The 72,089-nt window shown below is 43.0% G+C and overlaps 1 protein-coding gene and 1 pseudogene across 2 annotated transcripts; one reads left to right on the forward strand and one right to left on the reverse strand.

The window, feature by feature from the left end:
- Positions 1-1,621: 1,621 nt before the first annotated feature.
- Positions 1,622-23,436, reverse strand: KCNS3 (potassium voltage-gated channel modifier subfamily S member 3). The gene is made up of 2 exons (XM_080910362.1): positions 23,375-23,436; positions 1,622-3,533 (listed from the first exon to the last, which is right to left on the reverse strand). Exon 2 carries the CDS (start codon positions 3,472-3,474, stop codon positions 1,999-2,001), a length of 1,476 nt encoding a protein of 491 aa, XP_080766488.1. The 5' UTR covers positions 3,475-3,533; positions 23,375-23,436; the 3' UTR covers positions 1,622-1,998.
- Positions 12,338-13,648, forward strand: LOC308425580 (alpha-enolase-like; annotated as a pseudogene). Its single transcript has one exon. The product of its transcript is annotated as an alpha-enolase-like (transcript).
- Positions 23,437-72,089: the final 48,653 nt, after the last annotated feature.

The raw sequence follows: 72,089 nt of genomic DNA on the forward strand, positions 1-72,089 counted from the left end.
GGTTGAAGAGGAAAATGCAACAAATTGGCGATTTGGGTTGAAGAGGATATTGCAACAGGGAAGTTGCACAGAATCAATGAGATGCTGTCAACACTCACTGAGGTCTCTTGAGGAGCACCTGCCACTTCTCTTCCTATTATGACAAAGGCTGTACAAGAAGCCTGCAGCTACTTCACTATTAGCTAGAAATATTTAATAAAATAAGATACCAACTCCTACTTTTAAGTTATAAAACTACATTTACATTTATGACAACATCAAAAGAGTCATTTTGGTTACAAAGGTTTTCCCAAAGGAGTAGAAATCTGATGACATGCTTATGTAATAAACATCAAGTTTAGAAGCAAACTATTTCTTCATGTCTCCCTCAGATGTCACAGACATCGTAAGAGGAATGGGGAGTGCTAAAGGTACAGACAGCCTATAGATAGACTTTCAATGAGATGCATCTCCACACATTAAATGTTGCCCAATAAATCCCTGCGGTTTCTTCATTCGAAAGAGCTCAGGGACTAAACTGACAACCAACCTGACAAGACCCATTAGCATCTTGCTACATCTCCAAAATGGAGTCTGAGGTTACATTCCCTTAATGTAGAATGGAACTGCATCCCTTTGGCTCTGACAGTGATTAATATGTCTCCTTCCTTGGCCTGGAGTTTCTGTTTGGAAGCAGATATCCCTCTGTCTATGGCGGTTTGAAAATGCTGGTTCATCTTATAGCTGTCGGCACCTTTGCCTCAGAGATTTAGCACTCGCTGCTCTGCACAAGGGTCCCCACATCTGTGTCTTTGTGTATTCCTCTCCTCTACTTAGCAAGTAGCACTTTGCCTGTGAGTGGGTAGGATTTACTCAGGTGTGTATAATTTTCAAGCTTTATCCTGCAAGTACAAATTATAAAATTCAAAGTGCACTGCAAATATACTTAGGTAAAGTCTACCATTTGTTCATATTCTCAAACATCTACATATTTAATCATTTTAATTATTTTGCATGATACAGAATTGTTCAATTACTGATATGATCTTCTACCTGCCAACCATAAGCATATGGAACCAAAACACTATCATATCATTGGGCATATTCAAAACAAAGAGAAAAATTCATGTACATGCAAATGCACATGTGTATGTATGTATGTGTACTGGAGTGTATACGTGCATATGTACGTAGATGTCAGAGGACAGATTACTGGGGTATCAGTCTTCAATACCAGTTATCTTTTTGAGAGAGGGTCTTTCATTGATCTGAGATTCACCAAGTAGGCTAGGCTGGCCAGTGAATAAACCAAACTCTACAATTATAGATATGTAACATCATGCCTGGTGAGGTTTTTTGTTTGTTTGTTTGTTTAACTGTGGTTTTTGAGGATTAAACTCTGGTCACCCTGAGAGCACATTACCAACTAAACTATTACCTAAGATGCCATGAAAAAAAATTTGATATTCTTACAGAACCATGTCCTTTCAAGTCAGTTGTAAACAGAATAGGAAGGACTGGACATAAAAACATGGAAACAAGGCATTCTCCATACCGAGTTAGAAGTTTATTGGGCTCCTAATTCCCACGTCTGGAACATGAACATGGATTTACATGCATTGTCTCATGTTGTAGATCTTACATGCATGTCATCATCAGTCAGCTGGGCCTCTGCTCTATCATCAGTAATTTATAGTTAGCTCAATGTGAGTGAATGGCAGATACAGAATGATGCATAAGCCGTAGCAATAAATCCTTCCCAATATCATTTACTTTTTTCCCCAAAAAACCGTATTACAACTCTCTCTTGTAAAAAATAAATTTCAGAACAAGGCATTTTAATTGATCTCACTGAGAAAAATAAAGATAATTCTATCATTTCAGAATTCAGCAATGAATGTCCAACTATGGCTAAAAGGTACACCCTGAGAATTAAATGATTGATTTGAACAAACCCATTGAGGTTTATAAAGCTGTGTTAACCTAATGTCAGAAAGCTATCTGAGCAAATGCCCCTGCTCATTTTGTAGTACAGTTCTCCAGGGATGCAGTGTTGTAAGCATCCTCATTGTCTTCGACGCTTGAAGCATCTGTGGAGTCAGGATCACTGACCACGATGCCGATGGAAGACAGACTGGTGATGAAGGCGTGTACTTGCTGTGCATAAACGTCCCTAATGTTAAAGTAAGGTAGCTCATGGCACTTCTCCGGTGGGTCCTCGCTGCACTGGTCCACATCCATGTCCTTCTGCTTCTGGTAGTACTTGGAAAACTTGTTGAAGATGATGGTGATAGGAAGGGCTACCACTAAGATGCCACAGATAATGCATGTGCTTGCAATGATTTTACCAGCTAAGGTGACTGGGTGGGTGTCTCCATAGCCCACTGTGGTCATACTGATAGTGGCCCACCACCAGCAGATGGGGATGCTGGTGAGACTAGATGCAAGTTCATCTTTCTCTACAGAGTAAATAAGCACAGAGAAGATGGAGATACCCACAGAAAGGAAGAGAAGCAGTAGCCCCACTTCGTGGTAACTGTGCCTCAGCGTGGCCCCAAGAGAACGAAGCCCTACAGAGTGCCGGGCAAGCTTCAGAATTCGGAAAATCCTCATGAGCCGAAGGATCTGGACCACCTTGCCCATATTCTCAATGTCCTCACTCTCTTCTTCCTTGGTGTCCACAGCTAACGTGGCATAGAAGGGAATGATGGAGACAAAGTCAATGATATTCAGAGGGTTTTTCCAGAACTTCTTTTGGGATGGAGCAGCGACCAGCCGGATGGCCAGCTCACCAGTGAACCATGTGATGCAGGCAATCTCCACGCCTTCCAGCACAGGGTCATCCACTTCTCCATCCTCATTCTGGAACTCCGACATGCTGTGTACACACATGGCCACGATGGAAGCCAGCACCACACTCAAGGAGGAGATGGCGATGAGCTTTGCCGACAGGCAATAAGCTGGGTTTTCCATTCGAATCCAGATCTTCTTTCGGAGCTGACCAAATCTCAGCTCATCGAACTTCTCCAGCTCTTTCTCAAACAGAGAGGACTCCTCAAAGGAGGAGTCTGTGCTCACACCGTTGCTTTTCTGGTCCCAGTCCTTCTCGTGGCCCTCCTCCTTGCGCTCCTGGTACCGACTGCTACAGCAGGAGTCAATGAACAGCTCGTTGATGCCCCAGTACTCAATCTCCTGGCAGAAGGAGAAGACGCACAGTTCCTCCATGACGTGCAACTTCCCTGTGTAATAAAAATTCAAGACGTATCTGAACAGGGAGGGGTTCCGGTCAAAGTAATACTCTTTATCTGCCACGCTGTAGTCATCGCACAGCTCCAGAATGGCCTCCTCAGAGTGGCAGGTGAGCAGCTTCCCCAGCCGTGTGTGCGGGAAGCGCAGGAGAGTACTCTGATCCACGGACTGCTTAAAGCCCCCCACGTTCAAGTTGACAAGTTCCTCATCTTGTCCAGGGCGATGGAAAAACTCACCAAACACCATGATGGATTGAGAAGGCAGAGTGCTGGCCCGGAAGGGAGACACAGAAGATCACGCTGAACCTGGAAAGAACACGAGACAGTATTAGCCTGTGCCCAGTCCTGCCTCACCAGGCTCATTTTTAATCTTCCCTTTCCAGAATGATGCCCTGGCCACACTGCAGGCAGCACAGGAAATGCAGTGACAAGAAGCAAAGCAAACACATTCAAGGGTGTCTGTCTGGTGTGGGGAAGTAAGGGGTCAAAGCTTGAGCTTAAAAAGCTAATATCAGAAAAGAAGAAAATGGGCACTATTACTCCATGAACTCTAATTCCCATTCCTCTATGAAGCACTCAGATTTCATCTTCTGCTCCCTGCCGAGATACACATAAATACACACACAACAAAAAGAACTGCACTTCGGATGGCTTAGTCACAGAATTCAAACACATCTTGTCTCAACCATGATGCTCTCAACAAGTCAGCCATTGTCGGGTTTGCAGCCCACTCCTGTCTATCTGAAACTCAGCCATGTACCCAGAGAGAAAACACTTTCCTCTCCTCCACATTTGATTCATAGAGATTGAGATCAGCTCTTACGGTGATAACTGGTTTTACTTTATGCTCCAGCGTAGTGTTCTTCCAGAAGAGCCCATTACTTATGTTTGGACACTGAACTCACAAGGATATAATTATCTCCCCGTAATTAAGCACTGTATATCTTGCAGATATCATTACACTTTCCAGGATGGGGTTTCAGGACTATCCACATGGAAAAAAAACTGGATGAGGAGGAACTTTTTAAGTTAAACATACTCTGCTTCCTGACACATGTAGTCTATTCTCCCATCCAGTCCTTGTCCCAGTCTCCTACACAGCACTATTGAGGAATATCACTACATCAGTGGTCTACACTGGCTGGGCTGATGGCCTGCTTTTATTTCTGACACTAACCAGGATATATCAGTTCCATTCCTCAGAAAATATGAGGCTTGGGGAAGTAAATATTTGTTTTTAATTTTATATGTATGTGTGACACATATTTTCCAGTGCCCATGGAAACAAGAAGAGGGAATCTATGGATCCCCAAAGCTAGAATATCAGACAGTTGTGAGCTGCTGTCTGTGAATGCTGGGAACTGAACCAAGGTCTTCAACCAGAGCAATGTAGCTGACTGAACAGAATGGGAAAAGGGGCTCACAGCAGAGGGCATCAGAGGTGAACAGAAGGAGGTCTGTAAAGGGTCTGGTACATGTCTGGAGAAACTGGATTTTATTCTATTGGCAAGGCTATCATCAACTGAGTCTCCATGCAGGTTGACATTTCAACAGAACGTTGTAATCTACAAAGTTCATGCTTGTGGATCATGTAACTGAGTCACAAGAGAAAAAAAAAAGAATCTATCTCAGTGTTTGTTTTAGATCCACTTATAACTATCATGAGCAGCATGCAGCCAGCTCACTGCAGGTTCAACATGCCTAGAAGTACAGAATTTTCTCATGTGTATTTAGACCCATTCAGACTCAGCCCCCGTGCTTCAGCACTGACTGTGCAAAGCCCTCACCATATTCTTAGACTCCTTAGCCTCCAGAAATGTGAGTAAAATTAATAATTTTATTCAAAACTCAAAAGCCAATAAAATATCAGTTCCACTAAGGGACCTCTATAGGGAAAGATGAAAGGACAAAAGGGTGCATAGCAGCAGTGTAAAACAGGGACTCAAAATGTGTGTGATGGGGATGCTGAAAAAGAGAAAGTACATTTTACAAAGTAAGATTGACAGAACCTGGCACTTCGGTCAAGAGAAAAAAGAAATGTACAGACAAGGTAAAGGAGAATATGCTTTCTAACCTGTTCATGCGTGTAAAGAATAACACCATTTAAAATAAGATACAAGGGCAATTAGGAATTGTTTTGTCCTTATGCTGTGGCCAGCAAAGCCATCAGCAAGAGAAAAGAATTCCTGAACTGAAATAGAGAGCTACATGACAGGTCACAACCTTAAAACACAGGCCCTGACATCTATTCCAGAAGAAAGTCTACAGACATAAAAAATCCTTGGGTGTTTGCCTCTAAGACACCATGCTTTATGAAGCCAGAGACCAGAGCATGGCTAATGTATCTTCAATAGATTTGCTGACCTCTTCCAAAAATTCAATTTGCCTCCCTCTGCTTTCTGCTTTTAATTAGGGTTCTTCTTTGAAAGGTCTAAGTCAGAGCTGCTGCCTTGAACCAAATATTTATGTAATGTCAGGTCTCTGATGGCCAGAGCAGGCTAATGGCACATAGAGTAGGAAAATGTTCCTGGGAGCTAGTTCAGCTAATCTCACACTAAGACTCTAATGGAAGCTGTCTTCTAGTGGATTGTTTCACATCTTGGATACCCTGAAATCCCAAAATGGCATAACGTTTTGTGACACTGCAAGCCTATAGGGGTCTCATAATCAGGACCTGTAATCCACCTCCCCAATCTCTCCATAGTGAGGTCTCTAAAGAATATGATCATCCATGATATCCATATTTCCACCATGTCCTTCTGCTTTGTCCTCCTGCATTTTCTTCAGTACACACTGGTGAAGGAGAGGTCATCATGAAGTCCATCCATCTGCTCCACAGAGTCTCATCATAAAAGCAACACACATCATAAAACCAAAGATCCCACTGGAATGCTTTCAAAACAGAGATGAAAGAAAGCACTGCTGGATCAGATCCGACTCTATAGCTCTAAAGGTAGGTTGGGATGTGCGGAGTCAGGACCAGATTTTTTTATTGCATCTGGTCCACAGTAGCCCACTTGGGGCAGGAAAGATGACTTTTCTGCCTTTATGAATTGCAGTAAGAGTCCCTGTGTGCAGACAGTCTTTTTCCAATTGTGAAGCATCCTTATATGGTTTGTTTCTCATGCTGGAGATTGACAGATGTGGAAACAAGGAATCTGAGAGAAGGAATGGGAGTGAGGCTTTTACTGGGAGCTTGGTACTAGCCATGCTCCAGAATTCAGGCTCACACGGTCACAATCACATGGACCATCACTTCCGAGGGTGCTGCATGCAGACTAGAATTTATTAAAATTTATTCATTCGCTCCTTTAAGAAACACTTAGGGAATCAAAGGTATACTTCTGTAGCATACACTATGGTTCATGTGTATATACATATGCATTTATATACACTCAGTTCTCTATGTCCATGAGTTCCAGACCTGAAGATTCTACCAACTACAAATCAATAATATTGTGGGGGAAAGACCAATAAGATGGCTTAGTGGGTAAAAGTACTAGCTGCCAAGACTGGAAATGTTCTTTTTTCAACCTTGTGGCCTACATGCTGGGAAAGAATCGACCTTACATTGTGGAGAGACTTGACTCCTGCAAAGTTGTTTTCTCACTTCCATACACAAGTGATGGCAAGCTTGTACCCTCACACATACATACAATAAATAAACAAATAAGCCCTTTTTAATTAGAAAAACTGCATTATTGCAATAATGGGCAAAATGAAATGTGTTTGAACATTAAGATCAATATAAATTATATAAATATAAAGGTCAATTTAAAGATATCAACTTGAACACTGTACATTGGTATAGTAAATGTTGAGAAATATGTTTAATCATGTTGGATTTGTATTTTATGCCACACTAGTATTATGTTTTCTTAACCATGACAATGTCATCAAGAGGCTGGATTTCAAGACTCAGTAAGGAGATGATTCAACAGGTAAAGCACCTGCCTCAAATGCATGATTACTTGAGTTCAGGTTTCAGCACACATGCAAAAGCCAGGTGGGTATGACAGTCCATCTGTAACCCCAACTACATGGAAAGTGGACACAGAGAATTCTCAACAGCAAAGTAGATAGACAGACTATCTGAAACTTTGAGCTCTGGTTTCAGCAAGAAATCCTGACTCTGTATATAAAGATGAAGTTCCATAGAGAAAGATACTTGACATTAGCCCTGGGAGCCATGCACACATAGGTGCACATGTACCCACCTATATGCATGTACCACACTCATGAACACACATGCACAAACATACACACACACATACAAATACATACAAAAGAAAGAAGAAAGGAAGGGGGAAAGAAGGGGATGGAGGGAGGGAGAAAATATAAAGGAAAGGAAACAAGCAAGAAGCCAGGGTGTTTGGTTTGGTTCGGTTCGGTTCGGATTGGATTGGACTGGACTGGACTGGACTGGATTGGATTGGATTGGATTGGATTCGTTTTTGAGAAAAGGACTCCCTAGCCTCAACTTGCTTTGTAGAGTGAACTAGCCTTGAACTCTTAGAGATCCACCTACCTCTACCCCATGACTGTTGAAATTAAAAGCCTTTCCAAGAAAGTAAATGTTAGGACCCTCACTCACTACCACACAGCACGGACAGGGCAGAAGACACCCTAGAGGCCCAGGGTGATGAGCAAGTGTGTGGTGGAGAGAGGGAGAGAAAGAGAAGTGGAACAGTATGTGCACAATGAAGAGAGGCCTAACTGGAGACTGGAGGGTGAGAAACAGCCCCGATGCATGCTGGTACCTGAGACCATGGTAATGCCCCAACTGACAATGTCACATAGGACAATGTCTGGGTCCATAGCCCTGTAGCAGAGAGGGAGTCTGTGTCCATGTCTATGGCCCATGTTACCAGTAAAGGACATGGTAGCATCCCTGGTCTGGGCTGACACCTGGGGGCATGTTGATGTCAAGAGCTGCACAGAGCTATCCCTACCCCTTACACCATTAGACTCACACAATACCCAAACAGCACAGCCCCGCCCCTCATTGGTCATGCAGTGACATAGACACAGGAGAAATGCCCCAATGCCTGCCCCTTGCCACCTGTGGCGGGTAGGAGAGCAAGTCCCACCCCTTGCCTAGGCAGTGTGAGAGAGCTGACCCCTAAGGATGTGTGAACAGGAATGCTGGCCCTTCCCCTCTCCAATTAAAGCATTCATGAGGGCTGGTCTGCCTCTCAGTTGGGCAAAGTGGGAGAGCTGGCCCTAGTGGCTAGGGTGTAGGAGAGCTGGCATCCTGACCAACTCAGCTTCCAGACAGACCTAGATCCAGGGCTTTGAGTTGGGCCACCATCATCTACCCTATCTATGAACTGATGAAGTGCATGAAGGAGCCAGTCCAGCAGAACCAAAGCAGCAGGATGTCCATGATGCAGAGCAATAACAGGACATCTGAGAGGAGTCCTAGTGAGAATCCACTATTGATAGTCAGCAGAAGCCAGAGACCTTGAATCAAACCAATGACTCATTGCAATGAACATTTGCAAGTAAAGCTGTTTGAGCGACAGGGTGCACTGTGTGAAGCACTGTGACATACCACAGCTTCCATGACTTTTGTTTGGTTTGGTTTGTTTTCAGAAAGCAGATATGGAGAGACAGTGATGACTGGGATGGGGTGCAAAGAATTCGTGAAGAAGCAATAAAACATTAAAAGAGAAAGAAGAGGAAGAAAAGTAAAATTTATCACTTAAGAATATACAACTTGTTTAATTAATTTTTTAATTCTGGATAATTATATTATAGGACATCTTAGCGACTAATCAAATCAAGAAACAACAGTACTTAATGTACAAAAAGAGTAAGGTTATTCTATGACTAGAAAAATGTGAAGTTTGTTATGTGATAGGGGATGAAACAGAAAATGTGTGCACTGAACATGTGCACAGTTCTCTCTTCTCATCATCCTCTGAACACTAGGGCAACAACTATTGACACATCATTTACACTGTGTGCTGTCACCCATCCTAGAAAGACCATTTAAAACATCAGGAGAACTTGCGTGGAGTCTATGCACACACTACACACTGCTGAGTAACTGAAAATTAATTTACTAAGCACCTTTTTTCTCGTAGTTATCACGATACTTCAAAGTTTCTAAAGTCACACTACATGGAGTTTCAGGATGTGTATCTGCAGGGGTCCTAGAAACCAAGGGATGAATGCCATTATAAAACGTATTTGTGCACATATAGATATATATTGAATCATTCATCTTCTAAAAATAAATATGGGACAACTACTTTATGAGCCATAAATGGGAGATTTTTCTGATTCAAAAATTCTGCTTGCATGAAAGCAATTTCATATGGGGAAAAATACCATAGCAACAAAATTTGAATTGTAGAAAAACTGCCATGGGTCTGTTCCAGCCCAGAGTCAGAGCTGGGCCACCGCCATCAGGACTCATGACCTGCCCACAGATTGCTGAACACCCAGAAGAGCCTCAGGAGGTTCTCCATCTTGTGCCCACAGGTGAGTTCCCCCTTCCTCTAAACTGACTATCTGGAAAGAGACCACCAGAAACTCTCGGGATACAGGTGGCACTGTGCTGCCTGGGAACGGACCAGTCCGGCATTCATCTGTGCCCAGAGCCAGGTTGTTCCACTGCCATCAAAACTCACAACCTACCCACTACAGCTGAGCACCCAGGAGCTACTTCCCTCGTGAACCTACAAGCCCTCAGACCACAGGAGAGACAAGCTCCAGTCAAAGACAACAAGATCACCTAGCAGCACAGATAATAAGATGGCAAAAGGCAAGCTCAAGAACCTAAGCAATGGAAACCAAGACAACCTGGCAACATCAGAATCCAATTTTCCCACCACAGCAAGTACGTTTCTGGAAGGCTAAGGACACTGTCAAGAGGACAAAATGGCAGCCAACAGACTGGGAAAGAATCTTTGCCAATCCAACATCTGATAGAGGACTAATACCCAATATATACAAAGAACTCAATAAGTTAAATTCTAGAGAATCAAATAATTCTATTAAAAGATGGGGTACAGATCTAAACAAAGAATTCTCAACTAAGGGGTACCAAATGGCTGAGAAGTAGCTAAAGAAATGCTCAACATCCCTAGTCATAAGAGAAATGCAAATCAAAACAACCCTGAGATTCCACCTCAAACCAATCAGAATGGCTAAGATCAAAATCTCAGATGACAGCAAATGCTGGCCTGGATGTAAAAAAACATGAACACTCCTCAACTGTTGGTGAGATTGTAATCTGGTACAAGCACTCTGAAAATCAGTCTGGTGGTTCCTCAGAAAACTAAACATAGTACTACCTGAGGACCCAACCATACCATTCCTGGGCATATACCCAAAAGACACTCCAACATATAACTAGGACACATGCTCCACCATGTTCATAGCAGCCTTATTTATAATAGCTAGAAGCTAGAAACAGCCCAGATGTCCTTCAACAGAGGAATAGATACAGAAAGTGCAGTACATTTACACAATGGAGTACTACTCAGCTATTCGAAACAATGACTTCATGAAACTCCTAGGCAAATGGATGGAACTAGAGACTATCATCCTGAGTGAGGTAACCCAGTCACAAAAGAACACACATGGTATGTACTCACTGATAATCGGATACTAGCACCAAAAAAGCTCTGAATACCCAACAAACAATTCACAGACCTTATGAAGCTCAAAAAGAAGGAAGGCCAGAAGGTGATACCTAAGTCCTTCTTAGAAGAGAGAATAAAACACTTAAAGAAGAAAATACAGGGACAAACAGAAGAGCAGTGATTGAAGAAAAGATCATTTAGAGACCGCCTCACCAGAAGATCCACCCCATATGCAGCCACCAAACCCAAGCATTATTGCTGATGCCAAGAAGTGCTTACTAGCAGAAACCAGAAATGGATGTCTCCTCAGAGGCTCTGCTGGAGTCATACAGATACAGTTGAGAATGCTTGCATCTAATTAACATACTGAACATGGGAACCCCAACAAGCTAAAGAAAGGACTGAAGGAGCTGAAAGAATTTTCAACCCCATGGAAAAAGCAACATTATTAGCCAATCAAACCCTCTAGTACTCCCAGGGACTAAAACACCAACCAATGAACACACATAGAGAGACCCCATGGTTCTAGTTGCATATTTAGCAGAGAATAACATTGTCTGGCATCAATGGGAGAAAAGGTCTTTGGTCCAGTGAAGGCACATTTTCCCAGTGTAAGGTAATACCAAGGCACTGAGGTGGAGGGGGTGGTTAGGAGAGGGAGCTTCTTCATGGAAGCAAGTGGAGGGGGAGGGGGAATCAGAGTGGGGAGAAAGGGGATAACATTTGAAATATAAATACAGAGAATATCCAATAAAAAGAGTTAAAAGAAAAGAAAAGACTGCCACATATATAACACAGAAGAGGTTTAGTGCACTTAATATATAAAGTGGCTTGTTTCTAAAGAAGAAAGTGAGCTATTAAAATGTGAGAAATGGGCAAGAGATAAGAACAGAGAGCTCATCAAAGGAAACCACAAATGGAACCAAAGCCAGAAAAAATTGTTCAACTTCGTTCATGAATGCATATGAAAACCACATTGACATGTCACATGACATCTAATGCACACACTGGCAAAAGAGTCAGAAGAATATCTACATACAGTGCTAGCCAGCTGGTGGGGACAAGCCTGTCTACATTGTGTTGGGAATGCATAATGAAGGAGAACCCCCTAGGGAGGAGAACTTGGCAATATTTGATGGATTGGCATAGGCCCTCAATAATCTCTCTTCTAGAAATTTTTTCCCAAAGTTAGATATAAAGCAAAACACTTGTGTGTAACTGGAAACAACCCAAATGTCCATCAGTGGAGGAATAGCTCAAAAATGAATTATGACCTATTTTTCTACACACACACACACACACACACACACACACACACACAAACACACACACACACACACACGCACACACACACAAATACTAGCTACATATATGTGTATGTATCTGCGTAATGAAATATATATATATATGGGGGAGAGAGAGAGAGAGAAAGGGTCGTGTTCACATCTGCCTTTAAGGCTGTCTTCAGAACCCTCTTTGCGTCCTCCACAGTTATTCAACTGCCAGAAGTTCACCATGTCTATTCTCAGGATCCATGACAGAAATCTTTGATCCCCGTAGGAATCCCACTGTTGAGGTGAATCTCTACAGCCAAAGGTCTCTTCCGAGCTGCAGTGCCCAGCATCTATGAAATGTACATCCACTGGCATCTACGGAGCCCTAGGAGTCCAAGACAATGATAAGACCCACTTCACGGAGAAGGCTGTCTCAAAGGCTGTTGGCACATCAATAACACTATTGCACCTGTTCTGGTTTGCAAGAAAGTGAATGTTGTGGAGCAAGAGAAGATTGACCCGCTGATGATCGAGATGGACGGCACCGAGAATAAATCTAAATTTGGTGCAAATGCCATCCTGAGGGTGTCCCTGGCTGTCTGCAAAGCTGGTGTTGTGGAAAAGGGGGTGTCCCTTTGCCATCACATTGCTGACTTGGCTGGCAACCCTGAAGTTATTCTGCCAGTCCCAGCTTTCAATGTGATCAATGGCGGTTCTTGTGCTGGCAACAAGTTGGCCATGTATGAGTTCATGATCCTGCCTGTGGGGGCATCCAGTTTCTGAGAAGCCATACACGTTGGAGCAGAGCTTGACCACAACCTAAAGAATGTCATCAAGGAGAAGTATGGGAAAGATGCCACCAATGTGGATGATGAGGGTGGTTTCGAACCTAACATCCTGGAGGACAAAGAAGTGCTGGAGCAGCTCAAGACTGCAACTGCAAAGGCCGGCTACACTGCCCAGGTTGTCATCGGCATGAATGTGGCTGCCTCCGAGTTCTACAGAGCTGGCAAGTATGACCTGGACTTCAAGTCTCCAGATGACTCCAACTGGTACATCACACCTGACCATCTGGCTGACCTGTAAAAGTCCTTCATCCAAAACTACCCAGTAGTGTCCATTGAAGACCCCTTTGACCAGGATGACTGGGACCCTTGGCAAAAGTTCACAGCTAGTGAGGGCATCCAGGTGGTGGGGGATGACCTCACAGTGACCGACCCTAAGCAGATTGCCAAGGCTGCGGGCAAGAAGTCCTGCAACTGCCTCCTGCTCAAAGTGAACCAGATGGGCTCTGTAGCCAAGTGTCTGCAGGCGTGTAAGCTAGCCCAGTCCAATGGCTGGGGTGTCAGGGTGTCCTATCTATATGGGGAGACTGAAGACACTTTCACTGCTGACGTGGTGGTGGAGCTCTATACTGGGCAAATCAAGACTGGTGCCCCTTTGCTGATCTGAGCACCTGGCCAAGTACAATCAGATCCTTAGAATTGACAAAGAGCTGGGCAGCAAAGCCAAGTTTGCTGGCAGGTCTTTCAGTAACCCACTGGCCAAGTAAAAGCACGAGCTAGAGATCCCTTCAGCTACCAGCTCCATCCCTGAAGTCATCCAGGCGGCTCAAGGCCTGTCCAGTGCTTGCCCCTCCCATGTCACTGCTCCTTTAGAGGGTCACGACCAGGCCTGACCACCTGGAGCCCTGCTGGAGCCCAGCTTTGTAATCATGTGATCAGTCTGAATCTTTGACTTCCCAGCTAGTGTCTAGAGCCCTCAGGACTCCAGTGTCATCTCTAGTCTAGGGTGCCCACCATCAAGACTCCCCCCAACACACCCCGTGGTTTACATGCAAAAATAAAAGCCGCAGAAGCCCATGGGGGAGGGGGAGAGAAAGGTGTCAGGAATATGCAGCAATTTTTCCAAGAAAGAAGGTGAAACTAGTAGGCCCCAGACAAGGCTCAGCTAGGAAAGTCACCTGCCACCAAGCCATACAGCCTGGCTTTGTTCCCTGGACATATCTTATAGAAGAAGAAATATAACTCCCTCAAGCTGTCCTATGACCACTCACACAACATACACATACAATAAGCAAACAAATATTTTAAGAAAAAAATCAAGGGCAATTACAAGCTGTATATACATATACAAATATATATATATATATATATATATATATATATATATATATATATATATATATATATTTGTATATGTATGTCCTTTTAATATAAAAAAAGAAACAATAGTAATATAAACCAAAAAAACATAACTTATCTATAGGGGACAATGTCAGAAAGTGAACTCAAGAGCCATGTTAATGTTTGCCTAATTATAAAACAAAATCAAATTAAAATAAAACAGATATTTCTTAAAAATTAAATATTTTTGCATCAAGCTGGTGTCTGAACTTCACATGGGTGAGTTAGTTCAATGAACTGACTATACATCCTACCGGTATGCAGCCTAGGACAAAAATAAATAGCAATAATAAAATATTTAGCAATCACAGTTATAAACTTATTCTTTTTAAAGTTTTTTAAAAATTTTTTGTTATTTTATGTGGATAGGTGGTTTGCTTGCATGTATGTCTGTGCATCAAGTGCGTGTCTGGTGATCCCAGAAGCCAAGAGTGTGGCCTAAATTTTTCAAAGACCTATTTTTAATGATAGTTCTGAAATGCTTTAACCTCCCTTCTAGCCCATCACTCGCCAGAGGGAGTGGAAAAGAAAGATTATTAGGATACAAAGGAAGTGGACTTGTTTAGAAATTGTTCTTTGGAGCAAATCCCACTTGCACTGTCAGGAAGCCAGCAGTTCAGTTCACAGATCAGCAGCAGCAGCTCTATCCATTCACAAACACTCCATACTTCACGGATGCCACCAGCATCCAATTCACTGGTGTCTGAACAGCAGCAGTGGTGGCACGCCCTAACCAGAACAGCCAGGCCTTAGCCAAGTTGGAGGGACCAGGACCACCATGGACACCAGAAGTTCTTTACCATCCCTCTCTTGAAGTGGAGATCAGCAAAGACTCGGCACCAAGAAGTGTTGCAAAGTGGCTACGAAAGCAAGCCAAGTCAGGTCCCCATGACTGACCGCTAAGTCCTATTTATACTCCCTCCAAACAGCACGTGTCCTCCATTGCATCGGCACGTGAGTCTATCTTAACAAAACTCCATGTGAGTCTGCATCAGCTGGCATCCCTCTACCAGTTAGCCTGAGACCATAGAAGTACAAGAAGCTCAACAGTACATGCAAGGTGAACTAATACATGCGTGTCATTAGCAAAGGATCCTTCATCACACATCCTTCCACGTGCTTACTTTAGCAAAACATCCTTTCATCCGTGTTTGCTTCAGCAAAACATTTCTTCACGTGTCCGCCTTAGGGAAACATCTTCTCACACAACTGATTTTCCAAAGAACCCTTAAGGTTTCCCTTGGAACTGGAATTTCATGGCTCCTAGGAATGAACCTGTGTCCTCTAGAAAAGCAGCAGTGCAAGATCTTACCTTTCATCAACACATAGGATCAAGCAAAAAAAAAAAAAAAAGTGTTATATTAATGTCTTTAAATGACCCTAACAGTTCAAGTTCAAAATAAAAGAAACATGGATGTAAGAAGCACAGAAATTAAATAAAACTCCCTGATACTGAATTTGAATTGGAAATGACAATCTATACATACAATTCATTTTTTGCTCATGGAAAGTCTTATTTCATATCTCTGTCTACCAAAACAACAACAACAGCAAAAAGACAATAAAACAAACTAAATAAACATCCTGAAACAGATGACCATAGGAGGAATGCTACTTGGCCACTCATCTCTCTTCTTAGAAGAAAGGTACTCATACACACCCCTGCTAGGAGTACTAATACCCAAGAGTTCTCAGATAAGTCAGTCCCCACTTGGGAATCATCTTCAGCCAAAAGATGGGTGCTTTTCCCAAGGTCAGAAACATCCAATGACTACTCATAAGAGGCCTGACATAACCCAGCATCTTTTTATACAAAGGTGGTCTACCCAGCTCTGGAGCTCTGCATCAGCCAAGGAAGGTCTGTGTTTAAATCCCATCAAAATTCAACACCTCCTTTTGCTGATGCCTCCTTTCCTAATGTCTCCACAGGTGCTGATCCTGAGAATACACAACAAATTCTTGTATATCTCTGCCTCTGTCTATTTTAGAGAGACACCATGTAGAGACACCAACTAGAAGTACCCTAATTTAGTGAGACTGAAACAAGTAAATATAACTTCTCCCTAAAAGAACAAGGCTTTCTTGGATGAACAGCCAATTCCCAGTCTGGGACAGGAATACACAAGAGGAGCCTGGAACATCCTTGTATATCAGAAAACAAGGATGCTGTCAAAGACAAAGAGGAATCAAAAAGATTCAAAGAAAACTAGAGTGACATATGACTGCTGAAGAGAAGCAGCATGTGTCTCAAATGGGAAAGAAAAAAATCTGCAATATATTATAACACACCAAATACAATAAAATTCTTACGCTCATGTAATGATTCTCTGCCTGTGCCCATGTGTGTTTTGTGTTTGTGTGCAGCTGCATGAGAGTGTAAGAGCCAGAAGACAACCTTAAGACAGGGTCTGTCACTTATCACTAGACTCATAGATCCAGCTTGGCTGTCTACATCTACCTCCAACTCACTGTCTACCTCCAACTCATCACTGCATCTGCCCTTTTAAAATAGGTGTAGGGCTTGAACTCAGGTCCTCCTGCTTGCAGGGCATCCCATTTATTGATAGCAAAGCACACATGGTAATAATTTATGAAAACCAAAACAGTACTTGAGTCACTTTCAGAGACTACTAAAGTACCAACTCATTATTCCTTGAAAGTGAAAAGAAAAATCAACTATTTATCCTGCCTTCCTGTGCGAGTTATATTTTTGAAAAAATAATAAACAAGTTAATGAGGGAAATTTTTCTTTATAAAATAGTCCAATAACTTGAAAACACAGCAGTGGAAATAACTAAATGGCACAATAGTAATTATTTACATTTAAAAACAAGTTGAGATTTTAAAGGTTGAAAATCATAACCGAAAAGGAATCAGTGTGACTACATTGAATGTCACACAAAATAAAATTTAAGATAAAAATTGTTGCCAGAGTCAAAGAACATTTCTAGTAATAAAAATGTCAATCCGTCAAGCAAAGGCATAAGCACTATAAACATACTTAGCAAGAGAGCCAAAAAGAATACATGATGTAAAAATAATGCAGAACTCGAGGGAGAAATCATTGGAATTTCAATATCCCACCTTCGATAACATATGGAACAATTATACAAATATCCACAGGGAAATAAAGAAGATTCAAACATCATTATAAACCAAGAAGATCTGACAAAGACAGAGTGCTCCAGCTAGCGAGATCATACTCTCTTTAATGGACTCAGACATTCTCCAGTACAGACAAAAAAAAAAAAAAAAAAAAAAAAAAAAAAAAGCTAAGTCATCAAACAGCCTAGATAGATCTTAAAGTGCACCAGCCATCTATCATCACTGTAACAAATTACCTGAAGTAATCAACTTAAAAAGAGACAAGGTTTGCCTTCTGGCTCACCATTTCAAACATTGCAGCACATCATCACTGGGCCCTGTAGTCTTGGGCCTATAGAGACAGAGAGCACGGCATTGTAGAATTACATGGGTTAACCTCAAGGCAACCAGGATGCAAAGCCTGTAAACAAGGGGAATTAATATCCTCACCAGTGCACATCCCCAGTACACTAACTTCCTATTACTGCCTCACTTCCTAAAGATTATATCACCTCTCAATAGTGCCATAATAGAGAACTCAGCCTCAACCAAGCACACAGTCCTTAAGAAACATTCAAGATCCAAATTACAGTAAGAAAACAAAATAAAACATAATAAAGTTCACCAGCCACAATGCAATAAAATTATACATCAATAACAAAAGAAAATCCTAAAATATTTTCTAATGTGGGAACTAAATACCACTCCTCAAGGACCAGTGATGCAAAGGGAAAATTATTATTATTTTTAAATGCAATAAGTAAAAATAAAACTTCCAAGTAGTTCAAGATGTGTTCAAGAGTGTCTGGGAAGTGAGGTCATCTGTAAAGAGCATTGGCTGCTATTCCAAAAAGCCCAGGGCTCAATTCCCAGCAACCACATGGCAGCTCCTAACTGTCTTCTAAAAGTCTAGGGGATCTAACACCTTCACACAGGCAAACATGCAGGAGACACACCAATGCACATAAAATAAGAATAAATAAATCATTTTTAAAATGTGACTAGAGAAAAAGCATACAGATTCATATACCTATGGTCAAAAGGAGAAACAAAGATCTTAAATTAAGAGCTCTCTCCCTCAGAGAAGGCTAGGAGAGTGAACAGAAATTGGCAGCAGAAGGGAAGGGGGGCATCTCTAGAAAGTGCCAGATGGCCTGGGACAAAGGAGGCTCCGGGGAGTCTATGTTGGTGACTACCTGAGTCTCCTAGCAGTGGGGAAAGATGGAGCCTGAAGTGGCCATCTCCTATGGTCAGGCAGGACTCCCAGTGAAAAGATAAGAATACCAACTACCCACAAAACCTTCAACACAAAATTTGCCCTGCCTATGTGCAGAGACAGTGATAGAACACAGACTGAGGAAATGGTCAACCAATGATCACCCCAAACTGAGAGGCATCCCATGGGCAAGAGCAAGTCCCCAACACTACTAATGATACTCTGTTAAGCTTGCAGACAGGATCCTAGCATAACTTTCCTCTGAGAGGGTGCATGCAATAGCTGACCAAAACAGATGCAGAGACAGGCAAACATTAGGCAAACCTCAGGGAGTCATGTGGAAGAGTTGTAGGGAAGGGTGGAAGGACCTGGAAGTGATATGGACTCCAACAAAAGACCAACAGAGTCAACTAACCTGGACCCTTGGGGGCTTCCAGAGACTGAACCACCAACCAAAGACCCTATACAGGTTGGACCTAGGCTCTGCACATATGTAGTACATATATAAGTCTTCAAGTGGGTCCCTCAACAACTGGAGAGAGGCCTCCCTGACTCTGTTGCCTGCCTATGGATCCTGTCCCCCTAACTTGTCTGGCCTCAGTGGGAAAGGATGTGCCTAGTCCTATAGTTACTTGATGTGCTAGGGTAGGTTGGTGGGGGGCTTTCCTCTTATCAGAAAAGAAGGGGATGGAGGAGAGGCTGTAAGAGAGGGAGACTGAGAGGAGGAGGAGGCTATAATCAGGATGTAAAGTGAATAAACAAATTAATGGAAAAAGAAAAAAGAAAGCTATTTTCATAACTTTTTAAAAAAATTTTCTCTCCCTCAGAAGCATATGAAAAAAGAAAAGTTAATTTAGAAAATGATAATTATACTTGAAGTGAACAAGACAGAAAATATGAATAGGGATACAGAAAATTCAGAAGCTCAAAATCTATACATTTTCTTAAATCAATAAAACTGATCAATCTTTAGCTACATGAATCAAGAAGGAATGGAAGAAACCCCACTTAGCAAAAGCAGCAGTAGAAGAGGCGATATCCCAGAAGTGGGAAGAATAGGAAGAGCACTCTGTGAACAACTGATACCCGCACATTAGACAACCTGGAACCTAGAAAAGGTGGTCGAATTGCTAGAAATATACAACTGACAGATGATACAAGATGAGAATGAGAATCTTAGTGAATTTTCAAGATACTTAATCTGCAGCTCTAAAACTCTTTGCATAGGAAAGTCAGGCATCAACAGATCCACCGGGGAAATCATCACTCCTTAGAGTAAATTTTCACAGTCCTTTCCAAAACCATGAAAGAAAAGTGCCCTTCCCAATTCTACAAAGTGTTCCCTTCATACCAAAACTACAGGTGGACAATAAAAAAAAAAAAAAAAAAAAAAAAAAAAAAAAAAAAAAAAAAAAAAAAAAAAAAACAGAAATCTAAAGATCGTTGTCCCTATGAACACAGATGCAAACATAATCCACAAATCCAGTAAGTAACCTGTGTTAGTTAGGGTTATATTATTGTAATGAAACACCATGAGCAAAAGCAACTTGAGGAAGAAAGAGTTTACTTTAGTCACACTTCCATATAATAGTCCATGTCAAAGGAAGTGAGGACAGGGACTCAAGCAGGGCAGGAAGCTGGAGGCAGAAGCTATGGCAGTAGCCAGAGAGGAGTACTGCTTACTGGCTTGCTCCTCCTGGCTTGCTCAGCCTCCTTTCTCATGGAACCCTGGATCACCAGCTCAGGGATGAACATGGTCTGGACCCTCCCATATTAATTACTAATGTCCTACAGACTTGCCTACAGACCAGTCACACAGAAGGCATTTTTACACCTGAGGCTCCCTCCTCTCTGATGGCCCTACATTGGGTCAGGTTGACATAACAACACATAAAAGAGGGTCAACACATGGAAACCAGAAAAAAGGAAAGTGTCAAATATCTAGATGGAGATACTTCTGTGTCCTTTACTTGCTTTTGATTGGTCTCATTTCAAATGTAAATGTACTAAACCGTTTCATACCTGGATTTGATGCCTGTAATGGATACCAAAATCAAACAAACAAGCAAAACAACAAAAGGGAAAAAAAAGAGAGAGAAAATAAGTATATCCTAATTGGGTATTTATACTAAAATTTTTATAGATAATATTATATAGCATTTGGGATTGATTTCTAAAACCAGATGGGGATGACAGTAACATTGACCATACAAATCAGCCATATACTAGTCACTGTCAGAGCTGGGAACTGGTTACATGGGAATTTAATGCGTCATTCTATGTTTGTATATGTTAAAATCTCCACTAATACTGATTTAAGAAACTAGGCATAAGGGGCCACACCTGTAGTACTAGGCTGAGACAGAAATACTACAAGGCCAGCTAGAGCCACATGGCAAGACCATTGCATGAAAATTTTACTGAACACATTTTTGAGGCAACCACTGTAGTAAGTGCTTTTATTTATGCCAGACTTCAACTTTTTATGCCCTGAAATTGACAAGGTACCTGGACACTAGTGAGCAATTGAAAATCATAACAGATAAATGATCTCCTATGTTAAACTAAACAAAAAGATCCCACTGTGACCTTAGGCTGGTTAAGGTTGACTGTCAATCTGACAGGATCTCTGGTCACTAGAGAGGCAAGCCTCTGAGTATATCCAGGAAGACATTTCTAAGTTAGGTTCACTGGGGTGGGAAGACACACCCCGAAATGTGGGTGGTACCATCCCATGGCCTAGAGGTCCGGACTGTGTAGAAGGAATATAGATGGATAAGAACCAGGACTGACCTTGCTCTGCTTCCTGACAGCTGGCCCAGTGACCAGACACCTCATACCCCTGCCACCCCCACTACGCTAGACCATTCCTCAAGCCATGGGCCAGACTAAACATTTTCTTCTTTACATTGCTTTTGTCAGATAGATTATTGCAGCCATGAGCAAAGTAGCTCACAAAGTCCCCTAATTCAAACTGAATTACAGAGGAAACCAGCAAGGGAAAAGGCAAGGTCTCAGAAGACCTGATTTTCCATTGTCTCTTCTCAGCTACAGAACCTTGAGTCGGGAGACTCTCTTCAAACACAGAATGAGTTGGTACCCTGGCTTACAGATCAAATAACAAGTGAAAAACAAAAACAAAACAACCCTGAAAACATTAAAACTTTATTAAGAGACTAATGTAATAATTGTTCTTCCCCTCTCTGACCCTGTTGGCATTTTTTATTCTTTCTCCCTCTGACTGGTACAATTATGTATATCAGAGTTGTTCTAGTTCCTGCTTTGTGTTTGTGAGTTCTCAAGGACAGGCCCAGAGCCAACACATAGGTTACTTCATAAAGCCTTCTGGATTTAGGCCTTTGTTCCAGTCACTAGAGTGGCTGCTTCTCTCTCTGGAACCCTAGGGATTTCTGTATTGTTATACAATTCATCTCAAACAGTGTGTGTTCAGGCTTAGTAAGCCAAGTAGCCAGGAAGATGTCCCATTTATAAAAGGGTTGAGTATCACAATGTGCTCCCAGTGAGGACGGTGTAGGCTTAACACCAAGAGGGGCTTCTAATCCTCTGTACAGGGCCCATCTCTTGTCCACCAGAGCCATGTTTTGTTGTTGTTGTTTTGTTGGGTTTTTTAATTTAATAAAGTGTATTATAAAAACAACTTGCAAAGAAATTAAAAACATCATACACCAAGATTAACCCGGCCCAAAATCTATACAATTCAATGAAACTTCTATATAATTAGAACATGTTTGAAAACAGAAGCTATGAAATTTTACCCTTTCAGTGTTGAATATATTTTATTCTCTTAACCACCCCTCAAAACCAAAACCTCTGTAACAGAATCAGAAGTAGAAAAACAGTTAAGTTAATAAACCCTTTCAGAGTTGTGCCCATTACCTCATTCCCTACAAACAAAAGATAGCAGAAAGACCTAGATCAGGAGATCAGGTATGGCAATGCAGTGGCTCCAATGGCCAACCAGTAAAGTCCAGGAAATAAAGGGACAGTTGGGGACTGTAATGCATTCTCCACAGTTCAACAGTAAGAGACCACAGAGCACCTCAGTGCCTTGGGGGATTAAAGGATAGACTGATCAGTATTTGTGGAAAAAATGAAACTGATTTGTATGTAGGATATCTGGACTGACCGACTGAACTTTAAACGTTGTATGACTCTACTGAAATGTGCTTCTGGCTACATTGTGACCTGAGCCAGTCTTCTGACAATTCTAGTATGGTGGCATCAATATTAAGCTAGATGTAATAGGGCTCTTACTAAAAGAACAGTAGTGTTGCTCCTTCAAGTCTAAATGATAAATATTAAATAAATAAGAGAGACAGAGAAAGACAGACAGAGAGAGAGAGAATGGAGAGTTGAGGAAAGAATGTATACCACACATTTTTTTCTGGTTTAAGACATTGAGATAGGGTCTCTAACTCACTAGGGCATAATGAAACTTCTATTCTTGTGTCTGCTCTCAAGTACTAGGAGTGTGCCACCATGCCTGATTTTTATGCTGTGCTGGGGATCAAACCTAGGGCTTAACCCTGAGCTATATCTCCAACCCCACCCCAGAACTCTCTAAAGCTGGCTTATGATACGACATGACCCTAATCTAACCCTTCCAGACCTAAACACTTTTTGTTTCAACTGCCCATCAGATGTTACAATCAGAAGAACTTCCCCCCAAAATTGCCATCTGTGGCCTTCCTCTTTATCGCCCTATTGTATTTTCCACTTCCTCTGACAACAATGACCATCAGAGAAAGTGACACAGAAAGAAGGCTCTTACCCTCGTGGTGGCGATGTCACACAGCCTGTCCTCATCCTGCACAGTGGAATGCCCATTGTCATCCAAGAAGCTCCTCCCATCTTCCCTTGCTGGAGTGTGGAGTGCACGCAGGCATTTAGTGGCTCAAAGAAGAGACGAACTCGGCCCTCTGGTTGTCCAAGTCAGAGCAGATGCTATAAAGTCAAGTTCACCTACAGAGGAAAGCACCAGCCAAGTTGTCACTCCAAGATGGAAACAAAACCAAGATGTTCTATCACGCACTCAGTATTCTGGGAATTTTTTACTGATTAGACACCAGTCTTCAAGCTGATGGAATTTTTGTGAAGGAACTGGTCTCTTCCCAATATGGTATCACCACTCTACCTGAACTCATGGATAGGATTAAGGACTCATCAAATTTGACATCAATGAAACATCTGGAGCATCACCTCAGTCACAGGCCACGAGACATCTGGACACTGAAATTTAAACGGATAGACTGGGCACCAGAGTTACTGCTTTACTCCATTCCCAAGGGAGCTCCTTTATAAAAGAGTTATTCTCCTAGCCAATCCACTGAGGATATGCTTGCAAACTTCTAAGTGAATATACTTTAACCCATTTCAGCGGCAAATTTATAGGGGTGACTGGTCGAATAGAATTAATTCCGCTGCTACAAGTTAAGATCAATAGATTTCAAGAGCCAGCCAAATTCAATTCCTCTTTATTTGCGCATTGCTATATGTCACAGTACAAAGATGATTTCAGGAACTAAGGTAGAGTCCTTGACAAACATGAGGATGTTCATGCAAGGATTCGGAGGGGGAGAGGACAAGTTTATGTCAAAACAAACAAAAATATAACACCATTCTCTCTCTCTCTCTCTCTCTCTCTCTCTCTCTCTCTCTCTCTCTCTCTCTCTCTGAATACTTTAAAGAAAGTAAAAATTAAAAAAATCTGAACCAAGTAAACCTTGCCTCATGTGGATGCATCTCCATAGGTCTATGCTGGCATCCAAGTATCTGTCTGTCAATGTTTTCCCAATAAACACTAAGTCCAAATGGAGAAATGAAGAAAAAGAAATGGAATTGGGGAGAAAAAGAAACTATTGATGTTGAGCTAAAGATAAGCAGATAGTGCCTGTGACTACATCAGTCACTAAACTACACTCAGTGTGGTTGAAGACCTTCTAAGACCCTGGGATCTCACATGGCACACAGCAGCTACTCCAACACCCCAAGAGCTCACAGCTCCTAAGCCAAGCAAACACGTGAAAACAAACAAGTCTGAACAATATCCTGGGGGCAGTTCAGGCAGAGTCCCCAAGAGACAAAGTTTACAAGTTGGTCCCAACAGGGACAGAGCACACCCTCACACTGTGTCAGGGTGAATTTCCCCTTCTAACAGATCTGGGTCCTTAGGATGATTCAGAAGTGGAGTACAGCTCCATCCAAACTGAACTTCCCAGGTGGAACTCTTAGTGGAAAAGCAGAGAAATCCCTTTAGAAATATGAATAACCAGATTTTAGAAGTTAAAGGCACCTGTGTCCTCCTCTGGCCTCCCTTCTTCCTCTCCCTCCTTCTCTTCAGTACCTCCCAAAAGAACCTTTGACATTTGCCTCCCAAGCAAAGACAGACATAGTACTGTGCCTAATGGTTCATCTCAGATACCTTTCAAACTACAGAATAGTTTAAAAGAAAGTAAACTTGGCTGGGAAACAATTATTTAACCCAAAGCAACTTTAGCATCACTTTATTTAATACAGAAGGAAAAAAATAAAAAGTATTTGGGCTCTTGGCTAGCAGTTCCTAACCTTGGCTCAGCACAGAGTAGCCAGGGCTGACCCAGGGAAACATAGTAAGGTTAAACAAGTGTATCCTTTCTACAAAAACCTGTACCAAGGGAGACCTTCAGTCCATAGTCATGAATAAATAACGTCCCAAACCAAACATCTTCCTCGCTGCCACCTACACTCAGAATGTGTGCACCTTCTTAGATTTTTCAATCACCTTGATCACTGTCAAATGATAGGACCTAGGGCAATGGCACCATTGGTAAAGCATTTGCATCAAAAATATGAGGACTTCAGCTTGATCCCTAGAGATTATGTAAAAATGCAGCAGGTGGTATCACATCTTTCTAATCCTAGCAGGCTGAAAGGGGAAGATCCCTGGAGGGGAATAGCCAACCATTCCAACTTAATTAGCAAGCTCCTAGTCAATAAGAGACTCTGCCTCAAAGATGTAGATTGTTTCTCTAGATGATACCCAAAGTGGTCTTTCTGGTCTCCCTGCAAGCATACACATGTACATGCATACATACAAACACACACAGACACACACACACCCTAATCCCTGGATTTTCAAAACAAGTGTAATATCAGTCAGTAGTAATTATGATTTATTCAAATCCACACTATTCTATGACCATTTGTGTTCTACATAACTCAAGAAAAGATGATAGCTACCATTTTCTGAGACCCTCACACCATTCTAGGCACTTTTATGTAATGTTGACAGACATCTCCTCAGCCTTTAACCAATGCATATGGCAAGTATTATTCTTATTTTAGAGGTGGGATATCCTGACCCAGAGATGTTATCTACTCACAGTTAAACACCCAAGAAATTCCAGAACCAAGGTTCAAACTGGTCTGTCTGATCTTATTTATCGTGGAAATCAAGGTACCTCCAGTCACCATCGGGAGATTTTGAGAGAGGATTGAGAGAAGTAGGCAAAAACATTACCCAAAGCACCAGACATAGAGGGAAGTGTGGGTATCCAAAGTGTTCTCCCCTCCCTGTCTAACAACCCCACTCAATGTTTGTTTCTAAATAGGCCTACCAAGGTGGTCCGGGTGATCTGTTCAAGCAAAGGGATCATCAGGAGTCGTTGGCACTGAATAGGTCTCTGGCTTTATGATTCAGTCCAATTCTGAAAAAAAAAAAAAAAAAAAAAAAAAAAAAATCAAACTCGCTCAAGGCCTGCTTCCTCCTGCAGAATTCCTCTTCCTGGTAATTGAATTGTCTTTGCCACTTCCTCCAGCCTGGCTATATTTTCTAGTGAGTTCAGCATTTAGAAGGTACAGAATGACTGCCTCCATTATTGAGAGGAAAAGGTGAAGAGTGGCCGACATAGTTGACTCTTCCATCATCCAGACACCTGACGTACACAAGCCAGGCCTGGGTGCAGTGGGGGAGTGAAATGGATCGCAAACCGTACACACGGGAGTGGTCACAGCTTCCCTAAGCCCTCACCATAAGTATGCAGTGACCTCTAAAACTGTGTGCCTGGTAAATCAAAGATAATACTCCTTGTGGCATTGCAGGAGTGGCTACTGTCCTCTGTACCTACACAGAATTCTTGATGTCCCTGTCATTGTGATGCCATATTCTTCTGAAGTAGAGCACACCAGTGTGCCAGCATCACCCATTAGACTGAGAAAGCCAACCATTAGGTAGAACACACCACCATCCATCTTCATATTAATTATCCCTGTCATACAGCAAGGCTTCACACATTTTGTTCAAACCAAGTCCTCTCTCCCAAGTCAACAAAATTAAAGAATAAATTAGAGAAAAATAAATCAATACAGATAATGAAAGGCAGTTGGTCAGAGGTGGGAGAGAAGGAAGCTGGGAAGGATAAAATGGCTGCCGAGGCCTATGCCAGCACAGGGTAAATGAAATAATCTTATCCCGGACAGTCAACACACTCCACCCCAGTGATGGAGCATCTCAAGTCCAGAGTAAAATGTCAGACTTTCAAAGGATTTGTATTCTTAAGCACCCTCAAAACCTCCCTTGAACTGACTTCAGGCTCCAAGAGGCATTTCTTGTTGACTACAGACCCATGTACCTTGTCAACAGGTAACACATGAACTGAGCAGCCAATATACATTCCGCCCTTGTAGTTTAGCAATGTATGGAACGTGTCTTACTTAGTTTCCTGTGAGTTCTGCTATGTCAGTGTCTTAATTAGGGTGTCTGTTGCTGTGATGAAACACTGTGACCATGAGCAACTCACAAAGTAAAAGGCTTATTTGGCATACTTCTACATCATAATTCATCGCCAAAGAAAGTTGGGACAGGAACTCAAACAGGGCAGGAATCTGGAGACAGGAGCTGATGCAGAAGCCATGGAGGAGTGCTGCTTACTGGCTTGCTCATCTTGTCTTGCTCAGCTTGATTTCATATGACTACTATATGACTACTACCACCAACAATAAACTTGGCCCTCCCCCATCAATTACTAACGAAGAAAATGCCCTACAGCTGGATCTTATGGAGGTATGGTTTCATGTGACTCTAGCTTAGGTCAAGTTGACATAAAACTAGCCAGCAGAATTTGATCAGGTTTTTGATACCTGGGTTTTTGAAGTTACATAGCTGGCCTTTATCTATGATAAGGATCCTAGGATGGCACCTATAAGACTCCTGATCTAGACAACGTCCCTGGAGACATCTTGACCTTACAAACTTCCACAGCAGATGTCTCTGCCTTGGCACCACTGTTTCTATACGGTAGGATGATTGTTTCTTGTGGGAGTGCCCCACGGATTATCAAATATTTAGCAGTATTGATAGGCCCTGCTTACTAAATAACAAGGTTATGACAATCAGAAATCTCTCCAGAGACAGCAAGACATCTCAACAGCTAAAAGTGTTTGTCATCAAGGCCTGGAAACCCCACAAGGAGAGAACCAATTCCCACAAGTTGTCCTCGGATGACCACAAGCACACCATGACATATGTATGTATACACACATATATACACACACACACATACACACACACACACATTAATAAAACCTAGTAAGACATTCTTTCAAATAGCTCAGACTCTGTCAAATGCTCGGCTTAGAAAGCAAAATGATCGGCAGTTCAGACAAGAACTCTATAAATAAAGGAAAAGGTCAGCGCCCTGTTTGCAACTGGGCATGCAATAAAGCTTCCTTGTGGACGGGTCCGAGGAATTGTCCTCCAATATTTATTTTTTTTAGAACCAGGCATGGCATTTCATGCCATAATATCAGTCAGCAAAACCTCTAAAAATAAGAAAAGTCAAAAGCCACTTTAGGGAAACCGGGAAGATGGCTTAGGAGGTAATGTACTTACAACACAAGCATGAGGAACTGAGCTTAGATCCCAAACACTCACATAAAAGCCAGTCATAAATGACACATATCTATAAGCTCAGCCATGAGGAGACTGAGATAAACAGACTCCTGGAAGTCTCAGATCAGCTAGCCTAGCCAAATAGGTACACTCCAGATTTATTGAGAAAGCAAATCTCAAAAACTAAGCTCGAGAGTGGTTAATAATAGCATCTAACATTGACTTATACCCTCTTTCATGAACTCATACATGGGCACATGCACACACACACATAGCACACGTGCACAAAGTCTGAAAGACTTGAGTATAAGGAAAGCGTTTTTTCTCTGTGAGAGTCTGCCTGTGTTTCCTAGGATGACATACCATACAAGTGTATTTATGTGGCTTAAAATGCATAGCCTGCTTTCTGCAATAATACTGCTCCTGCTGAATACACCCACTTCTAGATCAAAGCTCTCACCTTGTAGAACTTCAATTAATGTCTTGAAGAGAAAAAAAATGCAAATGCATGTCAGTTTCGTGGCCTTGCCACCTCTCATCAATCACACACCAATTCTTAATAAAACCTGAGGGTAATAAAATTATAGACATAATAATGGAAGATGAAATTCCATCCTGTCTGTGTCTTGCTTAACTAATGAGAATTTTTATCCAGTGTTTTGCTCCAGTAATACTAAAATATCACAATCAGGCTGCCATAATTGGATTTACTGCACTAGAAGAGTTGTTCTGATATTTAAATCCTATAATCCAAAGCCATCAAAAGAATATACCTTCCAGTCGATGCTGACTGTGGATTGCCACCAGTATCCCTGAACTACATTCTTCCTCCAAATTATCAAATTTCAGCAAGTACCTTACTATGAAAAAATCCTTACATTCACATTTTTTTATTTCAATTGGTCCCAGAAGGAAAATGAAAGCTTCTCAGGTTCTAATATATTCAAGGATTAAATATAAATTTATAGCTGTTCTGGTTTTCAATGAGAGGCCTGGTTAGTGCTTTCTAAAGTGAAGTCTCTGATTTATACCAGAGAGATCAGTGGAAGTTCTGTTTCTCTCTTGAGTATCTGCAGTGAGTGGATGTAAAAGCATCCCCAGCAATCCCTAAGGCCTGGGGCATTCGTAACCAAACACCACCTTCCTCTCCTCCAGTTCTGTGTTTCCAGACAACCTCCCCAGTGGGATAAGAGAACAGCAAGCTAGCAGCTGAGTCACCTCCCCAAGACAATCTATGAAACCAAAGCAAAGACAACCAGGGCAGAAGCTGCCTAGAGAGATGTGCCCCACATAGATAAGAGCATCACATAGCCACTGACCCCTGTAAGTCACCTCTAAGTACTAACAGAGCTCTCAGGTTGTTCTGAATAGTTCATGTGACTGTCACCTTTCCAATGGACCCAGAAAGAAACTATCCTACCTTGATGTAATGAACCTTGCCCAGGGTGACTGAAGAAAAAGGTTCCTACTGCAGGCAGGAAGGTAAATTAGCCCAATTGGGGGCCTGAGATCATGCACAGCCTAATCCTAGTCTTATCTCTCTCCCTTTCCATGATATGACAACCCACTCTGCTGAAGCCCTGATGAGGGGTGAAAGAAAAAACCAGCAGCAGCATTGCAGGATGCAGAACAATTTAACACAAAGGGAACAGCAGACTATAAACTGGTTCTGGAAAAGCATTTCCGAGGCCATCATAACCAGAAGGCTCACCTTCCACATTTCCAGTAGTATCCTGAGGAAATAAAACACAAATGTGTTAAAAATGCATGGAGGAAAGTATCCAGTGCATCATTAATTCCTCAGAAGTTTATGCCAAAAGCCTAAATGTCCACCAGTGGGGAGACACTCCATAGCCTGGAGATAGCCATGGAGTGGAATCCTCTCCACCAGATACACTCACTGAGAGAAGCGAGGTGACCTCTATGATCTTGTCGGACCTGGGCCCTGCTCTGTGGGCTTCCATGCCTGGGCTCACCTCTCACGTCCCTGTCTTGGTTTTGATTTTTAGTTTCTTGGTTTCCTGAGACAGGATCTCTATGTCTGACCTTGGAAGGTCTTCAGCCCACTATAAATTCCAGTCTGGCCTCAGTGTCAAACCTTGGAAGGTCTCCAGTGCACTATGAATTCCAGTCTAGCTTTGAACTTGTGATGTTGCTACCTCAGCCTCCCAAATTCTGGCATTACAGGGATGTATGTAAGAAGACCTGTGAGTAATGAATGTAAAGTGTATTCATTTCACAGATGGGGACACTGGTGAACAGTGATGTTACTAGCTCTCTTGAGTCAATGACTACTTTAAAAAAAAAGAAAAGAAAACACTGTGTAGCTTCCATGTTCTGATATACACCACCACACCAGGCTTATCCCATGCTTGGGATTGAACCGAGGCCTCTGCTTGCTGGAGAAGCACTCTACCAATTAATTGAGCTACAAACTCAGCCCAAGAGTCTACAATGACTCCATGATGGTTGCATGATTTCAACTCAAGCAATGCCCTAAAGTCATGCTCCTAACCACTAAGGCAATAGGCTTAACTGGAAAGTAAGACAATTACAGTACACTGGATGGTATGGCCCTGCTTTGCAAGATATGCCTGTGTTGACTGTAGAGTGGGGGAAAATCTGGAATAATGTACATTGAAATGATGTATGCATATTTTCTGGATGATAGAATTTGGCTGAGTCTTACTTTTGACTTTGAATTTGGCAGTGTTGTATAAATTTCTTGAAGTGTGTTAAGTCTTATAAAATACTTAGGAAACAGTTACATCTGCAAAGAAATATAAAAGTGCACAGGCAGCCTGGGTCAGTAGTTGAGCAGGAAGGACAAGAGAGGCCAATATGAGGGGGATTTACAACCTGAGGGGAACTTACAGAGTAGCCAGTGGTAGACTTTTTATCTGGGTTCCCCTGTGTCCTGATAGAATCATGAACTGCTTTAATTCACTGGATGCTGCTTCACTCTAAAGGCAGAATTTACAGGAACATATTACAGAGCACACAGGTGAATGAGGAACTGCCATGGAAGGTGGTCAGTTCAGAGGAAGGATAAGAGTAGAGATGTATGTGTGGAATGAAGCATCAGAGCCATTAGAGAGGCACAGCAGTTTCCACCAGGCAAATGACACAACATGACCAAACAGAGCACGTTCATTCCAAATAAAAGAGGAGGAAAACCTCTGCTGGGTACGAAGAGTAGGTAAGCAGACTTCAGCCAAGCTTACGAACTCAAGACACTGACATAGCCTTTCCTCTTAAAATGTCCAAAGAACTCCACCTGTACAGGCCACCCCTTTTGAGACCTAGGAAGAAGGATGCTCCAGGGAGAGGGCTCTAAGTTATTTATAGCCCTATATACTCCCCTGAAACAAATAGCCTATACTCCAGACCTCCAAAAATGTCTATCAATAATAAAGCAGTAAGAAATGGCAAAAATCGCCTGGTGTTGGTGCTGTTCCTTAGTTGTCTATAACAGAAGGAGCTCTTGGGCGCCTCGGTGCACAGGAATTCCGGTGATCTCAGATAGCCAACAGAGAATTCTAGGCAAGCCATCAAAAATGCAAGCAAAACCAGAAAAATGAACCAGTTTCAGTAATTCAGCCCTCTCTCCATTGTCTCCTCTCTCCACAAAAGGCAGCACAGGGCACCGCAGAGGAATCTTAGAAGGGCTATATCCTGACTTTTCCTAACACTAGCTGACACTGAGTGATTCATTCCATCAAAACAGGCTTGGAGTAGTAGTACCAATATGGCAGCCACAGCAAAAGGTCTAGATGATCCCTGGTCCCAGTAAGAGTTGCTGCAGGAGCCACAGAATGCCTCTTAGATTCACAACTGCTTTGAATTTGCAGTAATCACATACCTACTCCTGAGTCCTCTTTAATGATTTAATAAAGGAACTCATATATTGCTTAATCCCGGCTTGGTTTTAGCATTTTGATAAGTGCATTTCAGCATGGTAGGAGTTCTTTTGGTCCTGTGGCTTTTCTGTTTTGCATTGTGTTTTGTATTTAAAAACACTGTCTGACAGTGGGAAGAGGAACTATCCCTGACTCCTTTCCCTACTTATGGGTCCCTTTCCCCTCTACTGGGTTGCTGCCTTGTCCAGCCTTGATGTGATAGTATATGCCTGGTATTATTGTAGCTTCTTAGTCTACAATGTTATGTTCTGTGTTTGCTTGATGTTCTTGGGAGGCCTGCTCTTCTCTGACTTCTCTGATAAAAGGGGAGGGAGATTGCTGGAGGGGAAAGAGAAGGAGAAACTGCAGTCAAAATAGCTGAGAAAATTAAAAAATACATGTGTGTGTATGTGTGTGTGTGTGTGTGTATACACATACTATTATGAAAAATGGCCCATTGTTTTTTTGATCACCACGAGGACCTCCGGCACACACACACACACACACACACACACACACACACATACACACAAGAAAGAAAGAAAGAAAGAAAGAAAGAGAGAGAGAGAGAGAGAGAGAGAGAGAGAAAGAGAGAAAGAGAGAAAGAGAGAAAGAGAGAGAAAGGAAGGAAGAAGGAAGGAAGGAAGGAAGGAAGGAAGGAAGGAAGGAAGGAAGGAAGGAAGGAAGGAAGAAGAAGAAAGTTTGTGAATTCCTGGACTCTGATTGGTAGGGCTACTGTGGCACCCTCCAGTGCCTTCCATCTTAGAGCCAAATTCAAAGTTCCCTCTGCTCTTCTCTTTGTTTTTAGCTCCTCAAGCTCTTACTCACAAGGTTCTTCCTGGTCATTCTTATTCCTGCTAGCGAAGTCTAGGCTGCACCAAGGCCTTGGCAGTAACTGATCTCCAAGGATGCTCTAGTCACAGGATGAGAAAGTTCTCATCAAGGTTCATACATGGGATATATTTATATCCTACTTAGAAATAAAATTAAATATAGAATATTCTATAGAAACAAAATTAAGTATAGGATATATTTACATCTTGTAATTATGTGTGTTTTCAATTTGTCTTGTTTATTAGAATTCGCTCCTACTGTACATACAAGTGCCTTTCAACTCACCTGTCACATCATAGGTTCTTGAAATTATTTACAGACTCAATTGACAAACTTTTTCATTAACTTGCACTTTTCCCACAGCCTGGCCATGAGCTACTGCCATTCCATGTGAACATTCTCTTTCCCATTACGTTAAATGAGAGAAAGGGGGAAAAATCAGCATCAATGTGCTTTTGAAATTATGATCACAGCTTCAAATAAAAAATAAAAACTTATTTGTCAGGTACTGCATAAATAAGTAAATACATTTTCCCTTCATCAAAGATAACTCAGCTATAACACGCACATACACACACACATACACACCACATGTACACACATACACACCAATGTCACTAAATCAAATGTATTACAAACAAATACAAACCAGTAATGGAAAATCAGTAATAGATCAATAAGATCAATAGCATCACTCTGGGAATTCTGTAGTCATGGTGGAAGTGCTTGATACAACCATCACACAGAAGCAACCTGGCTCATGATAAATGGAAATGAGCAATGTTTGGATTTGTGGCACTGGTAATAAAACACCACATGGCCAGGACTTCATATAACCCACAGATGAACGGAAATATAAGGCAGTATTTCAAAGCTCACCACAGTAAACTGGTGCTGCCAAGAGAAAACCTAACACATAAGAGCCAGAATCACAGAAACACAAAGGCACCTTGTCCCACTCAGTCTCCAGGAAGGGTCGGTTTTCATAGAAACTACCGCTTCTTTTGGAATAATTCGCTAAAGCTTGCTAAGACTGGACTCCTTCAGTTTCTTATAAAACATAGTCAAGGGCTGAGGCTGTGGATCACTGGTGGAGTGCTGGCCTAGCATGCACAAGGACCTGGGTGCAGTCCTCTGTACTACCCAACCCCCAAAAATGTAAGTTAAGGACAAATAAAGGACTAAATGACAGCAATTGCAAACATCTTGATGAGGATGTTCTCAAGCCCTTTAGATATGAAACACACACACACACACACACACACACACACACACACACAGGCACACTAAAACCTCCCTGAATCAAATAGAAGAGCAGAAATTGAAGAGGGGATCATTCAAGGACTGCCTCACTAAGGGATCCACCCCATGTGCAGCCATGGGCCCAAGCACTATAGTTGATGCTGGGAGGTGCTTGCTGGCAGGAACCTGATAGAGGTGCCTCCTAGGGGGCTCTGCCAGAGTCATGCAGCTGAGACTGAGGACAGAAATCCCAGTGAAGGTGCTGGGGAGTGGGTGAAGGTGCTGAAGAGGGTTTCGGCCCCATGGGAAGAACAACATTTTCAACCAACCAAATTCTCCACAGCTCCCATAGACTAGAACACAAAACATTGAGCACACATTGAGAGGCCCATGGCTCCAGTTGCATATGTAGAGGAGAATAGCATTGTCTGGCATCAATGTGAGAAGAGGCCTTTGGTCCAGGGAGGGCATGTCCCAATGTAGAGGAATGCCAAGGCACTAAGGTGGAGAGAGTGATTGGGAGCTAGTGCACCTTCATGAAGACAAGTAGAGGGGAAGGAGAGATGGGAGTGGGGTGGGCAAAGGAGATAACATTTCAAATGTACATACAGAGAGTATCTAATAAAATTTTTTTTAAAAAAAACCTCCCTGAATACTTCAATGCAACATGGCTGTGTGGCTGTGTGTGTACATATGTGCATACATATATATGTATGTGCATATATATTTTTACATATATGTGTGTCTATATATACACACATACATACACATGTATATATACATTTACATATAGACATATTTGATGTATATTTACCAGATATATATAGAATTTAGATGTAGATGTAAATATAGATACAGATGATATAGATATTGTCAAAAGTAAACCTTGGTTTGAATCTTTTCAGTCACTATCCATCTTATGTCTTGTAACAGTATATCTTATTAAATAAAGAACTGAACAATTTAGCTAGGCCTCCTGGCTCGTGAGTCTAAGAATCTGCCTGTCTCCGCCTCCCCAAGGCAGGGATTACAAGTGTGCACCACCATGCCCATCTATGTTATACATGAGTTCTGGAGTTCGAACTCATGACCTCACGCTTGCTCAGCAAACACTTTATGAGCTAAACTGTACCCAAGCCCCCCAATACCGCTCTCTGAAGTTAGTTTCTACACCCATCGTTTGCTCCTCTTCTATGGTGTGTCTTTGCTAAGGGCAACTTCAAGCAGCAAACCCCAAAGATGCTTTCCAATCTGCATGTGGTTTACCGCACAGTGACATTTGTCACTCTGGAACTTCCTGGACCCTGCCATTCCCTACCTCTAACACTGCTCGTTACTGTTCCTCCCACTTCTCTGACAACATTTGTAACTCCCTAGGAAACCCCACTTCCTCTCCTCAAGTTTTAAATCTCAGGCCACAAATCAAATACCTTCAGGGACCAGAATGATGCCCACAATGAAAGTAGAAGCCCTGGCCACCATGAGAAGCAAAAACATGCTAGCTTATCAAAAAAACTGAGCTCACCTGTGATCTCAGGGGGCTACACCATCCAGTTTACCATGAACGCTCACAAGTCTCATTTTTATAATTTTTTTAAACATTGGAAACTATTTGTTGCTCATATCTTTAAGATTCTGAGCCAAACCAAAGACATTCATGGCCTAGAGACAACCACCAAGTTACTAACTACATTGTCATCTCTACACCTTAGTCATTCCCGGTGACCCTACCCCTGTTCTTCTCCCTAACCCCACCTACACACACACACACACACACACACACACACACACACACACACACACACACAACTGTGCCTACTGGACTTCTCAGTTTGAACAATCCACTGGGGCCCTAAACAAATCCAAACGTTCCAATTGTTCTCTATGCTCACCACACCTGAATCTCAAGTTAGACATCCAGAAATCACGCCAGCCAGATACAGACACTTCCCTCCCTCCCCACACCACTAACGCCAAGCCGGTGCCAACAGTAAACTCAGCCATTGGACTTTGTTACACCACACACACAGGAGGCTCTTCAAGTGGTATTAGAAAAACCAATTGAGCTGTCTCAGCCTCAGCTTCTTGACTGTTTTTTATGGAAAGGTTAGAAATCTAATGCTTATTAATGTGTCCCTGCTACTCCGTTTTTGTTGGTGGTGGTTATTTTATTTACTTACATTTTAAGTGTTAGCCCCTTCCCCATGTTTCTCCTCTGCAAACCCCCATCCCATCCGACCAGCTCCTGCTTCTATGACGGTGTTCCCCCACCCACCCAACCATTGGCACCTCACAATCCTAGCATTCCCCTACACTGGGGCATCAAGCCTTCACAAGGCCCTCAGCTCCCACCGATGCAAGACTATGCCGTCCTCTGCTACATATGCAGCTGGAGCCATGGCTCTCTCCATGTGTGCTCTTTGGTTGGTGTTATTTTGATTCTTAAAATAAAGATACTGAATGTGACGGTTTAAGTAGGGAGGGCCCCATAGACTCGTGTTAGATTGCCTGTCTCATAAGAACTGGCATCATTAGGAGATGTGGCCTTGTTGGAGTAGGTGTGGCCTTATTGAAGGAAGTGTGACACTGGAGAGCAGGAGCTCTGAGTTTATATATGCTCAAGCTACACCCAGCGTGGCACACAGTCTCCTTCTGCTGCCTGGTGGATTAAGATACAGGACCCGCAGCTCATTTTTCAGCATCATGTCTGCCTGCATGCTGCCATGCCTCTTGCCATGATGGAACCTCTGAAACTGTAAGGCAGCCTTAGTTAAATGTTTCTTTTTATAAGAGTTGCTGAGGTTCTGGTGTCTTTTCACTGCACTAGAGGCCCTAACTAAGACACGGAATACCCAGTGTGTCTCATGTAGAACAGCTAGGAAGTGAAAGGGGAGACAGAGTTCTCTCACCATTCCTCATCTGTCATCCTCAACTGCCACAACCCAACTCACACACTGGGACTGATGGAGAATGCCTTGAAATTAGCCAGAAATTCCCCAGTTCCAAATCACTGAGGTCTGCACACTTGCTTCATCTACTCGGAGTGCCCTACAAGACGCCGCTCCTTCCTGCTCTCCCTGACCTCAGCTTCCTCCCTACCCCAAAATCATGTCTGCTTCACCTCTGCAACCACCAGCCCCTGTGTCTGTCCGGACAGAGTACTTAATTTGCTCTTTTTAACAAAGTAATTTATTTACTGTAGCCACCTGGATTGGAAGTTCCTCAAAGGCACAGGATCTCATTTTTCCTAATTGTTGTAACCTTGATGCTGAATAATAAATCATGAATATATGAATGAGTTAATGACCCTTTGAATTCCAAGACCCATCCAGAGAGGCAGGCATACTCGTGGTTCACTAATGAACAAGAAAAGGAAGGTTCAAAATGGCAGAATACAGGACCTGGTGTAGAATGTATCCCTCAGTTAACTGTTTACCATATGGACATTAGGATCTGAAACTGGTTCCCAGAACCCATGTAAAAACGTGAGAAGAGATAAAATGTCTACAATACCAGAGATCTCAATAAGCGAGTGCAGGTAGCCTTCTAACAAGGTCTTTCACTGAACATTTTTTTTCTTAAAAGCTTATCTATACATTGCTGACTTTGTGCCAAGCACTGCATAAATTACTTTGCTGAATGTTGCATTATGCAAGATAAATGTTATCATTGTTATCCCCAATCTGAAAATGAGGAAGCCAGAACTACAGAGGATTAAAAGCATCCCTAACCAGAAATGGTAGGAATTTGATACAAAGTCATGGGAGCACAACTCTGTAACCAGTCTGCTGGCCTGTCAATCTCAATCTACTGCTTTCTAGCAGTATGAGTTATTTTTATAGAGATAGACAGAGAGACAGGCAAACAGACAGACATATGATTGATAGATGATCTATGTTAGACAGATATACAGAATATAGATAGATAGATAGATAGATAGATAGATAGATAGATAGATAGATAGATAGATAGATGGATGGATAGATAAATGATGGACAGATGATAGTTGAATAGCTAAATAATAGCTAGATGGATGATAGGTTGATTGATTGATCAATTTATTGATGATAGACAAACAGAAAAATAGATAAATGATAAATGATAGATGAAAGGAAAATAGATAGGTAGATAAGTAGATAGACAGACAGACAGACAGACAGACAGACAGACAGATAGATAGATAGAAAATCCATAGACAGATGTAATGTTAATTACTTCTTTCATGGCTGCAATAAATTACCTGACCCAAGCAACTTAAGAAAAGAAAGGTTTATTTGCCTTACAGTTCGAAGAGAAGTTCGTGATGGGGGAGGCATGGTGTCATGTGTGTGAGGCAGCAAACTGAATCCACAGGTAGAAAGCAGAGAGTGGTGGACGCTGGTGCTCAGGTCCCTTCCTCCTTTTTACTCAGTTCAGGACACCAGCCCACTGAATGGTTAAGCATTAAGATGGGTCTTGCCACCTGAATTAACCTAATCTAGGGAATCTCTTACAGGCCTTCCCAGAGGCTTGTCTCCTACATCAGTGGTTCTCAATCTTTGGGTTACAGCCCCTTTGGAGGAGGTGTTGAACAGCCCCTTCACAGGGGTCACCTAAGACCATCAGAAAACACAGGTACTGGGGCTGAAGAGATGTCTCGGTGGTTAAGAGCACTGACTACTCTTCCAGAGGACCTGCATTCAATTCCTAGCACCCACTATGGCATCTCACAACTGTCTGTAACTCCAGGATCTCACACACACAAACATATGCAGGCAAAACACCAATACATATAAAATAAAAATAAATTATTAAAAACAGGAAGAAAACATAGATATTTACATTACAATTCGTAACAGGAGCAAAACTACAGCTATGAAGTAGCAACAAATATAATTTAACAGTTGGGGGGGTCACTGTAACATGAGGAATAGCATTAAAAGGTCACAGCATTAGGAAGGTTGAGAACCACTGGCCTAGATCTTGTCAAGTTAACAATCAATATTAATCACCCTGGTTAGACACATAAACAAGTAAATAGGTACACAAATAATATATCAATGATAAAAATATTCTAACACAGATACACATAGCTATTTGTGGGTGTTATACTAAAAGTGACTGTAAAATAATAGTACCTACAATCAAGCATGACTCAATAGGTTAATATATACATTGTATTTATACCAATGTCTAGTGTCCCATGAGCCTTGCACCAATCTTTACTACTGTTACCACTAAATTCTAAGAATCATGTAAATAAGAACTGGGAATTCTAACAACATAAGTTTCCCCCCACTTATTTGATGCTAATCTGAAAGGCTCCAGGAACACACGAGAAGTCCCTGGGGACTGAGCCTGGGGGACAGCAGGGCTGATCCTTGGGGACCTCATTTTCTCAGTACATCCCAGGCATCCCTGGCTCCATTTCTGCAAATAACAATCTTGAAGTTCATCCTGCTCCTGTTCCAACTCAGAGGGAAAAAAAACTATAAAACGAATCTTTTAAATAGTGTGAAATAGACCGTGGACATCTCTTACATCCTTTGGAGTTTTTTGGACATATGTAACAGGAACTTGTTGTGATGAACCAACACAAACATGATTTCCTTTTTCCCAAAAGGTTGTGGGATGTTTCTAGAATCAAAGAAGGTGAAAATAAACAGGAGTCGGTGCACTCCTGAAAAAACTCAGTTGATAGAGCACGAAGACATTCCACCTGCACACCCAATGCCTGGACTGATACACAAACAAGAAGCTGGCAGCAGGAATGTCCCTAGTTGTTATCTTTTACCCAGATAACATCCAAACAGGAACATATCAAGAAACTCGGTCTAGAAGAAGCAGTTATGCAACCAAAATTTCCACTCTACCCTCTCCAAGAATCCTCTGTTCCGTGTGTGTGTGTGTGTGTGTGTGTGTGTGTGTGTGTGTGTGTGTGTGTGTGTGTTTGTGTGTATGTGATTATGTCATTTCAGACATGAAGGAACGGATGACCTCTAATTCTCTAATGCCTCTCAAATCCAAGCAGAAAATAAGCAAATTATGTCTTCGTATTCGAACTACTGCCCAGACCCTCTTAGCATATAGCTTCAGGGACTTTCCTGTATCCCACGTACTTCTTCAAAAGTAGGCCAGCAGCATCAGTAAGAGCTCACTGGCTATCAAGCAAGAACTGTACTTCCTGCTCATCTGCCCTCAGCATCCACCAGGCTACTTCATGCCTCCCTGTTGCAGCCCCAATAGACCATTCATCATCCCCAGCCATACCAGGAATTCTCCCACTGGTTCCAAATTGTTGAACCAATTCCTCCTAATGGTCGTCCTCTTCCTATGTAATGTTCTGTCTTTAGGAAATCTGCCGAAGGGGCTGGAGAGATGGCTAGGCAGGTTTCAAAAGCACCAACTGTTTTTCCAGAGGACTTAGATTTGATTCCCAGCACCTACAAGGTGATTCATAGCCATCTATAACCCCAGGTCCAGAAAATCTGAATGCTCCCCTGTCATGCAAGTGGCACATAAGCATACATACAGGCAAACTAGACACCAAATTTTAAAACAAAATGGAAAAAAAAGATACTAGCTAAAATGTCACCACCTCCCAGGACTTTCATTGTGTTCCCTGTTCCCTTCCTGTACACAGAGCCAATGCTGAACATGTACCCCTACAAATCTCTGTTTGTAGAAAGAACCCCATTTCCTAGCAATATCCCTGACATGCCATGATATCAGTGTCTGATTCATAGCAGACACGTGGGAGAAGTCTATCTGGTGGAAATATGACTAAATTAATGTTCTACTTCTCTTTAAAAAGCAATGGGGGTGGGAGAAATGGCTCAGTCTATGAAATGTCTAATCTCACAAGCACAAGAGCCCGTATTCAGATCCCAACACCCATATAAAAAGCCAAGCATGGCAGCAAGCACCTGTAGCTCCAGCCCTGGGGAGGTAAGCACAGGAGAAGCCCTGGGACTCGCAAGCCAGCTAGTCTAGAAGAATCAGTCAGCTGCAGGGTCAGTGAGAGCCTCTGCCTCAAAATAAGAGGTGGAAAATAATTGAGAAAAACATTAGTCTTTAATCTGTGGGCCCCTTACACAAATATACAACACACTCGCACATACACATTCCCAAAAACTATAATAAAATTAAATTTTAAAAAAGGGGCTTGACCCAAAGGTCTCATGCCACACCAAAAAGTCATTACAATAAACATCATCTGCAAAGAAATATTTACATACAAAAGTGTGTAAGGTTGGACACAGTGTGACACAATACAGCTTCCACAATGAGTTTTTTTTTTTTTTTTTTCCTCTCTCTTACAAGGGTGAGAAAGTTACAAGGGTGGAGAGCGGGTAAGACAGGAAGTGGAGATGAATAGAACTGGGGTGCATGATGTAAAATTCACAAAGAGTTAATAACATTTTAAGGGGTCTCCCCTGCTCAAAGTGGAGAGGAGAGAGGGAGTGTGTGTGCTCCCAGGGAGGAGTCTCACACCAAACCACCTTTCCTGGGGACTGACACAAATGTGTTGAGAAGAGCCTTGATATGCCAGGGTGGGGGGATACTCAGGGGACACCACACCCTCTCAGAGGAGAAGGGATGAAGGATTATAGGAGGGGTAGCCAGGAGAGGGGGCAGTGAGCAGGATATAAAGTGAATAAGTAAAAATAAGAAGTCACAATTAGGTTCAGTTCACTTTCGGCTGCTACCAAAACACCAGAGAGTGAGTAATTTGTAAAGAATGGAAGTTTCTTTAGCTTGTAGATCTCGAGTCTGGGATGTCCAAGCACATGATGCAGCATCGGATGTAGACCTTCTGGCCACAAGCTAACCAGCAGGAGCCACAATTTGTGAGCCAAAGTAAGCCCACAAGGTCATGGCTCTCTTTCCTTCCTTACAAAGCCACCAATACCATCGCTGGGGTTCCAGCCACATAACTTCATCTAATCCTAATGACCTTCCAAAGACCAATACACTTTCAAATAGCCCAAATGTGAATTTCAGCCAGATTTTCCATTCTCTCAATATCACCACAATTACAATTCCAAGATGCAGATTCTGAGAGACAAACGCAAGCCATAGTATAAGTTCTCTGCACCTAGTCTGAGTCCTGACATGTTATGTTGTTTCCAGGGGATTTTAGAAAAGGATTCATTGTGGCTAAACAAAAACAGAGCACATTTGGCAAACCATAAACTGTCAGTATATTTACAACAAAATTCCCAGAAGGCCAAGTGTCTTCTGCTGTAACATGCTGCCACAGTGTTTACTCTGTGCAGTGAAAAACAAGTTTTACTCAATTCTTAAAAGATATAATAAAATGAATACTATGACTTTTGTATTATCCAGGCCACTGTATAAAAAGAAAGGAGTGGAGGATGTTTTTATGCTTCAAAACATCCATATTCAGGTGCTGAAAGCCACCCTGGAGGGATGTTTCTTAATGCTTTGCCCAGTCTGCTATGACTAACATTACACTTCATGAATGTGAAAAAATATACAAAATAATGAGATCCCCAGGCAATGAAATTTAAAAATGCTTTTAATTTGACTTATTAAAATTAATTCTCAAACCTCCTCTTATCCAACTCATTTTCTACCTACATGCATCTACCTTTCTCTGGAGTCCCCAATTCTTCATATGAGGGAGAACAAAACAGCTAGGAGGCAACATAATTCCAAAGAGCCCTGTGTTCACTAGCCAGTAGGGACATTACTGTCTCAAGGGCTAAGCCGAAGAAGCCAGCTTTGCCCAGTACTTGTAGACAGCTGCTCACATCCCTCCTGTCCAACCACATTGCAAGAAAATCTTCACCACACAGGAAACAGGAACACATACTGAAAACACAAAACCCCAGGTGCCCCAGAGTAAAATATGGTGGCTTTCTTAACCTGATTTGCACAAACGTTCACATCTACAGGGCTTCCTACTTAAAATACTTAAGTAGGAAAATTTGCCACCACTCAACACTCACCCATTTGAGTAGAACCGAAAGAAATTCCTGAAGACAGGGTGGTAAAAGTCATGCTTGTGAAACTAATTTGAATAAACTAGTGTTGTGCTCTTTAAGGTTGTTTAATCTTAGTGTCAAATCATCGAAGCAGTCAATACCTATGGGAGCTTTTATCTCCTTGAAGATCTGTGTTTGTGTGCAGGGGTCCGCAGCATGAGTACTCAATCCTCTTATGGTAGTTTCGTTGAGAACTCTCTCCTATAGGCTCAGACATCGGAACACACGGTACACAGCTGGTGGCACTGTTTAGAGAGGTAGTACAGCCTTGCTAAAGAAACTACCTCTCTCTCTCTCTCTCTCTCTCTCTCTCTCTGTGTGTGTGTGTGTGTGTGTGTGTGTGTGTGTGTGTGTGTGTGTGTGTGAAATTTTCATAGTCTCCTCCCACGTCCAGTTCTCTCTCTTTGCATCACATTTATGATTGAAAGTGTGTAATCTGTTAGCTTACAGCCATGCTCCCCCATTCTTATGGACTCCCCTCCCCCAGCCATAAACGATATAAACTCTCCTTTCTGACAGCTGCTCTTATTCGTGGTATTCTATGCAGCAGGTACACTATTCACAGCAGGAAAAAAAATGTGACCAGTACTCTATTTATCTCCTCTTTTCTACACCACATAGTACCTAAGTCTCAGCTGAACAGCCTGAAGCTGGGCCCCATGATCTAATGCTTGTGTAAAAATGGATACTAGGTAGATACCAGAAAATTAGATAGATAGATAGATAGATAGATAGATAGACTGATTGATTGATTGATACTGTCTTACGTGACACTTCCTTTTATACTTCTGTCCCAGAAAACATAAATTTTGAAACAAAGAGGTTCAACCCAGAGTACAGACTCATAGCTGTTGATTACTCAGACAAAATGTATCACCAAGGTAATCAGAGTCCCTACTTCAAATTCATTCATGTCTTCCCACTGCCCTTTGAATTGCCCATAACATCTTGAACTTGGCTTTAAAGCCTCAGCATGATCTAGCTCCTGCCTCACCCTCAGACTCCTCCCAAACATTTTCCTGTATCCCAATGCTTGGCACTCAATCCTCAGCTTGAGATCCTCTTGCCCCAACCCTTCCCTAACAAATTCCTTTCCACCCCTAAGAATGAAATGTCCTATTCAGTGGTCTTATGAAATCCCCACACTTATAAAATAGGCATCATAAAAACCCACGAGACAACCGCTGCCTGGTGTGTTATTTATTGACTTCAAAGACTAGAATGTGAAAACATCCTTGCCAGAACCAAAGCATCTTCTCGGGCCAAATGCACAAACCACAGCCTTTAACCACAAAGTCTCCCATCCTTTTGGCCAATTATAACTTTTACCTCAAATAAATCATAGGGGATACTTTTATATTTACCTTGACACATGAATCAGAGTCTAGAAAAGCCAGACTTCTTCACAGCAGAAAAAAAAAAGACATAAGCATTTCCAGACTCCCATATCCAGTCTGCTGGCTGCCTAATGTCTGGAAACACTACTTGCTAAGATTTAAGTCTTCTTGACCAAAAAGAGTCTTAACCCATTGGGCATGGTGGCTCCCATTAATCCCAGCTCTTGGGAGATGGAACTGGATGTATCTCTTTGAGCTTGAGGCCAGCCTGGTATATATATATTGAACTCCAGCTCAGCCATGGATTCATAGAGAGACCCTGTTGAAGACTAGAAGGTAGGGAAAAGGCAGGGAAGGAAGGAGAGGGAATCAAAACACAGAAAATGGATTAAATGATTCCATGTATCAATTTCAATTCCATGGTTCTATCTCAATCTTACTACCTATAGCTTTAACTGGATCACTTGTGGTTCTTTCTTTAAAGAACACCAACATAATTGTCATAGATTGAATATGGTTGGCCCAGGGAGTGGCACTATTGGGTGTGGCCTTGTGGAAGTAAGTGTATCACTGTGGGGGTAGTCTTTGAGACCCTCTTCCTAGATGCCTGGAAAATACTCTCCTTCTTGCTGGCTTTGACATGTAGAACTCTCTGCTCCTCCAGCATCATGTCTTCCTGAGAGTTTCCATGCTTCTTGTCATGATGATAGTGGACTCAACCTCTGAAAGTGCAAGCCAGCCCCAATTAATTGTTGCCCTTTATAAGAGTTGCAAATGCCTTGGCAGCATATAGCAGCTGATATAAGAGACCCCTGACACATATACAGCAGAGGACTGCTGGTCTGGCCTCAGTGAGAGAAGACATACCTAACCCTCAAGAGATTTGAGGCCCTCAGGAGTGGGGTGGGGTTGAGGAGGTGGGAACATTCTTTTGGAGACAGGGGAGGTGGTATAGGGTAAGGACCAATCAGAAGGTAGACCAGGAGGGGGATAATGATTAGACTGTTTAAAAAAAAAATTAAATAATAAAAAAAAATAAAGTTAAAAGAAGGTTGCCTTGGTCATGATGTCTCTTCGCAGCAGTGGAAACCCTAAGACAATAATGGTGACATTCATTATTGACCTTCTTTCTGATCAGCATACTGTACTAAACCTGATCTAATGGTTAGTTTAATTCTGTGTTTCAACTTGGCTGGGTTACTGGGTACCAAGATATTTAGTCAAACAGTATTTCTAGTGTTTCCATTGGAATTTTGGATGAGACTAGAGAATAGCATTCAGACTGGTATCAAATGCTACCCACAGTGTGTTGGCCTCATCAAATCAGCTTCAAACACACACACACACACACACACACACACACACACACACACACACACACACGCCTTCTCTCTTCTATATCTGTCACCCTTACCACAGTATACCTAGCTCCTAGCAGAGTATACATCACCAGAGAAGTGCTCAAATTCTTGTAGATCAAATGTATGACTTCATTCATTAATCATTAGCTTTGATGAGCATCTAGTAGGTACTCTGCCGACAGTAAACAGGACATTGCATTCATCTGGAAGGCCCCCAAGCTCACTGAAGCCAGCTGCTATAAACACTGATTGCCCAATCATAGCAGTGTTGACCAAAAGCAAGCAGGCCATGAGCCTTTATCATTCAACACTTGTGCAATTAAAGACAATATTTATACAGCACCTCTTACAAGAAAATCATGTTCTAAGGCTCTGCAGGATTCCAAAGACAATGAGACAACCCCCACCCCAGACGACAATGTCACAATCTAGGCTAGTAGCTATTTTTAGGTTATTAAAGATTACTTTTCTAATGTGCTCATCCTGGAAAGCTTCAAAATATGGTGACAAGAAATTAAAGAGTCAAACATGGCAAGGTCCAAATTAGCTTTGGTATTTCCTTCCAGGTTCTAAGCATTTTACTGCACTCAGCTCCTATCCCCACCCTGTTTGCATCCTGCAATAACAGCCCCATGAAAAGTAAAATAACCACAGGAACAATTTCTCATCTTCCTCTCGTATTCACTCCCTCTCCATTGTGCCCACTTAGCATCAGACCACCGTCAGACTTGAGAAATCAGCATCAGAACTGTTGATGTGGCTCAGCTGGCTGAGGACTTGCCTGGCATACAGAGTCCTGACACTGAGTCCCAGCTCTGCATAAGCACCACGGAGGTGCAGGGCTAGCATCCCAGCCCTCAGGAGAAGGAGGCAGGAAGCTCAAGAGTTTGAGGTCAACCTGGAATGCTTAAGACCCTGTCTCAGAAAAGAGAAGAAAAAAAAGGGGAAAGTTGGCAACAAGAACGTGAAGCTGAAAGACAGTGGGTTTAGAATCAGGACAGACATAGCTATGACCACTTTGGAGGCTCATCCCTCCGCCCTGCCAGCTCTGCCCTGCTGTAATTCACCATAATCAAGGTGCTATGAGGACTCCATGAGACAAACCTGGCGACAGTTCCTCCGGACACTGGGTTAGGGAATGTGTCACTGTGGCCCTAATCTATGAGTTTTCTAGATTTCTCAGATGTTATCTGAAAACAACCATAATGTTTGTCTAGTTGGTTTTTTGTTTTGTTTGTTGTTGCTGTTGTTTAAGATCCTTTAGGTCCTGCTGACCCTCTTTTCTTTCAAATCAGCTGAGCAGAGGCCATTGGGAAGCAGGCTGGAAAAGACAAAAGCTTTTAAATTCTGTCTTTTGGGGATATGTTGTTTTGGTTTGCTTTGGTTCTTACTGCATTGTTTGCGGGGGGGATATTTTTTGTTTTATGTAGGTTTCAGGGAGTTTGTTTTATGTTTTGTTTTTTGAGAAAGGGTTTCTATTTGTAGCCTTGGCTGTCCACAACTCACTCTGTAGACTAGGCTGGCCTCAAACTCAGAGCTTCTGTCTCCTAAGTGCTGGGATTAAATGCATGCAGCAAGCACCACCACTGCCTGACTTTGTATGTTAATCCTGCTGTGATTTCACCAGTCTCTATTCTCCTGCTATATTATAACTCAGGTCCTAGTTCTGTAAAGCACTAACTGGGCTTTTTTAATCCTAGTCTTCCAGGTTCCTCATAAGGTTGATAACCCCATTCAGTCACTTGACGAAACTCTGTCTGAGATTTCACTATAAAGTGGGCACAGCAGGTGAGTCACACAGGAGCAGACAGAGTGCTGAGCCTCACAGTGGTTCTGAAGGCAGACCGCAGTACTCAGACTTCTGTCGTTAAGTTTTCCAAGCTGGGTGGCCTTGTCTCCTCCTTTTCCTACCTCTTGTGGTTATCTTCAGAATGAAATGAATTAATACATGTGTAAAAAAAAGCCTTTGTCATTTAGTTCTTAATACAAGGTAGCAATGATAACAGTTTAAGTCTTTGTAGCTAAGCAAAAAGAATGCAGAGAAGTGACCTATGTCAAAGAGCCACAAAGAACCATCTACTGAGGTTGGTAGTCTGTTCTCTTTGATTGATGTCTCCTAGTCGATATTTCACACAAGAGAGCGGGGGCTATAGCCTGGTTGGTGGAGTCCTTGCCCAGCATACAGGAAACCCTGGTTAGATCCCAGCACAGTGTAAGTCGGGCATGGTAGCATGCATCAGATATTCCAGTACTCAGAGGTCAATCAAGATCAAGGACATCTTTGACTATACAATGAGTCTGAGACTAACCTGTACTACATGAGACCTCAAATTTTTAAAAGGGTTTTAGAAAAGATATGTCTCACTTGTGACACTAAGAATCCAACATCCTGGAGCCTGAAAAGCAAGTGGGAATAATCTATCGTCTCCTCTGCCTGCACCTACATAGACAGCTATCCTTCCCTCCCAGGGAAACCTCAGGCCATCCTCTGGTTGGCCTCCACCATCCTCAGGAACCACCCTAGAGGAACCTCAGGAACCAGTCACTGAAAGTCCCCATATCAACACTGCAAGCCTTACATCTTCACATGAGACAATCCCCAGGAAAGAACCTAAGCAGACTGTTCAGTCAATACCGTAGTCAGCCAATAAATGGTATCTATTTTAAATGTTCTCTCTTTTAAACAGTAGAAAAGCCCTATGGTACCTGCTTTCTCCAAGCTGACACACATTCCAACACCAAATGCCACACAAGAGCAAACTGGAATCTGCGGAAGAGCAGAGAGATGCCATGCTGTGTCTGTAAAGAATTACGGTGCAGGGAAGAGCTCACCAGACAGAAAATACAGGAATCTCCTTCTCTCCTCTTCCCAAGAAAAAAAGCAGGAGGAAGACCCTAAGTTGTGAAATTTGCTGGCAATATGATGGTCACTTTTGACTGTCAATTTGACACAGTCTTGAATCACCTGGAGGGAGGACTTCCAAGAATGTCTATGAAAGATTATCTCAATTACATTCACTGATGTGAGATGACCTGTCGACTGTGGGCAGCGCTGTTCCTTGGGCTTGAAGCTAGGGACTGAATGAAAAACTAGAAAGCAACTGGACTAAGAGCATACATGTATTAATCTTTTCTTTTTCTTTTTGCTCTTGACTGTGAGAACAATGTGATCAGTTCTCTCAAGTTCCCGCTGCTGTGACTTCTCTGCCACAAAGAACTGGAATTGTAAGTCAAATACATTTTCTAGTCAGTTTTGTGAGTAATTTACCACAGCACCAGAGAAGAGCTAGGACACCAACTCTGCGCATGAGATTTTTAGTATTTTGACATTTCTGAACAAATCCAAGACAGCTTTAGACTTCCCAACTTGCTCTCCTAGACAAACCACACAGCTAGTCTGCCTTCATTCATGGCTGGGTGTAAGCTCCCACACAAAATCCCATCAGTTGTCTTAGTGTGTTCACAACTTTTAGACACAGGTTTTAATCACCTCAGCACAACCCTCTCCTCCCCATCCCAACACCGGCAGAGTCGGGTCCTGAAAAGACTGTGTAAGAGGAGTAGACAGAAGCCAATTATGAGGAAGGGAAAAAAAGCAAAACTAACTCTGGCTTCCTTCCGCTGTGGCTGGCCAAGGACACTCTGAATGAATCGGTCACCTCAAAGAGCTAGGGACCCAGGGAAATAGTTCAAGTACAGAATCAGCAGACATTCTAGCAAACCATTACCTTTAGCAGGAGGCAAAGTACTAGCTTCCTGTTTACCTGGACGGGTATTCACAAGAAGTCTAGAGCAGTTAAACCCAGGCCTAAACCGATGGTTATGCAAATTGTATAAACAAATCTATGCAAAAAGTGGGAAGCTTTCTGATCTAGTTTCCTCCCCTCACCTGTCTCACTGCCTTCAGCAGACAGAGTGAAAGAGAAAATCCAGCAACTTGGAAGAATCCCAAATCCACCCTCAGTAGGATCAAAAGAAACATCCCGGTCTGCCCGGCCCCTCAAGTCACTCTTCTGGGTTGAGAGAGTTCTTGGCAGATTTCTGTCCTTGCCGAGGGCCACTACAATTAAGCTGTCACCGTGGTCTCTCTAGACCACACAGGTATAAGGAAAGACCAAGGTCGCAAAGGGTGCTCCTGTCCTAAATCTGACAAGGAGGCAAGGTGTAGGGAAGAGAGGGGCGCAAGGGGACAAAAGCTCTGCAATGCGAAAGGCGTCCCGGCCAGTCTCGCCGCGGCCCCTGCTGGCAGGTCTAACTCCTTCCAGGCACCTCCTGAGGACTGATTGGAGCCACCAGCAGTTCCTGACCCTGCGGACCCACCTCGCGAAACTACCGAAGATTCGAATGCGGAGACTCTGGGGACCATTCCACGTGGGCCCAGTGAGCCCCAAGCCACCCCACCTAGAGCGCGCTGACTGTTCCCGGGCTAAGCGCCGCACCAGGGCAAGGGCCCTGGGTACGCTCTTGCCTGCACTGTCGCGGGGCGCCTTACAACACTGCAGGGCAGAGGGGAGGGGGAGAGATGGCAGAGAAGGCGGAGCAGGCGGCCCGGGAAACACTAACATTTGCCAGGAAAGCGCCTCCTCCGGAGAAAGAAAAGGAAGGGCTTCCCGGCTTAGGAAACGCCCCGGGAATGCCCCCACGAGAGGTGCCGCCTTTCCCTGGCTCACCCATGCTCCAGTCTCCAGTCGGTCCTCCACTTAACCTCCTACCCCCTAAAGCTGGTCCTAGCTCCCTTCCCCAGGCGTCCAAAGAGATCAACGCTCGGTTTGGGCAGTCCGCAGTTCGCGCAACAGGCAAGAGCCCGAGCTCCAGCGACGGCGGGCTCCGGCTCCGGGACTGGAGGATGAGGAGGAAGCCAGGCATCCGGTAGGATGCAAAGTCCCTGGGCAGATTTTGCACCCTCGACCTGAAAGCCACTGGGGACTGGAAGAGCAAACGGTGGGGGAAGGTACAATAAAGTTGAGGGGGTCGCATGGAGAAGTATCGCGGGCGCGCGAGGAGGTGGGGACCCAAGCAGGTACCTGCAGGAGTCCTGGCGCGTCTGGCTGCCTGGGTTCTGCGACGCCGCCTGCCCGCGCTGCAGGGATCCGGCCTCGCCGCGCGGCCCCGAGCCCGCCGCCGCAGCGGCAGGAGAGCGGGCTAGCCCGCACGGGTCCCCGAGTCCGCGGATCCCGCCGGGCCGGAGCTGGGTGCCTCGAGAGGCGGGCGGGACCGGGCGGGGCCAGTCTCTCAGTCAACGCCCTGCTGCTCTCTCCTCCCACCGCCTGGCGTCCAGCTCTCTGCCAGGGTTCCCCCCGGCCCAGGGCGCGGCGCTCGCACCCGGACCGCTGCAAACTGGGGGGGTCCCACGGCGAGCCGAGCGCACGGATGGTTGGACCCAGACACAGCAGTGCGGGACTTGCATCCCGGCCCAGGCCCAAGTGCAGAGTCACCTCCTTAGGAGTGTCCCGCCCTGCCCCAAAGGAATATCAAGGTCATGTCCCATGCCTCCCACCCTGCTCACTCCAGGGAGAGAACCGCAATCCAGAAGAAGAAAAATGACCTCTCCGGTGGCCTAAGCAAAATGCCTCTCGAAAGTCGTGTCCAGAGCAGCACTTTGCAAAAATTGCCAGGATTTTCTTGAGCTGTCACGAGGCCCCAACTTGTTTTACAACAAAGTGCAAAGGAGGAAACGACCCCCCCCCCCCTCCGATTCTACCACTGTTTGCCACCACCTGCTCCCTGAAGGTTCACACACAGTGAAGAACAAGAATTGTTCCTTTCCTGGACTTACCAAGTCTGAAGAGATGGCTGGACTTAGGCACCAAGCATATGCACCTCATATGGAGAAAGGGAAGGAACTGAGTGAAAACCTGGGGGGAATGGGAGAAGAGTCACCGGGAGATGGCTCCAGCTACAGTTGAATTCAAAACCAAGGACCTATGGAAGGGCAGTGTGTGGTCCAGAAGACACGCCTGGACTCCCCGCACTGGCACTGAGCGAAAACACAACCAACAGCCCGGAAGAGAACTGGGACGCGTGGGGACCCACCCCCGCGCTCCCCCTCCTGCCCCCAAACTGCAGATTTTTAAGTTGTGCAGGCATGCAATGGTTCCTCAAAGCCAGCTGCTCAGAGTTGTAGGCGCCCAGTTCTCGGGGTTCCCACCAGATATTACAAGCTCCGCTGGTAGCTCCCAGCCCAGCGTCCCTAACCCAGTCTTGGTGACAATCACCTCAGACAAGCATCTAGCAAAACTAGGCATCTTTACGATGGTGACAAGAAGGATCTATAGAAGAAGAAAGATGTTTTTCTGGCCTTGTGGAAGCGCCTTTTTGGTGTCTGTGGGCTTCGTAAAGGTTCCTCCTTCAAAACCCACACCGAGTCAGAGGGTAGAAAGCACCAGGCTTAAAAGAGATGAAGCCTGTATCTTACTTATTTTTATTACGTTTTATTTTTCTGTATGGATATGTGTGAGTGTGAAGCGCCCCATTCTCAGGGTTCCCACCAGACATTACATGCATGGACATGTGAGGAAAAGGCTCAAAAGACAACTTTCTGGGACTGGTCCCCTGCTTTATCCTGCAGGTTCTGTGGATTGAACTCAGGAGACCAGGTTTTGTGACAAGTGTCTTTACACACTAAGCCATTTCACTAGCCCCTGAAACCTGTATCTTCAAAAGAGGTCTGCCCCAGACGAGACAGTCCCCAGCAGTAAGCAGAAGACCCTGGAGACCCTCTCTCAAAATGAGGGTGCAGACCACTGTAGAGCCTGTTTGGACCTTCTGTTCCTTATATCTACATCATTTGGGCCCCAGGCCCCTCTCATGTCACAGAGCACCCAAGGCCTGTGACTACTCTGGTGTTCGCACAATTCTGCAGAAGGTAATTTTCATAAGCAATTCACCATCTTTTACCTAAGACCTAAATTATTCTAAATGCTTACATTGTATCAGCGTCGTAGAATCGATGCTCCTGGGTCTCCCCAGCAGCTAGCTACTTGAGAATTTCAAAAACACCAAGTTTATCCCACAAGTCCAGTCCCCTTTGCTTAAGGAAGACAAGGACAAAGGGTCAGCATCTGTGGCCTGCAGGAGGTGTCTGCAGGGCAGAGTGAAAAGAAAGTCCTTCCCCTGAGGTCTGGGGGGACCAGGTGAATCGAAAAGGAGAGGTGCAATCCCAGGTGTCCAGAATGGTCCGTTCGGAAGGCTTACAGTGTGAGCCTCACTGTAAGCACGCTAGAGCAGAGTGTGGAAAGAGCCACCCGTCTGAGGCAGTGGGTCAGCCATTCACACACATCCTTCTGAACCCTGCCTTCAGTTCTGTGTGTCACCTAGAAGGGAAATTCCTTCCTGGCCTGGTGACCAAGCAACATACATGAAACAATGAACAGAAGAGCACATTTGCTCCTGAAACTTTAATCTTCTTTCCTTCCCACCCCCTCAACCCCCAACCTTTCCACACATGCCATGAACTCACATAATTACATTCTTCCTCTAGACATGTCCTTGGCTTTGGGTTTTTTTGGTTTTTTTTTTTTTTTTTTTTCATTCTCAAAGTCCAAAGGGCAGAAAACCAGCTCAGCACTGGAGGTAAGACAGTACTGGTTCATCTCTGCTCATCTCTTAAGTGGGGACAGGCCTGCGGGTAAGAATGAAGATGTTCTCACTTCAGGCTGCAGGACAGGGGTGAGTGCACACTCAACATTCGTCCGGTTGGTACCATGCTTGTCTCTACTCTTTACCCTGCAATGTGAATGTCACTATAGCCAAGCCCGTGCATAAAATACCTCCCCTTAAACCACCAGGCTCCTCTGCCTGCTTCACGGTGTGTCCCTGTTCCCAATCACCTGGCCCTTCTTTGCTGCACAGATGGTCAGTTGGACTTCATTAACAATTAAGATCCTCCAGGAGGTGCCCTCTCCCTTGTGGGTTGTGAATCTCCTCTCCACCCACCTTAGCACTCTGTGCTCCCCCACCGCACAGCCCCCAACATGCTGGCCTTTAACTGTTTATCTTCCACTAGGTAAGGAACTCCCTGGCAGCCACATTTCAGGGACCTTCGGGATCTTCCTGTTTATGCCATGAATGACTGAAGACTCTGTCACGGAGCCCACAGGTTCCATCTGCTCCTCATGGGTACTTAAATCTTTTGTTTCTATGCTGCCTTTTGCCAGGTAGAAAGAAAACATCACAATTCTCATTTCGCTTGGTTGCTGGGGAGCTCAGAACTAAATTTATATAAATTAAATTTAGCTCTTAATTAGCTGAAGTGTTCTTGCAATGATGATCTGCCTCTTTCATGATACTGTGGTACATTTACCTATTGGCTCACGCTTGTTGTTGTTGCTGTTGCTGTAGCTGCTGCTGCTGTTGCTGCTGCTGCTGCTGTTTCATTGAACATACCTTAAAGCTTTATGGTCTTAAATGTCCAAAGACTTGAATTCCAATTCTCCTCTGCCTCTGACAAGCTCAGCAGTATTTCTTCCCTGGCTAGCTTTGGCTCTGGACCACATGATATTCATGGTCTTTGCCAGCTCTAAAAGCTTTATACTTCTATAGATAAAAGGAGACGGTTTATAAATTATTAATGAAAGAATCCTGTGACAGAACATGGCTCAAGTCTCTAGGCACAAAGGAATCTACCCTTCCCTTCAGGTACCTGGAGACACCCTTCAGGAGCCCCAGAGAGCTAGCCCAGGTGAGCCTACAGAGCAGTGCCCTGGCATAAGGCCTTGGTTAATGTATACCGCATTCCCTGGTGGATATTCTTTACCCACTTAGCCAAACAAAGACTTTGACAAGTTAGGTCATGAAAACACCCTAAGGAGGTGGCCTTTTGGTGGCTGCTGTTTGACTTCTCACCACCTCTCCAGCTTTTCACATCTTTCTGTCTGCATTACTCAGCCCCTTGTCAGCCTTCCTACTCTGCCTCCTGACCCCTGAGTCTTGGCCTTGCCTGGGCTCTGATCCTTAATGCTTCCCTTCTACACTTAAACAAGCAACAAAAAAAAAAGCATATTTTATCTGTATAGTAAAGCTCAGTGTCACTCATGGGAAATGGCTTTCTCTCAGTCACTACTGTGGTATAGATTTAATCTGTAGATGTGAACCCCCATAACTGTACATACTGAATGTTGGATCCCAAACCTTCCAAGAGATAAGAGATCTTACAGGATGGGTTCAAAGTCTTGAGGTAGGAGGGTGTCCCCAATTCCTCCCTCTTTCTCTCTGTTTCCTGCTCCTATGCATACTCCCACCACACCCTTCTCCTTATCGCAAACCCAGACACAATGTGGCCCAGAATGATGAATTATGAGCTAAAGCAATCAGTCTCCTTTAACCTATTTGTGCCAAGTTTTTCCCCCCACAGAAATTACAGAAGTAACAACTTCTGTGAAATTACTACCAGGAGCAAGGTCATGGCTGTGAGTAACCCTGATCCTATGGTTCTTAAGACTTTGTAAATGGTTTGGGGAGGGGAGAATTTGAAAGAATTTAGAGATGGGGGCTTAAAAGTGTTCAAGACCATTGTAAATGTGGCTTAATATGACATTTTGTGGAGATTTGAGAGTAGTAGAATGCTGGTAAAATGTGATTGGGAAGATCAAGCTTTTATAAACAAAATTTCGCAGTGATCAGGTCATGAAAATATCCACCTAGATTGCAAGAATCACACAGTTAGGGGACCAAACAAGGTATTGAAGGGTCAGAGTCCCCACAGGGAATCCATTGACAGGACAAAGTATAAAGGATAAAAATTAAGATATGCACCGACAATAGAGATACCAGGATGTTGAAGGTGCCAAGCACACAGAACAACTGCCAAGGAGTTAGCAATAAGCAGACTCAGCTCAGCCCATGTGAGACATAGGCATCAAGGTCGCAGAGAAGGGGCTTTCCAAAAGTACTCAGGAGCTCACATGATGACTCGTCTATCCTGGATGCTACACATGGAGCTATGGGGTTTAGTATTTGCCATGCTGGCTTTCAGTCTTACCTTGATCTGATCCTTTGTTGGCATTTTCTTATTCCTTCATTTTGAAATGAATACATTTACTCTGTGCTTGTGTATCTTGGAATCAAAACTTTCCTCTTTTACTTTACCAAGAATCACAGCTAAAGGTTTTCCTTGGGTCTCAGAAAAGTCTTTAGCCTTGGACTTTTGAATAATAATAGAACTCTTAAGAGTCTGGGATTATAGGAGGTGAACTCAGTACATTTTGCATTAGGAAAAGCAGTAATCCTTTGGGGACCAGTGGTGTAGTGTTATAGTCTGAATGTGAAATGTCTCCTGGGGACCGTTTTTAACACTTGGTCTCCAGATTATGGTGCTATTTTAAGAAGTGTTATAAACATCAAGATGGTTCCTAGACAGATAAGTAAGTCACTGGGGGCATTGAGTTGAAGGTTGTACCTGATCCTTGGTACCTCCTTTACTCTATGTGTTTTTATTCTCTATGAGATGAACAACCTGCCTTTTTATATACCCCAGTCACCATGATATTCAGCCTCACTATGGGTCTAGATTCAAAGAAACTAAAGGCTGTGGACTGAAACCTTTGAAACTATGAGCTAAGATAAATCACTCCAGGGGTCAGGTGACACTCAACTGTCTATAACTCCAGTTCCATCAGATTCAACACCCTCTAGCTGCAAGAGCACTTGCACTCATATGGCCCCCACAAACTCATACAACCACAAACACCCATACACACACACACACACACGCACACACAAAATAAATAAAAATTTAAAATTTTAAAGATTAATCTTTCCCCCTCTTGTGTTGTTTATATCCGTATTTTGTCCCATCTATGAGAAAAGTAATTGGCATCCTTATGGAACAAATGTACCTAATTTCTCTAGTTCCCCCCATCATACCAAACTCATTAAAGTTACACTCTGGTACTACTGTGCCTTTTTCATTTGAACTGAGTCTCTTGTATTGATTGTGAGTGCCTTGAGAACAGGAACTGTATGGCGCCATTAATGTCATCACCATCAGAGTCAATTACAGGTGTTTAATACACTGAGTTAAGGTGGGTGATGGACAACAGATGGATGGATAAATATATGTATGTTTCTGAGACTGAATAGAAAGGTGCAGAAAATGCATACATGTTATAGTTGTTAGCTTGGTGTTCTTGTGGAAGTTCTAACATGGGAGTGGGGTGTCTCTGACTCTTCTGCATACTCTTGGAACCCTTCTGCTCCTACCACATTGCCTCACCCAGACTTGATATGAGGGTTTTTGCCTAGTCTTACTATATCCTGTTGCCATGTTCAGTTGATTTCTCTGGAAGATCTGCTCTTTTCTGAAGGGAAATAGAAAGGGAGTAGATCTTGGGGAAAGAGGAGGAAGATACTGAGGGGAGGCAGGCACGGATAACTGTGGTCAGGGTGAATCATATGAGGGAATTTTTAAAAATGCAGAAAGTCAAGCCAGGAGCATCAAACACCAGCAATGTATTCATAATGTTCCCCAAGGGGGGAAGTCTGTACCTGTAACAGTTTTTCATTTGTAAGCTGGAACTTAGGGTCTAGCTCTCATTTGCAACTACAAGAGTGAAGGGTATCTCTAGGGCAGAAGCTGCTGAATACATTCAATGGGGTTTTCTGCTTTCTCGGTAGCAGCATCTACAGCCATTGCCTAAGTGACTGATTCTTCCCTTTTGTTTGGAAAGACTCCAGTTTTAAACCGAAAGTCCAGCATCCCAGGAACAGCATCAGTGCAGGGCAAACAGGGACAGTTGCCCATTCTCTTGGCGTATTTCTGTGGAAGATAAAATTTTCATATCATGGCATTCCATGAGCTGCAGGAAAGCATATAACTGAAGGTTTCACAGTGGGGTATCAGTGGAAGTGGTGCATTCAGTTTCTTGAATGTATCCTCAAAAGAAGTGGGGAGAGTCCCTCCTCCTTTTTTGCCTTTAGGCTCTTTGAAATGCAGAGAAGACAGCTGGACACAGACCTGATCTGATATTTAGACACGCACGAAAAGGCCATGTAATAAGGAAGGCAGAGCAAGGTCACAGGCAGGAACTGGGTCATCTGTGCCCTGAACTTCCTTCACTTATACAAGGAAAATAAACATATATCTTATTTAAGCTATTTCTATTTGAAGTTTTATGCTGTTTAAGGCTGAATCCCATGAGCTCCTCTAGGTAGACATGTTCATGTGTGTGCATGTGTGCACACATTTATGTGAAGGTCAGAGGTCAACATCAGGTGTCTAAAGCTCACTGATTCAGCTAGACTAACTGGCCTACAAGTCACAGGGATTCTCCTGTCTCTGGGTTGTCACAGATAAATGCTGGCATTTAATCTCAAGATCTCCATGCCTACGTGACAAGAACTTTGCATACTGAGCCATCTCCCCACCCCCTGAAAATGAATAGACTTTTAATTGATCTAAGTTGCAATCTGTTCTTCATCTGCCTCTTCTTTTAGGTTCCATTCAACATGGTGGGTGCTTTAATTCCATCCCTAGAGCTCTGTGTATGATTGCTCAATTTTTTCATTATCATGTGTATCTTCCATGAATATTTTCTAGTGATGCATTTAGAGAATTCCTTAAATTCTCCACCACAAGCAACCCTGAAAGAACCTTGAATCCATTACATTGTAGACCTGTAGAGAATTTGAGGAAAATATATATCCCTCTGGTTCAGTGGTTGTAGGATAAGAGTGTGGTTGGTGCGGACAGTAAACCACTTCTACATTGATTTATTGACAGCCATGTCCTGTGTCCTCCCAAGGGTCCTTCAGGGTTTCCTATCTTATATAAACCATGAGGCCAATATCTACACCAGCTAACAGTGAAGGTCTTGGGCTTATTGTCTTGATTTTCAAGAGAGACATGTTGTTAGTGTGTCCCTCTTGGGCTTTAGTTTGACATACAACAGCTCAAAGTGTTCAGTCCAGCCACCTGTCTTATATTTTAGAAAGTGTCAGAAATCTGGAGCTCTACTGGCATTTTTGTCTGTATTATTATGTTATATGCTGCTCCATCCTACTCAGCTATGGGAACCAGTTGGATGATCGTACTCTTCTGATGGTGGTCAACACGAGAAACAGGTGTCCTGGTATTCGAGACGCTCTGAGATAAGCACCTTCAATTTATGTGGTGGTTTGAAAACACATAGACTCATGTGTGTAAATGGCTAGCCTATAGGGAGTAGCACTACTAGGAGGTATGGACCTGTTGGAGTTGGTATGACCTTTTTGGAGGAAATATGCCAATATGGGTTGGCTTTGAGGTCTCAGATGCATAAGGTAGGCCTAGTGTGGCAGTCTCCTGTGGATCTGCTTCCTGTGGATCAACACAGAGTAGTCTCAGCTCCTTCTCCAGCATCATGGCTGCTTGCAAGTTGCTATGTTTCCCACCAAAATGGTAATGGACTAAACCACTCAAACTGTAAGCCAGCTCCACCTAAATGTTTTTCTTTATAAGAGTTGTTGTAACCCCATAATGAAACCAACAGTGTCAACTAACCTGGACTCCCCAGAGCTCCCAAAGACTAAGCCACCAACCAAAAAGCATACACAGGCTGGTCGGAGTCCTCTGGCACATATATAGCAGGAGACTGCCTTGTCTGGCCTCAGTGGAAGAAGATGAGCTAATCCTATAGAGCCTTGGTGCCCAAGGGAAGGGGTATGCAGGAGTGTTGCCATCTCGGTGTCTCTTCACAGCAATAAAATCCTTACTAAGACAATTTACTTCTGTTCCTGTCTAGTTCTGTGACTTTAAGGATCTCTCTGTCTGTCTCTGTGTATGTGTGTTTGTCTGTCTGTCTATCTATCTATCTATCTATCTATCTATCTATCTATCTGACTCTCTCTGTCTCTTTCTCTGTCCCTTTCTCTCTTTTTCTCTTTCTCTCCACCAGTCACCTTATCTAAAGACATTCTTTCATAGAGTAATAAAATGGGACTCCAACCCATCCAATGGGCAAACAGCAATCCCTGACACTATTAATGATACTCTGTCATTATTGCAGACCAGAGTCTAGCACTACGATCCTCTGAAAGGCTCCACCCAGCAGCTGACTCAGACAGATGCAGACATTCACAGCCAAAACAGTGGATAAACCTTAGGGCCTCTTACAGAATAATAGGAGGTATGATTGTGAGGCCCCAAGAGGAATAGGAGCTCCACAGAAGACCAACAGAGTAAACCAACCTGAACCCTTCGGGCTCTTGGAGACTGAACCACCAACCAAAGAGCACATACAGCTGAACCTAGGCCCTCTGCACATGTATAGCAGATGTGCAGCTTGGTCTACATATGGGTTTCAACAACTGGAGCAGGCGCTAGCTCAAACGCTGTTGCCTGTTCATGGGGTATGTTTTTCTAGCTGGGCTGCCTTGTCCAGCCTCAGTGGGAGAGGATGTGCCTATCCCTGCAAAGACTTGATGTGCCAAGGGGAAGGTGCCCTGGGAGACCCCTATCCCCTCAGAAAAGAACAGGAGGGGGAAAGTATTAGGGAAGTTGGTGACCAAGAGGGGGCAATGAGTGGGATGTGAAGTGAGTGAACAAAACAAATTACATTGAATTATTTTTTTTTAAAGAAATAGGACTCAAATAAGATAATGATGTGCTGCAGAGAAATTTCAACCCATAAAAATGTCTTTTGATGTCAAACTCCACATCACACCAATGTAGTCTTAGCATTTTGTCTCTTCCAGCGTAAAAGGAAGATGATCGCCTTATACTGAAACATCTGAAATCTATAGGCTGCATTGACATCTTTGAGCCTCATGGGGACCCAGAGCCTTAACTGTAGGTCCTTCACCTTATAATTGCCTCCCAGCTAATGGGAAAGTCAGTTCCTCTGGCTAGTTTCCTGCCAGCTGGGACAACTGTGCTTTACTTGGTCCTAAACCTAATAGATTTCCCCTCACTGACAGACAACAGAACTACTCAACCAGTGCATCACATCTTTCCCAAAGACAATAAAAAGTAACATACTTCTTATCACTATAACACCTGCTTCCCAAGTCTCCTGAGTGCCACCCTGTGCAGACCTGTGTAATGTGTAGCCTCCTCATACAAATGACTAACTAGCAGCCATCAGTATCACATGTCTGAAGTCCAGTGTTCTGTGCTCCTGCATCTCAAATTATTAAGGCAGAGGAGCCTTAACTGGTAGAGTGGGTGGGAATCACTCATAGCACATGCTGTGGTAGTTGGTCTTGGTTGTCAACTTGATGGAATCGAGATGTTTAGAATTGCTGGAGTGTACCTTTATATATCTGTCAGGTGTTTCCAGAACGGATTAGCAGGGAATTCAGGAAAGGAATGTAGACATCTCCCTCCAATGGGTAGGGGGCCCAGATGAAAAGAAGCTGAAGGAAGAAACTGATATGCACAGGAAGTAAACCTCCATTTACTTCCTTAAGGTTTGTAGGTACTACTGCTGCCAGCTCCCTCAGACATCCAACTGGAAACTTCTCTAGCCTTTCAGTGGTGAACACAGCACAGTGGAGCCCAGAGAACATCTGTCTACACCTCTAGATTGGGACTTTGGAGGAGACCAGTTTCTTGGATTGGAGCATCCACCATGTTCTCTGCTTCTCTGGTAGGTAGATGGCTACTATTGGCTACCCAGCCTGGTGTGGTGTGACAGCCTGTTTCCCTTGAGATCTCTAACACAGATACATACCTCAAATGTATTATAACGTTAAAGGGTTGGATACAGATGACGATCTAAGCTCTAGTTGAAGCACATGCAAACCAAGGAAGAATGTGGATGTTAGCCAGAGGGTAAAGGTGCACTGGTCTCTGGCTGGGAATCTACCGAGAACTTTCTTAAGTATGTGTGGAGGGGACCCACTTCAGTGTTATTGTACACCTATTAATATCAGCACTCAGAAAGTGTAGGTGTGAAGGACAGGAGTTCAAGGTTATCCTTGGCTACACAATGAGCTTGAAGTCTCCTGGAATAGATAAGACACCATCCAAAAGACACAAAGCAACTAAATAACTTTCTAATTTCCATGCCACGTAAAAAAAAATTGATTTCTCTTTTTCTTGGCACGATGAGGAAAATGCTGCTGTTCATAACTGAAATGGCAACTACTCGGACAGACTACATTACTATGTTCCCAGAACCCAAAATCTATCCGTATAAAATAATGGCTGCTTTACACACCCTGCAGTCCCCACAACCTGAAGATGCTGGGTCTCTGGAAGTCATGGCAACTGTGGACGATAAATGTTCAAGGGCTGGGTGGTGATAAACAAACTCCTTTTTGTTCTGGGATTAATCTTCCCCCTTGTCTCTCTTTGCTTCCCTTGACTTATAAAATGTGGGTTTGGGCTGTAATGACATACCAGAAACTAAGCTGGAAATGGGAGCTCAAGACTCAGAAAGATGAGCCTGACGGCAGATTCCTTCCCACAAAGAGATCAGGATTCAATAAGCTGATACCACATGCCACCGCTCTGAACCAGAGATCCCAGGAGGCCTTCAGGGCTCCAGTGTTGAGAGATAAGAGCACTGTGTAATGTGACAGCGACTGCACATGACACTCGATTTCTATTCTTCTCAGCTGTGAAAGCAGATGTGGCCACACTGGTTGCAGTAGAGGTTAAAAAGCATAATGTGTTTAGTTGAACATGCAATGACTCATAAACACCTGCAAGCAGTGTGGTCACATCTGCTTTTACAGTCAGATGTAATCTTTCATACTTTCTGGTGCTTCCCAAGGAGCCTCTCTTAAGAGGGAAGGGATAACCTTTCCTCCAACTACCTGCATAGAATGTTATGAGCCAGCTCCATTCTAACCCCTGTTGGGGTCCATGAGAGCAATGAGCTCATGGGGATGACACTGTATGAACTAAAGGAACCTGGGGCCTTCCCCATCACAAAGCCATTACATCAAATATTACATCAGTGCTGCGTGCTTCTTTAAACAGGGAGCAAACTGCTGTGTAGTTGGGAGTCTCTGGGTCTCTCTCTCCTTGTTGATGCCTATAAACCCCATTCTCAATTGATACAGGCAATATTTAATATTAGCTTTACAAATGACCACTATTTTAGATTCTAACATTAAGGATTTGTTTTATTTGTAATTATGTGTCTGTGGCCATAAGCACGTGAGTACAGGTGCCCGCAGAGGCCAAAAGAGGGCTTTGGATCCCCCAAGTGAACGTTACAGGCTGTGTGAGCCCCCAGACATGCGTGTTGGGAACATGGAAACGAATTAGTGTCCTCCTTGTCAAGACCGGAGTACAATCTTAACTGCTAAGGCAGCTTTTCATACCCAAAATGTCTAGTGCTGTGGTGACGGTGAACAATGAAGGTTCCCAAAATGCCTTTGGTGGCTCCAGATCAATGAATAAGTTCAAGTCATATTATAACTGAGAAATCTGAACATCTCTACTTTCTTCTGGAATAGCAGGGAAATCCCTAGGACAGCAAGTCAGCCACATGAGACTTAGGGCCACATACAGCCTCCTTGTTACCCATGACATGTGCTCTTCAGCTTATGATGGGTTGTAATTCAGATAAAAAGCATCCCACATTAAAAATATCATAAGTCAAACCTGCATTTACAAGCCAGTGAGATGGCCCCATAAGGAAAAGCACTGCACACACCTAATGACCTGAATCTTGACCCCAGAACCCATGTAACAGTGGAAGGGAAAACTAGCTCCTGAAAGTTGTTGTCTGACCTTGGAATGCATCCACCTGAGCACATGACGATAATAATAAATAATAATTTTGGTTGGTTGGTTGGTTCTTTGAGACACCATTTCTCTGTGTAGTTATGGCTGTCCTGAAACTCACTCTGTATCCCATCTGGCCTCAAAATCACAAAAGTCTCTCTGCCTCTGCCTCTTGAGTGCAGGGACTAAAAGCATACATCACCAAGTCCAGCAATAACCCACTAAATGTCAAAGTTTCACCTTGCTTTACTTAAGCATAGTCAGAACATTTGTACTTGCTTACAGTTGGGCAAAACCACCACACACACAGCTTAAGTTATAATGTTGAATATCTCATGTAATTGATTGGCTACACAGTAGAAGTGGATAAAACAGGTTCATATAAATACACTCTACACCATCATAAAGTAAAAAAGGAGTTATAAGTTGAGTGCTCTTGGGTAGATGCACATACACAAACACATACACATACACTAACACATACACAAACACATACACTGCCACATTCTTTTGTCCATAGTGAGGAGAAAGCTCTGGTGGATTTCACACAATGACCAAGGCCCCAGATTTTTCTTTCATCAAAACACTAGGCCCTGTTGAGTTCTTATTTTCAATAATAATTTGCATACAAGTCTATAGTCATTAAAAGCAAGAGCAAGGGAAATTAGTAGCTGATTTTGACCATAGGAGTGGATACATAGAAATAAGCTCACAGCATGAACACAGATGAAAATCAGGAAGAAGATGATGCCCCCTCTACCCCCCCCCCACACACACATAGGATTTCTAAAGTTAAAGGAAGAATCTTGGAGGATTTGAACTTCCTGAGGCCTGCCTCATCTTTATGGTGAATCCTTCCATAAGAATAAATTAAGCTACTACCTGAATCTATGCTCTCACTAGGTGCCCTCCTTCAGATCCCTCATAGGTGGGTTTGGTTACTACTTCTGTATCTTGAACTCAGCATCCAAGTGTAAACCAGTCATTTGAGGACCCATCTGGACTACCTACACATTGTGCTAAGATCTTAGGAAAACATGAAGAAATCATGGTCTCTGCTCTCAAGTGTACTGTCCTCATGAATAATTTATAGAGGAATAAATATTAATAGCTTAACAATAAATATTAATACCTTAACAATGTTCAGGATGATTACTAGAAAAGATACAAATCTAAAGCGCCATACTACATACATGCTATAGACATCAGTTTTCTCATCCACTATTTGTAAATAATTCTTTCTATCCACAGAACTAATGAACAGAAGATTCTTAATGCTATTTTGTTAGTATTAAGAATACAGTAAGGATATATTAAGTAACAATTTGTATCTTTACATTCTTGAATAGAATCAGACCCCTTATAAAAGAGCTTAAAGGAGTGGGCTCTTTTTCATCTGAGTAGATGAATACAATATCCACCACGAGGATATTGTATAGAAGACACCATCTTAGAAGCAGAAACAGGACCTACTGGGACCTCGCCCTTTCCAACCTCCAGAACCACAAAAACAAATCCATATTATTGTAAGTTGAACTGAGTCATATATTTTTTATATCCAAAACAAATGAACTGACACAGTCACCAAGGAATAAATTTACAACTGTAGCGTGTTCTTCACAGGACAGCAGAAATCCTTAGGCTTCGGGATCATGTTCCGGCTCTATCACACGCAGCACATGTGAACATATGACTCAGCTTTCATTCATTAACTCATTCCACCAATACCAGAACGTCTGCTGAGTAGTGGGTGAACTGATTGGAGCTACAATTTAGCTCCGACAGGGTGGAGGGATGCTAATTCTAGCTTCCAATGTTTCCTTAAGGCTTCATTGGTCCAGCTGAGCCCAACAGAGAGTAATGAACAACTATTATCTTGCACTTTCCTTCCTGACCCTTAATAATCAAACTGGTTTTTTTGTATAAAAAGAGTAATTTCTCATAAGCAAAACAAATTCCTACTTGGAAAATAAAAATCATCCATATAAAACCTAAATAAACTTCAAGGCATCCCCTTCCGCTTCTGTAATGAAGTCGTAAGATCTGAGCAGTTTTGTTCAACTACATTTTCATTATGTATAGACTGTTCTGGAGCATACTCGGCAAGTCCTGTCATGTGATAACAAAAAGGAGAACCCTAGGCTAGATGACTGGCCATGAGCATTGCCAAGAGGCTCCCCACCCGGACAGAGGACCTACTTTTTTGTTCAAGTTTTCCCCAATCAACAAATGTTTTCTGGTGTTAGTTAGCACAGTACCAATGCTCAGTACAAAAACCTGGGACTCTTGAATGTGAATTTCATAATGCAAGTTTGTGATTGCTTTTTTTGCCTATCAGTGGTCTTACAGTAATTGAGAGCAACTGTGGTAACTCCAGGCAAAACTAGTGACTATATTATAGAGTTAAAGTCTATGAATTTACAACCTTTATCAATCCCTCACCTTCTGTTGCCTCGCCCTTAAACTATGTATGGCCCAAGGAGAACTGTCTATAACTTTGACACACTGTGTCTCTGTAACCACTGAGACCTGTGCTGGGGTGGGCTTCTAAGTGCATGGACCTGCACCATTGGTGAACACTGATATCCACCAACCCTCTGGACCCTCAGAAGAAACTTTCCATTCATTCACAAGTCTGATTTCTCTGCTCCTAGCCTATTGGGCTCACATATGACTATTCGAAGTGCCATTGCATGATTCAGAAACTCTCGGCTGTTCCTTGCTACTGAATGAGGCACAAAGCAAGCTATGAGGGAGATACATTCATCATCTGGATCTAGTGATGGGCCCTGCTCAGCTTCCCGGTCTGGATGATCTCTTTGGAAAGATAAGATACACAAAGCATAGTGCTCGAGGCAGGTTAAGTCCACTGCAGAGAAGTGCGCAGACTCAAGGGTGAGAGTGAACAACAGGCCAAGGGACAGTTGCATGGATCTACATTTCAGTCAGCTTCATATTAGTTCTAGGGCCTCTTGAGCAAACAGCTTATACTGGGTGTGCTTTCCTGTCTGATTGACAGGACCAACTGAACTGATTGTCACTGTTAAGGGACAATGGTAGATCCCAGTTCTTTACCAACCTCCAGCTGGACCTCAATCTCATAACCCTTCTGATGAATCAGAACATCAGAAACAGAGATATTGCTACTGGTGTAGATTTGAGCCCCAGAGCACCTGCAGAGGGTTTTTTCCAGGTTCATGTGTCTCTTAGTAAATTGCACAGATATACATAGTGACTGGAAAGAAGGCAGTTCATTTTTAAAAGAGGGAGGGGGTAAAAATAAGGAGGAAAAAATAAAAATGGCAGAAGTCTAATGAGTTGAGAAAAAGGCAGCCCCTCCCCACACACAGAGAGCAATTGCTTATGCTAGAATGCAGTACATGTCGCCTGCCCCTTCCATATTTGTGGTCCTGGTCTTTTCGCAAGCACACCCTGTTTGTTCATGAAGTCCAGGTGAAGAAAGTTTCCAGCCTGTCTCTGCCAACTGGTGTCATTGTATGTCAATTTTTTCTTTGTTTTTTTGACATAGGGTTTCTCTGTCTAGCCTCACTCTGTAGACCAGGCTGATCTCAAACTCGGAGACCTGCCTGCCTCTGTCTCCTAAATACTGTGAGTAAAGGTGTTCACCACATGCCCCACTGTGTATGCTCATCCTGGTACATTGTCTTCAGCCTCTACTCTCCTGCCAAAATATGACTCTCCTCCCAGTTCTTTTAAGCATTAGTCGGAGTCTTCAAAGTTTTCAGTTCTTGGTTGTTGTTTTCAGTATTTTTTAGGTTATATGTACGGGTGTTTGCCTGCATCTGTGTCTGTGCACACCTTCCGTGCCTGGTGCTTCCAGAGGCCAGAACAAGTGTCAGTCAGATTCTGTGTAGCTGGAGTTACAGACAGTTGTCAGCATGGGGAATTGAGCCCAGGTCCTTTGGAATAGTGACCTTCACCATTGAGCCATCTCTCCAGCCCATAGTTCCTTGTTACAACTTTGCTGATAATAAGAGATGAGTCCATCCCTGGTGACCGCCATGCCTGTTGCTATGTAACCAATACTCTCTGTCTCCCAGTCTAGAAAACTCACTCGGCCACTCTTCAGCTCAAAAACTGTACTAGGAGGAACATCTCCCCCATGATTATAAAGATGGACTCTACTCTGCTCAGCGCCCTTCCAACCCGACCCGGGTGGAGATTTCCATCTTTCTCCCCTCCTGACCAATTCTCTCAGGACTGAACCCCACTTTTCTCTACATCAAGCACAGAGAAAGTCATTTATCTCTGGACCTTGGTTCTTGTGAATCTCTTTCTGTTACAGTCATTTTTGTGGGCTTAGGTTATATCAAGAATTTATTTTGCAAGCCAAGATGAAACTTGGACTTTTCTTTCTCTTTGCTTTCCTCTGAAAACAACCCCAGTCCTCGCTAAAACCACAATAAACCTCTGACTACAGAAATAGATAATTGCATACAAAACAAAAACAAAAACCTCTAATGTTTAAAACTAGGACCTCAGGCTGAAGTTGTTGCACAGTTAGTAGAGTGTTTGCCTACCATACCCAAAGCCCCAAGTTCCATCCTCAGCACCATGTGACACCAGGAATGCTAGTATTCATATGTAATCCCAGCATGTGGGAAATAAAGGCAGGAAAACCAAAAGTTCCAGGTCTACCTGAAACTCTGTGTCAAAATAGAAAGAAAGAAAGGAGAGAGAAGGAAGGAGAAGAGAAAGAGAAGGAAGAAAAGGAGAGGAGGGGAGGGAAGCGGAGAGGGAAAGAGAGTTTGGGGGAGAGAATTACACTCCACATGAACCATGCATCTATGCTTGAAAAGCTCACCATCAGTGGAAATTTCTTTTCAAATGGTAACTTAAGTAAATAGACCAGACCTTAGATTAAGTCCGTCATAAATTCAGATATGCTTAGTAAAATGGGCTGAGAAAGTGGCTCATAGATTCATCTCCATCTCAAAAACTGGTCAAGACCACACAGAGAGGTCCACAACCACTTAGACAAACCTGCTGCCTCCTATTCTGGTCCTTCACAACAGCATGAGGGAGCCCCCTCCTCAGCCTCAACACACACAGAGATTGTGTTGAAAGGGCATGTTTTACCCAAAGACTTTTTCATTTTATTAGATTTGTTCACTTTTAGTGTTTTAGATTTTATTTTGACTTTGAAGTTCTATAGACTAGAAGATTGTACAAACAAAAACACCTCATTGTGAAGCAAAATTATTCTATCAGAATACTAACTAAAAAATTTTACTAGAAATAAATAATTTAAATTAAAAAAATCTTTACTAGAATAAACTCAGGTCAATATACCAGCAATTATATTGGAGAGGTAGAGAAAGAAAATTTAATGAATGTCACCATACTGTGAAAAAGAATTCATAAGGGGGAACTATGGTCCCAAGTCCAAGCTTTAGGTTTAAGCAGACTAGGTTCAGAGTAGAAACTTTGTATCGTAAGCGCAGTCTTGGTCATTAACTACCTCAGTCCCAGCTCTGAAAAGTGGTCCAAGAATCCCCGGTTGTTTGAGGAGATAGTCCAGTTCCTAGGACAGGATCACTCCTTCTGGGGGTTCATCCCATAGTGGGGTGATCTGTCTGTGAAGCTCTGCTGTTGCTTGAATTCAAGATAATTGCAATTTTAAGACAATGATTGGACTTATGTGCCTTTGGAGAATGTCTGCAAGAAAAGTGTGTAAAAGCTGACCATTGTGACATCTGTTACTCTATCTTTGCGCCTTTTGCACTGAAGCAAGATGAATCCAGTTAGGAATCCCTAGTATCTAGGTAGACACTCCCTGACTGGTTAAAATATTTATTTACCTGCAGAATAAAATCGGGTGGTTGACCTAAAGTAAATTATATGCCTTGAAAATGAGGGCGGAGATACCAGCCTTTTAGCTACTGGCTGGCCCCAAAGGAGAAGTCAGAACTGTCCAATGGGATCGGGGGTCGGGGGAGTTTCTAAATGTCGGTTAGAACTAGACAGATGTTAGTTTGTTCCCAGCTCTTTATCTAAAATATTTCGTCCCACCTTTCAATAACAGTGGTAACTGGGCTGGTGGGGTGACTTGTCCCAAACCTGAATACTGAGTTCCATCCCAGGGATTAACACTGTGAAATGAGAGAACCCCCTCCTGTAAATTAGCCTGTGTCTTGCCTCTGCAGAGGTTGGGTGGCATATGCAGGCATTCAAAAAGTACACACAGGAAGAGAGAGACTGTGCGGTAATCACTCCCATAGTCTCCGAGTTTGTAAGGTTGGTCAGAACAAAACAAAAAACAAAAAACAAAAAACAAAAAAAAAAAAGGAGAGAGAGAGAGAGAAAGAAAAAGGTGAAGCTGGAGAAGGAAATGGGAGCAATTTAGCCCCTAAAGATAGATGCACAGATTTGGACCATCAGCCATTTTCTCCCAGCGCTTAGTGTTATGAATGAGATACAGACGTGGGTGTGTGGTGGTCAGTGATGTTCAGATTAACGGTGGTGACATCTGGGGACCTGGTGTGATCTTTGGGACCATCCAAACTGCCTTTGATTCCTGTGAACTCTCTCAGCTCCCAAGAAATTACCCTCTGATTAAATTAGCCACTTATTTTTCAGTTACTTGCAGCCAGGAAATTGATCAAATTGGACAGCAGAGAGACCTGTTACTTCCTTAGTACAGCTCCCTACATCCCAGCGTCTAGCAGACTCTTGAGCAAGCTTTATTTCCTCTCTGTCTTAGAACAAAATGTGAGGGTTTCAAGTCTAACCTCCTGGTCTGTCATTCCTCTGTCTTCATCCTCCTTGTTTTGTTTTGTTTGTTTGTCTTGATTTGGGTTTGCTTGTCTGTCTGTCTGTGTGTTTGTTTGAAACAGTATCTCACACTGGCCTGGATCTAATTAACCTGATTAGGCTAGGCTAGCTGATGGTTAAGCCCCAAGCGCCTGACTGTCTCTCCTTCTCCACTGCAGAGCTTACACAAGCATGCTACCATGTCCAGATTAGTTTTTGTGTAGGTTTTGAGGAACAAAATCAGGCCCTCATTTTTTTGATACAAGCAGGCTACTAATTGAGCTGTTTCCCCACCCCACCTCCATCCGAGTTTGATTCCTGTTGCTGTGATAAACAACGTGGGAAAAGTAACATGTGGAGGGAAGGGTTGACTGTGTTTTACAGGTTAGAGCGGAATATCAAGAGAAGTCAGAGCAAAAACATGAAGTCAGGAACTGACGCTAAAACTGCAGAGGAACACTGCTTACTCATTCACGACCCAAATACCTAGGGGTGGTACAACCCACAGTGCTTAGGCCTTGCTACATCAATGAGTAAATCAGAAATTGTCCCACAGACCAATGTAATGGTGGTAATTCTTAGATTGAGGTTCTCTCTACCAATGTGACTCTGGTTTGTGTCAAGTCAAAAAATAATAATAATAATTACCATACCACCCTTCCCAAAAATACTTTTCCATGTCTTTCTCTGGATAAAACCTTATGCCCAGGCCTTTGAAATTGATGTTAATATATCATATGAACGTTATTTATTTGTTGGTTGGTTGGTTGGCTGGTTTTCCAAGACAGGGTTTCTCCGTGTAGCCATGGCCGGGAAGTACCAAAATTAAAGGCATGAGCCACCACTACCAGGTATATGAAAGGCTTTTTAAAGGTGCCTAACATCAATGGAGAATCATTTCCTAGATATTCTGTCAAAGTTTATATGTGGGGTGAGAAAGAAGGTGTCTCAGCTGTTACAGGCACTTGCTGCCTTTGGTGCAGTCTCTAGTACCCACATAAAAACTCATAACCATCTGTAACCCCACTTCCTGGGGATCTAATGCTTTATTCTGGCTTCCACAAGCACACACACACACACACACACACACACACACACACACACACACTGCAGACAAATACATGCAAGCACTCCCATATACACATAAAATAAAATTTAAGAAAAAATAGATAAATAGTAAAAATAGCCAATCATGGTAGGCACACCTTTAATCTCAGCAATAGAGAGGCAGAGGCAGGCAAAGTTCTGTGTGTTTGAGGCTAGCCTGGTCTACATAGTGAGTTCTAGGCCAGTCAAAACTACAACAGTGATATCTGTATTCAAATAAATAAATAAGTCCAGATACTTCTTGCTGGTCTATTTCTCGCCAAAATAAGCCCAAAGGCCAACGCTTTCGTCTCCCCACCTACCTACCTACCACCCCTCACAACACCCAACCAGTATGAACTGGAGAAAAGTCTATAAATGCATGTTTATGTAGATAGTCATCTGGATTTTATTCCTGTTCACTTGCTGAAGGAGAAAA

The sequence above is a fragment of the Micromys minutus genome (assembly GCF_963924665.1).
Source record: "Micromys minutus genome assembly, chromosome: 1".
In the NCBI taxonomy this organism is placed as follows: Eukaryota; Metazoa; Chordata; class Mammalia; order Rodentia; family Muridae; genus Micromys; species Micromys minutus.

Excerpts from the sequence above, each read along its gene's own strand:
- KCNS3 (XM_080910362.1), bottom strand. The coding sequence starts at position 3,474 with ATGGTGTTTGGTGAGTTTTTCCATCGCCCTGGACAAGATGAGGAACTT.